Source organism: Lytechinus variegatus, chromosome 11 (assembly GCF_018143015.1).
Source record: "Lytechinus variegatus isolate NC3 chromosome 11, Lvar_3.0, whole genome shotgun sequence".
Classification (NCBI taxonomy): Eukaryota; Metazoa; Echinodermata; class Echinoidea; order Temnopleuroida; family Toxopneustidae; genus Lytechinus; species Lytechinus variegatus.
Window position 1 is genome coordinate 12,516,059 of NC_054750.1, and position 58,342 is coordinate 12,574,400.

At 36.4% G+C, this 58,342-nt stretch overlaps 1 protein-coding gene across 1 annotated transcript; it reads left to right on the top strand.

The window, feature by feature from the left end:
• The first annotated feature begins 25,028 nt into the window (after positions 1 to 25,028).
• On the top strand, positions 25,029 to 39,081 carry LOC121424211 (extracellular tyrosine-protein kinase PKDCC-like). Its single transcript, XM_041619818.1, has 4 exons — positions 25,029 to 25,496; positions 27,104 to 27,238; positions 37,718 to 37,913; positions 38,876 to 39,081. The coding sequence occupies exons 1-4, from the start codon at positions 25,029 to 25,031 to the stop codon at positions 39,079 to 39,081; spliced, it is 1,005 nt and encodes a 334-aa protein (XP_041475752.1).
• The last annotated feature ends 19,261 nt before the right edge of the window (positions 39,082 to 58,342 follow it).

Here is a 58,342-nt window from a genome sequence, read left to right on the forward strand (position 1 = left end):
TGCAGTCAGAATATTTAGAATGCGCCGAGAATGTCCAAGAATGTAGCACGAATTATCAATCTGACTCAATTGCGGTTCATTTTGACTAGTGTAAGATTCACCTGGTCAATTTGAATAAATAAGTTCCTCTCAAAAATGTTTAGATTTTTTGAATATTTGTTTCGTTCCAGTTTCTGCTTCATACCTGCTGATTCCGAATAAGTGTGATGGGGGCTTAAATAAATTACCCAGATTTGTTTATCGAGGCCATGGATGTCAGTCCCCGGTGCAGGGGCGGCAGAACAAAGTTAAAAGTGTGTGTGGGGGGGCACAGGGATAAGAGGCCTGATAAGAGGGCACCATTTCTTTCCAAAAGGGCACTATCTAAAAAATAAAATAAAAAAACAGTGGCATAATGAGCCCAAAAAATGAGGGGGATAGATATTTCGTATCATGTAAATTTATAGGAAGTTGCGAGCAAAGCGTGTGAGCAAAAAAAAATCGAAATTTTCATGACAAAGCTCCAATTTTATGACAGATTTTGCCAATTAATATCATATTTCAACCTTCTCTCTTTCCTTTTCTCCTTTTTTTCTTGGTAGTGAATGATTTGGGGACTGAGGAGGTCAGAGCCACCCAAGCCCCCCTCCCCCATATGTACGACGTCTGCGTATTACCCCACTCACATGACTCATGAAACTTTGATAAGGCACGTAGGATTTTCCTTACAATTTTTTTTTCCTTCACGAGGAAAATAAAAATTAGTCCTGTTTCAAAGGGGCACTTGTTACCACATAAAATGGGTCCTTGTCAGGTAAAAATATGAGAAAGGGCACCCATAGGAAGGCAAAGGGGAACTTGCAAACGGCACAAAACGGGTAAGTAATCTAGAAAATAATAGATTTCAACCTTCTCGCCTAATTCCTTTTCTCTTTTTTTTTCTTGGTCGTGAAAATTATCTATCCCATTCACATGACCCATGAAACTTTAATTGGGCAAGTAAGATTTTCCGTACACTTTCTTCACAAGCGGATTCAGGAGGGGTCAAGTGGCCCGGGCCCCCCTAAAAGGAAAAAAGAAAGTGGAAAGAAGGGAAAAAAGAAAAATAAGGAAAAAGAGAGGAGAGAAAAGGGGAAACATAAGAAGAGGAAGACGAGAGTCTGGAATAAAATAAGATGAGAAAAGATGGGGAAATTTAAAAAAAAAATCGATCGCGCTTCGCGCTCGCATTGCCTCTTAGGTAACTTACATATCTTACTCAATACTGAGCTTAAAATATCAAATTTTGAAGTTGATACATAATACATATCTAATCTCGGAAATCGGACTTTCATTATTTTGTTTGATTTACAACTTGATATTTAAAAAGTGCTCTGTAAAATGTCTGTTTATGGTATAAATATTAACATTTTCTGCTCGCACTGCGCGCTCGTAAAATTTTGATTAATCAGGTACGTATTATTTTCGTGTAATCCATAAAGATTTTAAAATATATCCCTTTTCAGGTCTGATCGTCAAAACGTATCAGCTAGCGCTGCACGCTTGCATTTTGATTGGTGAGTTACGTATATCTCAATATTCACTTTATAAAAAAAACGACTTAAAATCCCCATTTCATGACAGTTTATCAAAAATTTCGGCCAGCAATTTACGCTCGCATTGATTATTGAAAATATAGCTCTTGACCTTTATTCATAATAGCAAAAGTACTTTAAATATCCAGTTTTTAGGTCATAAGATTAACAGATTTTTTGCTCTCATGAGACTTATTAGATTAATAAATAAGATATTAATTTAATAATCGAATTGTCCATTTTTTCAGAATGGAATATCAACAATTTCATCTCGCGCTTAGGAAGAAAAATAGTTATTTCATATGATGGCAAAATGTTCATAGAGTCCATTTCAATGAGAGAGCGAAGCTCGAGCTAAATTTTGTGCACTAAACCTGAAAATTGAACATCAATAATGATAATAACAGACATTTATATAGCGCCATCTATCTAGAGGCGCATTGTTTTGTATTCTATTGTTTGTATTTTTCACTCTTAACAGTTTTTGTAAGCATGAACATGATAGGTATGTAATCGGACAATACTATCGCGAGCGCAAAGCGCGAGCTAAAAATTTGTGATATTCCGACTCAAAACTGGACATTTTAAACACTTTTTGTAATCATGAACAGAATGGGTATGAGGTGAGCGCAAAGCAAGAGCCGAAATCTTTTGATATTTCGACCTAAATTTGTTGATTCTAAGCACTGATTGTAATCATGAACAAGATGCAAATATCTCACCAACCAATTTATTCGATATTGCAAATATAAGGCGGGAGCTGAAAATATTTGATTTACTTGCCTAACTGGGATTTTCCAAGGACTGTTTTGATGGTTTTCACGCTGCATTTCCTTAATCCCATATTATCTTCTTTCGATTCACACTGTCTTTCTTAACCCGATACTAATGATTATTTTGTCTGTGTCAATGGTCATGATGGTCTAGTGTAATGATGGTTCTCTGAGATATGAAATACCAAGCCAGTTCGTAGTTCCTTTCTGCGCATGATCAAAAGATTCTACGCATGATCAGAAGAAGGTCATTTGTACTAAAGTGACATGGTGCTTTAAAATCTAATGAGATAAGCACCAACTTTGATGTCTTGATTATTCAAATATACTTTTGAATTGTCGTTTTCATTTACATCCACAAAAAACAACAATGCTTCCACGAACGACTGGTATTTCACAGTTTGTCAAGTACATTGTGCAACATGCTAAGATATGCATTCAAAGTAAGAATGCAACAAATACCTTCATTAAGTGTTCATTGGTGTACTATTCTAGTCACCTGGTCTATTCAATTTCTTCATCCTGCTATGTAAGGCAAGCTTACGTAATATCTTGCTTTGAAATCTGCCTATCATGATGAAAGAAATGAAAGGTCATTTGACCAAAATTGCCCATGAAGTAACTACGAACTGGTCTATTAATACCCATGCATGTTTGTTTGGTTTGTTTGTTATGTGTTCGCTTGTGCAGAGGTGTGTTTCATTCCATGTTAATGTTGATGTTAAGGTGCATGAAAATAATTAAAAGAAACCGCCAAGAAACTCACTCATCACCACTGAAAAAGAAAAGTGACTTTTAATATTGTGTCATTTTGCAACTTTTGAATTTTGACCTTGCCCCCACATATAAATAAACTACACCTCCATGTGAACCATAATCACATCCTGTAGGGTATCATTTTAAAGAAAATTAAATGATCTATTCATTGATATTAATTAGACATAATATTTACTAAAAGTCGATGAGGAATTGTTGGTCAAAGTCAAAAGAAACCACTGAGAAACTTACTCATCACCACGAAAAAAAGAACAGTGACTTTCAATATTGTGTCATTTTGCAACTTTTGAATTTTGACCTTGCCCCACATTTCAAAGCACTGCACCTCCATGTGAACGATAATCATATAATTTAGGGTATTAAAGAGAATTAACTGTTCTATTCATTGATATTTATTACACATTGATATTTCCTAAAACCGAGGAGGGATTATCGATCAAACTCAGATTTCCAAACTTTTTTTCGAGGACTGTTGGTGGTAAGACCCTTTTCAGATTTTCCTGTTTTGGAGCCGGAGGTTCGCCATTGTCGCCTTGCAGTCATGGTAACGCGTCTTAGATGCGTCTTTTACAGTGCGCTTCCTCCACCTTAAGCGCGTTGATTTCTTTGAAAGGTGAGTTTCACAATCCGTATGCTCATGAACAGACGTGTTTTTCACGACTGTTTCAGAAACGGATTTTGAATTCTCTTTTTTTTGGTCACATAATAGGCACTGACGAAGAGTGTGACTTTACCTTTCATTTTTTTAGAGCTATGCTCTTTTTAAAATCTACTATTTTATTTCTACGGCATTTTCTAAACCATTTGTGATTATTTCATTCCATATGCCGAAACAGACTATTTTTGTTATATATAATATATATATATATATATATATAATTAAAGTGGGAATGTTCTGCTCGGAGTTGGTCCAATGAATAGTTAAAAACAGAAATATATGTTATATATATATATATATATATATATATATATATATATGCACACACACGCACGTATACAAAATCATTGGCGGCGGAACCCAAAGAATTTAAGGGGGGGGGGGTCTACCTGAAAAATTTGGGATGGACACAGGTAAAAATTTGGACAAGCAAAAAAAAAGGTTATCAAGCAAAATTGTAGGGGGGAACCCAAAAGCGTTATTTATGGGGGACGCAGTAAACAAAATTGACAAGCAAAAATAAAAAGAAAGAAATAAAATGATCAACAGGAAATATGTACAATACATACAGGAGGGACAGCCCGGGGGGGGGGGGGCACTTACATTGACGAGTGGATACCATGCGCGACCAAAAAACACGTAAAAAGGATGTCTTTTTCACGATAGGGCACGTTAAGTACGTAACGTGATAAGGGTGTCAAAAACACAAAAATAATGAAAAAAGGGTATCTATTTCGCTAGGAAAATTACGTGTTTAGGGTCGAATTTGCGGGGATGATAAACCAAAATTAAAATGTTTTATAAAGGATTCCCTTTTGCCCCAATACTTCGTGTTTAGAGTCCGATTTGCGCGAGGTGTAGAAGGTGGGGTCGTACTAAACCAAATAAGGTAAAGCCGACGACCGAAGGACCCGTAACAATAAAACATTTCTGTACTTGTTTAGGGGTTCATTTCAGGGATATTTGCCAAGAGTATCGTTTTGTTTCCAATACTTGTTAAGGGTAGGGTTTCACACGCCCATACTTGTTAAGGGGTGCATTTTCAGAATATGGAAAATACGTGTTTAGGGTGCTTTTCGAGACCCCATGGTCGCGCATGGTATCCACTCGTGAATGGAAGTGCCCCCCCCCCCCGAGGGACAGCTTATCATCATAATCCAATGACAAATAAGAAAACTCGCTCAACCGAAGGTCTGTGCTGATTCGTACTTGCCTCCACATAACCACCGGATCATGAAATGCAACCATTACCCCAACCGAGGACTCCACTAACTTCAGTGTTCTGATGAGCTGCCCGTGATCGAGGTGTGAAACCACCCGGGGAGCGTTTCATAAAAGGACTTGTCCAACGTTTTATCCGACATGTACAGTTTTATCCCACAGTTACTATGGTAACAGTGCCTCTCAGCCAATTATTATCAAGGCAAGTTGTCAGACCTGACAACTTGTCGGACGAAAATGGAAAATGTTGATGAAATTCTGATGCTCCAGAAGCCAGAGGTGAGAGGATTTTTTTTATTATTAATGCAACTACTCATAATAATATCACCACTACTACTGCTACTAGGCCCGGTACTACTATAGTAGATAATATCATCAATAAAAATTATTATTTTATCGTTATTATTTTTATTGTTATTATAATTATTATCATTATCAAACATTTGCAAGGGCGACGTCGAGGTTTACAAAACCAGTGGTGAAGCTGGAACGCAATTCTAGTTTCTAACAGTCTAACCAGTCTTTCGTGGGCGTATAATGTACATTTTTTAATACAGCATTATTTTGTTGCACTGTCTGTTTCTCGCAAAGGGTTCACATGTTAACCACCTAAACTCGATAGGGTTTCATACTAATCAAGCTAAAAAATTTTAAGGGAACCCAACAGGAGCGGTTTTAGACTACATGTATTTCATACTTGCCAACACTGATGTATGAAAAAGCGGTATAGACTTGAGCAAGGAGTTAGGCCTACCTGCCTGACTCGATGGAGTGGATCGACAGTCTGGCAAGAAAATGGTAAATGCGGGGCCAGACCGTCCGCCAATATTTTGAGATTTAGACCCAAAACCAGGACATTCTATTCACTTTTTGTAAGCACGATTGTAACCAAAGCTACTTTTATTTTGTTCAAAGTCTCGCCTCAAATTTTATCAAAAAGAGAGAACTTTTTCATATTGTTTGGTTCATATTCAACCCCAAACCTTGCCGTGATTGTATGCGCAAGGATTATCCCAGTTGATGGTTACCATTGGTTACACGGGCCGTTGTCAATTATACTATAGCGTTTCGATATTTTGACGCCGGAGAGAAAAATTGGTAGGCATGGTAGGAGAAAAAAATCGTAAACGAAAAAAAAAATACTTCAGAACTTCATTATTTTGACATTCCATATGTTTTAGTTTCTTACAATAAATTTATTCGCTGACATTCATTCATCATTTTAGAACTGCAATAAACATGTACAGCAACGGTGTTGTTTTATTATATTTTTTTTAGCAGGATGGATGTTTTTCTCGGTATCATGAGCAAAAGCGACGGGGACGGATTCTACAACAGGGAATATCTATTGAAAATGCTCTTCAAATCACAATGAACTGCTGAGAGGTCTTTGTCGAAAATTGGTGAAACGAGGCAGCTGTTCGTCGTCAGATTGTGAGCTGATGGAAAATTGCGAAAATGTCGTTTGTCCAGAGTCCTGAGGAGTGTTTCATCGGCATTTTTGTCCGTTAAATTGTCAGATCTGACAACTTTCCTTGATTTTGATTGGCTTAGAAGCACAGTTCCTATGGTAACTGTCGGATCAAATGGGACTTGGATAAAACGTCCGACAAGTTCCTTCATGAAACGCTCCCAAGGACTGAACTACTATTTTGATTCACCGATTTTCGACGACCTCATCATTAAAGGAAACCAGAACCCAAGGAGAGTATCAATCTTTTTGGAAAGAGTAAAATGAGAGGAACAATTGTAAAAAGTTTCATCAAAATTGGTCATGAAATAAGCAAGTTATGGACGTTTAAAAAATCTTGTTATACTTTCTATGGGGATCCTCAAATTGGCAAACGTGCTTCAAAATTGCTGATTTTGTGGACAACTCCAAATTTGATTTGTACACAAATGTTATGATTTTCCCCTTTATTTTACATATATTATCTCCTGACCTTGACATATTTGGTGTGAATTATATTTTCCCATGACATATGTTGTGCTCAGAAGGAGGCAAGATGCAATTTGAAAGATAATTAGGAAAATCTGAAAATTTGTGTACAAAACAAATGGAAAGTTAAAATCAGTCATTTTGAAGCACGTTTGCCAATTTGAGGATCCCCATGGAAAGTGCAAAAAAGACCTTTTAAACGTTCATAACTTGCTTAATTCATAACCGATTTTGATTTTTTTTTTTATTGTTCCTCTCATTTTACTTTTCCAATAAGATTGCTATACTCTTCTTAAGTTTTGGTTTCCTTTAAGGGATTTTGACAATGGATTTTCTATGTTGTAGAATCCGTCCCGTCGTGACTGCGAAACTCCCTTTTTATCGAGATAGGGCCATAATACTATACCGCCATCCTCGTAATCAATGATTCTTGGGTGGAGCTTTGCTTTGACACCTCACTATAGTGACATCTGTTGTTTATATTACTGCAGTGCTCAAAGAATATCAAACAGTTTAATTGGGCATCTGTTTCAATTTCAGAGGTTGATAATTGAATCAATACATATTGCATTATTCTCGCTTTATAAAACACATGCTTAAAATGCATGTATATGTAATGTAAAAATAAACGGAAATTATCATGATCGCAAAATCTGTGTTGGTGTTTTATATTGTATTTCGTATTTTTCTCTTCCATCTAAGCCGACGCTGAAAGATATATACATATACATGGAGGATATTCTAGAGGGCAGTCATTTAGCCAATATTTTTGATGTCGTTAATTCACATTCATGTTTGTATGTAATACCAAATCATAACTGACGATATTTTGTTATTGTATATTTTCTTCATATTTCTATTGTCAAAATATGTATCTAAATTATTTCTATGTTGACTGTATATAACTATTTTCCAAAAGAAACTTATCAAAATTCACAAGCGCACTACACAGATTCCACTCAGTCAAAATGAAAGAAAAAATTGACACAGGCTAAAGCTTTAATAATCTTCACTAAGCACATATCAATACTTACCATGCTTACGAGATTGATTTAATCACAAAGAGAGTGTAGCCCTTCAAATCAATAACATAAATATAATAACAAAAATAGAATACATTGGGCACGAATATTCCTTTTGTTTCCTTCAAAGAAAATTCCACCTGAAATCCCAATCATGTAAAAGAGCCTAATATGCTCTTTCATTTAATACCAAATTAATCATGGTAGTATTTATATTTCTGAAGATATAGTAAATTTTACGATGTATGGCAAGCAAACAAATTTCGCTGAATTCCATGGGTGTATGTAAACTTTTGGCCTAAACTGAATATCTTTTACATTCTCATTTATTCAAAATCAGTATAAAAGAGCACTGTCGGTTAAATGCCTTACTCACGCGAGCTCACAGGGATCGAACCCCGAACTTTCAACTTTGAGTGAAGAGTGGCCAATGTAGGTAAAAATGACATGTAGTGAATAGCTTTATACTGACCAAGCAGCTTTTCCCCCTCCCCTCTAATAAAAATTATTTCTATTATCATGCGAGTGGGCATGGCGACCTAACGGAAAAAAAATCATATTTTCAAATTGCTTGATATTTTTTTATCCATATTATGCATCAGGGCGTGATGGGTTTTATCGATGTAGATGAAGGCATATGCGGCGGGGGGGGGGCGTGTCCCCCTAAATTTTGTGTGTTGATAACCCTTTTTTATGCTTTTCAAAAAAATTTGGTGGATAACCCTCATTTTTTGCTCGTCAATTTTTTTTTTCTGTGATAACCTTTTTTTTCCCTTATGCTTGCCAAAAGTTTTGGTGGTCCCCCCCCCCCCTCTACAATTTATGGCTCCCGCCGCCAATGGATGGAGGCATTTAACCATATAGGACTGGTTACTAAGAAATGGGTTTGTGCTGTTACTCTCTCCAGGCGTTTTTGTAAAGACTTTGAACATGGCAGGAGATTGGGTTTTATAGTCAATGACACCGCTTAACAATATTAAGAGGGAATGTGGTGAAAAGGAAGAAAATTTAAGTCAAACCTAGTATTTGGAGCACTTTATGAACTTCCAAATAAAATCAATGTACATCTGCAATATCGTTAACTTACTTAATAGGATACGGAACATGATCATTGCCCAGTATAACACCAAAGTCTACACAATATAGTATTCGGAGAATAAAGTCAAATCATTTATACATGTTGCTTCTATCATGAGGAGATCGCCATGAAAATATGGTTGGGGATGCGGCAAACATATCGATTTTACCTGCGCAATAATTTTGACAAAATGAAAAAAAATAATACTCCATTGCAAAAATGTGTTTGAATAAAACATCTGAAAGAGCCATAAACAGATAAAACCATCAACCTTGACATAAAAATAGTATTACATAGGCCTATATAAAATTGAAAATTTATCGGTGTGCTTCACGTGCAAAATCTGCATTATAATTTGGCGCGCGCCGCAATTTTTGGACATTGTCTTTAACCCCCTCTCGCCATTCGAAACATGGATTGGCACTCCTGACTTTATGTTTTAAAAAGTTTAGCCTCAATGAGGAAGTAAATAGCGACAGAGCCATTTCCTTTAAAAAATATCCTAAAGAATGACAAAAACTCGTAGCGCTTTTGACGAAACACGGACAGGTTTAGAGTTAAAACTTCTGTTTTATGGCATTATTCATGGTTGGTGGAGTACAGAGAGGTTAATTTGGGGAAAAAAAGTTGCAAGGTAGTCTACAATATTGCAAGAGATAGAGATCATTGACGTCCTGTACTCGCTATCTGCATTTAGATGATATTTTGCGAGGGAGCGTTTTTGGGGGGTGAGCGATTTTTTGAGGGGCTTCAGCCCCCAAAGCCCCCCCCCCAAAAAAAAAAAAATGTGCCTGGACTGGAACTCAATTTAGATATTCACTGTAGATAAGCTCGTGTAAACTAACAAAATTTCCACATGATTAGATTTTCAATGAGAGACGAAAGCTTCAAGAGCCTAAGACTAATTTTCTTTGCAAGTTTACGATGCGATTATGTTTACATCCTCTCTGCATTCGTAAGTTCAGTTGCACCAGGCCCCTTTGGGATACTTTCTTAGTTATGATGACATTTCAAAAACTTGCCCTTTGATTAAGATTTGATGTTGACGACGGCACCGCCGTCGGAAAAGCGGCGCTTATATAGTCTAGCTCTCCTATGCGTGCGAGACAACAACAAAAATCCTCTGTAAGGTTTTTTCTAGTTCTGCACATTCCATCAAACTATGCTAAAGTCAAAAGGGATCTTTATTAAGGTCATATAAGCACCATGTCCTAAACATGAACTTCACAATCTGATACCCATATTCCAGTCCTTTTTCATTTGACCGCGTGCGTATGATTTCAGTTTAGGTTGGAGATGAATCGTTTTCATTCTATCAATCGATATGATAATGGCGATGATCAGAAAGAGTAATGGCATGTTTTCACATCAATAAAACTAATCATAATCACTCCATGGTTAATTTCCCTTGGGTGATTTAATTCATGGTTCGCACGCTATCTCGGTCTGTTCAACGTGTTTCAAAGTTCGGGTAGTTTTCAATTTTTTTTCTCTCCAAAAGAGTTTTATCACAGTGCATGACTTTAGTACCAGTTTAAGCAAAGATGTAAAGGCCTGGTCACACCGCCCGAGCGTTGTTGGAGCGGTCGTGGAGCGGAGAAAAAAAATCACCGCTCGCTACCGTTCACCATTTTCGATTTCGATTGTTTTTTTTTTCGATGTTTTTCCCAATTTTGTGAGCGAAATTCGACCCTCTCTCCCTACCGCTCCACGACCGCTCCAACAACGCTCGGTTCGGTGTGACCAGGCCTTTAGGAAGAATGGAATCAATGTTTTGTGATTACATGTTCAATGCACGATTTCCTTTGATCGACTCAGGTGCACAAATTATGAGATTGACATTGTGCTAAATCTAAGAATTTTGTTTCACGTCCTTTCACGTTCCATTCGCGAGTTTTATATTTTATATTGCAATCTAGCCAATATTACTTCTCTGTAAGAATACACTCTAAATTACAGGGATTTAAAATAAGTCCAGATGGACTGTAGTTAGGGACCAATCAATTTCTGGATTTAGTTTTAATCCTAAAGACTTATATTTAAATCTCAAATGATTTAAATTTAAATCTTTCGAGATTTAAAAAGGATTAAAAGTCAATCCGGAATTCGCTTGGTCCCGAACTACAGTCCATGTGGACTTATTTTAAATCCCTGTAATTTAGAGTGTACGTTAGCAGAAGAACGGTAAGCAGCAGTGTAAAACCCCATTTTTACGCTTAAAGACATATGGATGGGTTTTGCATAAATTACAAGAATTACAGCTCCTTCCTGATAACTCCCTGGTTCAATCCTATGTGACCTGCCTCCCTAACACCAGTAATAAGTCGCCCAATCTTAATTTTCGGGCTTTCAGTGGTCTTGAAAAAATATTCAGCATCTTTAGCTTTGAAATCATGGAGCTATTACAGTTAATAGCTCTAGTTCAAATTATATATAAATTTGTCAAAAGTGATCAACAGTAGCCTACACTGACAAGTACTTGATAAAATGGAGAAGAAATTCATTAAGAGCTGCAAAATTAAAGAGAAAACATGGTTTGAAGTTTGGGTTCACCCAAGCATAAGATGTGCACACTGCTATCTCAATAAAGCTAAAAAGTAGTCCAGTAAAATATAGTGTTTAAAAAAACTGTTTCTTGTTTGTTATTCAATTCTAATTTTGACTTCAAATTTTGACATTACAGTATGAAAAAAAATTACCATTTACATAAGTTGTTTTTTTTATTCATTTTTTAAAAAACTTTTTGGAGACCGAATGATTACTTTATCTATTACCGAGAAACTTCCCTGGGACTCATTGTTGGTTTTGGGGTGACTAGTCACCTATAATATCTTGGTGCCTGGTTTCAGATGAAGACATGACTATAAAATGCAATTCACGGTTGAAGAATTTGGTTGATTCCATTACTGAGTGGTTTGTTTGTCTGATAATGTTTACATTACAAAACATATTTTTGTTTTTGGCAGGATTGAAATAAGGGAAGAGTGTTTTCATTTTGAATGTTCATGGTGAATGCTCTAAGATCGACATTTATATATATATATATATATATATATATATATATATATATATATATATATATATGTACACACACGCACGTATACAAAATCATTGGCGGCGGAAGCCAAAGAATTTAAGGGGGGGGGGGGTCTACCTGAAATTTTGGGATGGACACAGGTAAAAATTTGGACAAGCAAAAAAAAAGGTTATCAAGCAAAATTGTAGGGGGGAACCAAAAACGTTATTTATGGGGGACGCAGTAAACAAAATTGACAAGCAAAAATAAAAAGAAAGAAAGAAAATGATCAACAGAAAATATGTACAATACATACAAGAGGGACAGCTTATCATCACAATCCAATGACAAATAAGAAAACTCTCTCAACCGAAGGTCTGTGCTGATTCGTACTTGCCTCCACATAGAGAACCACTGGATCATGAAATGCAACCATTACCCCAACCGAGTGCTCCACTAACTTCAGTGTTCTGATGAGCTGCCCGTGATCGAGGCGTGAAACCATTACGGTAGACCCGGCATGCCCGGGGAGCGTTTCAGAAAAGGACTTGTCCGACGTTTTATCCGACATGTACAGTTTTATCCCACAGTTACTATGGTAACAGTGGCTCTCAGCCAATCATTATCAAGGCAAGTTGTCAGACCTGACAACTCACTTGTCGGACGAAAATGGAAAATGTTGATGAAATTAATGCTCCAGAAGTTAGAGGTGAGAGGAATTTTTTTTATTAACGCAACTACTCATAATAATATCACCACTACTACTGCTACTAGGCCTGGTACTACTATAGTAGATAATAACATCAATAAAAAATCATTATTTTATCATTATCATTATTATTTTTATTGTTATTATAATTATTATCATTATCAAACATTTCCAAGGGCGACGTCGAGGTTTACAAAACCAGTGGTGAAGCTAGCTGGAACGCAATTCTAGTTTATAACAGTCTAACCAGTCTTTCGTGGGCGTATAATGTACATTTTTTAAAACAGCATTATTTTTTGCATTGTCTGTTTTCGCAAAGGGTTCACATGTTAAAGTGATTGGTTAACATAGGTTTGACTTTTAAAAAATCTGAGCTAGAAGGTCACACTTGTCACCTGTGTCTGTGATATGTTCCAAAAATGAAGCCCAGAAAAAATTGCGTTCGAAAATGATTTAGTGCTTCAAAAATTGAAATATAAAGTGACCAGAAACACCATCTTAATTTCATCCCATACACTTATGTGTACTATTTAGGTGTCTATAAGACGCCTATTTACAAAATCGGGGTTTGCCTTGTAGTTTTAGCTTTTTATTCTCAATAATGGTTGTTTTCAGGGTTTATCAGTTCTAATACATGCACTTGTACAAATATTTCATCTTGGTTTGAGAATTTTTTAAATCGGCTGCTCACAATGTTAATACCTTTAACCACCTTAACTCGATAGGGTTTCATACTAGTCAAACTAAGATTTTTAAAGGGAACCCAACAGGCGCGGTTCTAGACTATTTCATACTTGCCAAGTATGAAAAAGCGGTGAGACATGAGCAAGGAGTTAGGCCTACCTGCCTGACTCGATGGAGTGGATCGACAGTCTGGCAAGAAAGTGCAGGACCAGGACGTCCGCCAACATTTTGAGATTTAGACCCAAAATCAGGGGACCGTTTCATCAATAATTTTGTCTGACAAGTTGTCAGATCTGACATCTTTCCTTGATTCTGATGGGCTGAGAGTCACTGTTCCTATGGTAACTGTCGGATAAAATGGGACTTGTCGGATAAAACGTCCGACAAGTCCTTTCATGAAACGCTCTCCATGACATTCTATTCACTTATTGTAAGCACGATTGTAACCAAAGCTACTTTTATTTTGTTCAAAGTCTTGCCTCAAATTTTATCAAAAAGAGACTTTTTTCATATTGTTTGGTTCATATTCGAACCCCAAACCTTGCCGTGATTGTATTATCCCAGTTATGATGGTTACCATTGGTTACACGGGCCGTTGTCAATTATGCCATAGCTTTTCGATATTTTGACGCCGGAGAGAAAAATTGGTATAGGGATGGTAGGAGAAAAAAATCGTAAACGGGCGACAAACAAACAAAATACTTCAGAACTTCATTATTTTGACATTCCATAGGTTTTACTTTCTTACAATAAATTTATTCGCTGACATTCATTCATCATTTTAGAACTGCAATAAACATGTACAGCAACTGTGTTGTTTTATTGTATTTTTTTTTAGCAGGATGGATGTTTTTCCTCGGTATCATGAGCACTGGCGTAAATCCCGGGGGAATGGGGGATATATCCCCCCACTTTTCGAGGAGGGGGGGGGGGGTGGCCTGTACAAACATCCCCCACTTTTTACGGAAGAAATGAAAAAAAATCACAAGAGATAATTGTTTTGTTGGTGAAAATTCTTCCTAAAATACCGCTTAACAAATAAAACAATATCATTGGATCATAAAATGCAAATAAAGAGCCAGTTCACCATTTGCAAACGAAATACTTTTGTCCTTATTATAACACTGAAAAGAAACCCCCGTTTCTTCCAATTCATCAATGTTGGGGTTTTGGGGGGAGGGATTAAGATGGAATGTCAAAACATTTTGAATGTAATCTCTAATAAAACCATTAAACCATCATGGGGTAAAAAAGATAACAATATCGGATGGGTATTTGCCATATGGACATACAGTGGCGTAACTACCGGGGGAGGGCATGGTGGGCACATGCCCCCCCCCCCCATCGGCTGACCACCCCCGCCCCCCCCCCAAAAAAAAAAAAACGGGGAAAAGGAGAAATGAGGGAGAAAGGAAGAGAAACGTAATGGGAAAGAAGAAAATATAATTCATTATAATGTTATATTATAATTATTTATGTTACATTACATAAGAAACATTTTTATAATAACTTTATGAAACATAATTTGCCCAGGGCCCACGTCTTCACTGTTCCTGGTGTTCGCATTGTCTGTTTAACAAGATGTATAATCCTGTTGTACTAAAACATTTTGTTTTCAAGTCAATATAAACCAAATGTATTTTCTAGCACTTGAGTTATCATATATTGACATATGCTTCTTTTACATGACTCAAAAAGTGATTGCCCCATGTTAAGGTCTCCGTATATAAACATTTCCTGTCCGTGATTACGTTCGCATTAGTGGACTGGTGAGATATGTCTGCTCTTCGTGAATTCCTAAAATCAGTCCTTAAAATGTCCCTTCTTCTGATCTGAATATGAAAAATTTTCAGCTCGCGCTTCGCGCTCGCATCATTTGGTTAATGAAATACCTATATGGTCCTAGTTAATTCCTACAAAGAAACCTTAGAATGCCCCACTTCAGGTCTGAATTATCTAAATTTTCAGCTCGCGCTCGCAATATTTGATTGGTGAGATGCGTATGATAATCATGATTGCAATGACTACAAAGAGTGTTTCATGTGTTCAGATGTAATTCTAATGAAATCAGCAAGCGCTCGCAATCGATGACTATGGTGAGATATGCATACTCTTAATGGATTCCTAAAATATATTCCTTAAAATCTCGCTGTTTGTGGTCAAAATATACGAAAATTTCAGCTCGCGCTTCGCGCTCGCATTGTTTAGCAAGACAGGTACCTATCATGATTACATAAATTTGATTATAATGTCCTTTTTTAGGTGTGAATATAAAAAAAATCAGCTCGCGCTTCGCGCGCTCACTCAGTGATTCAAAAAATTTGCTGGTGCCCCCACAATGCCGTGACCCACGGAACGCCAGTGTGGACATATCAATGACAATCCCTTGCATATCTAAAAACATGATTGCAAAAAAATGCCAAAATATTTAAGTCATCCCCCCACCCATCAACACTGATTTACGCCAGTGATCATGAGCAAACGCGACGGGGACCGATTCTACAACAGGGAATATCTATTGAAAATGCTCTTCAAATCACAATGAACTGTTGAGAGGTCTTTGTCGAAAATTACTGGTGAAACGGGGCAGCTGATCGTCGTCAGATTGTGAGCTGATGGAAAATTGCGAATATGTCGTTTGTCCAGAGTCCTGAGGAGTGTTTAATCGGCATTTTTGTCCGTTAAATTGTCAGATCTGACAACTTTCCTCGATTTTGATTGGCTTAGAAGCACATTTCCTATGGTAACTGTCGGATCAAATGGGACTTGGATAAAACGTCCGAAAAGTCCCTTCATGTAACGCTCCCAAGGACTGAACTGCTATTTTGATTCACCGATTTTCGACGAACTGATCATTAAAGGAAACCAGAACCCAAGAAGAGTAACAATCTTTTTGGAAAGAGTAAAATGAGAGGAACAATCTAAAAAAGTTTCATCAAAATTGGTTATGAAATAAGCAAGTTATGGACGTTTAAAAAATCTTGTTATACTTTCTATGGGGATCCTCAAATTGGCAAACGTGCTTCAAAATTGCTGATTTTGTGGACAACTCCAAATTTGATTTGTACACAAATGTTATGATTTTCCCCTTTATTTTACATATATTATATTATCTCCTGACCTGGACATATTTGGTGTGAATTATATTTTCCCATGACATATGTTGTGCTCAGAAGGAGGCAAGATGCAATTCGAAAGATAATTAGGAAAATCTGAAAAATTGTGTACAAAACGAATGGTAAGTTGTCCACAAAATCAGTCATTTTGAAGCACGTTTGCCAATTTGAGGATCCCCATGGAAAGTGCAAAAAAGACCTTTTAAACGTTCATAACTTGCTTAATTCATAACCGATTTTGATTTTTTTTTCATTGTTCCTCTCATTTTACTCTCTCCAATAAGATTGCTATACTCTTCTTAAGTTTTGGTTTCCTTTAAGGGATTTTGACAATGGATTTTCTATGTTGTAGAATCCGTCCCGTCGTGACTGCGAAACTGCGAAAGATGTCCGTCTTCTGAAGTCGGACAGTCAACCTGTCCGAAACGTCGAGTCTCTCTACTACTCATCATCTCTACTCGCCGACTCAAGCCAGCATCTCCTCATCAGCTCTACTACTCAAGCTGTTCTCGCTCAACATTCCTTCTGGTTTACAGTCCTTTTCAGGACTATTTTCAAGAAAGAATACTCTATTCTCAAATCTCCACTTTCTCGCCTTTCCACTTCTTCTCTTCTTCTATCCACTGTTTCTATAACACTCCACATGGTGTACCGTAAACCACATCAGCAATTGTACATGCCACCATGCAAACCTTCAAACAAAATATAGTATTCGGAGAATAAAGTCAAATCATTTATACATGTTGCTTCTATCATGAGGAGATCGCCATGAAAATATACATGGTTGGGGATGCGGCAAACATATCGATTTTACCTGCGCAATAATTTTGACAAAATGAAAAAATTAATACTCCATTGCAAAAATGTGTTTGAATAAAACATCTGAAAGAGCCATAAACAGATAAAACCATCAACCTTGACATAAAAATATTATTACATAGGCCTATATAAAATTGAAAATGTGTTGGTGTGCTTCTGCATTATAATTTGGCGCGCGCCGCAATTTTTGGACATTGTCTTTAACCCCTCTCGCCATTCGAAACATGGATTGGCACTCCTGACTTCATGTTTTAAAAAGTTTAGCCTCAATCAGGAAGTAAATAGCGACAGAGCCATTTCCTTTAAAAAATATCCTAAAGAATGACAAAAACTTTGACGAAACACGGACAGGTTTAGAGTTAAAACTTCTGTTTTATGGCATTATTCGTGGTTGGTGGAGTACAGAGAGGTTAATTTGGGGAAAAAAGTTGCAAGGTAGTCTACAATATTGCAAGAGATAGAGATCATTGACGTCCTGTACGCGCTATCTGCATTTAGAATATATTTTGCGAGGGAGCGTTTTTGGGGGTTGAGCGATTTTTTGAGGGGCTTCAGTCTCCAAAGCCCCCCCCCCCAAAAAAAAAAACGTGCCTGGACTGGAACTCAATTTAGATATTCACTGTAGATAAGCTCGTGTAAACTAACAAAATTGCCACATGATTAGATTTTCAATGAGAGACGAAAGCGTCAAGAGCTTAAGACTAATTTTCTTTGCAAGTTTACGATGCGATTATGTTTCATAATTATTTTGAAGGACAATGACTTTCTTTGATTTTCGACAACCTGAAAGACTATTTTTCGCGATAGTAGTCATGGGTTGTGTTTAATCAAGTGTGTAATAATGACTTTTCTATCAAGAGTACATGAGAGATGTCATTGCACTTATTTCTTAGTGATGATTTACACATCGTATTGGTTTCAATCACACATACAGCGATATGAGGCACTTTATAATCACCATTTGCCTATATAGGCATTTCATCATCATTTCTTCATCGGCCTAGCAATGCTATTTACGAAATCGGTGGAGGTGTACCGGAGGGTAATGAATATCAAAGAAATCAAAGGGCAAGTATTCTTTTTTATTCATCAGGAAAAAAATTAAACTGCACCGATCTCATTCATCTTTTGGCTGGCTCTTTTGATTCAAAGCTCTGCCACGTTTACCAATTAAAATAGTCGAGTCGGAAATTGGGGTTCCCGTGCACCATCATAATATACTTTTAACCCAACTATTTTGTATTGCCTGAAAGGTCTATTTAATGAATCCTGATGTTCCATTTGCCAAATCGTGTTCCATGGGGTTCAAAATGGGCAATTATTGTGGCCATCTGCTGAAAATCAAATATTACCAATTTACCATAATGATATTTTCCACAGACAATGGGAAATTCCTAAATGAATACACTTTTCACTATGCCAGTACTAATCGATTGCAATCGTTTTCTGCACAGTTCGATTACAAGCCAAAATTTTGCATGTGCATTTTATCTTTCTGTTTTGTAACAAACATCAATAACCTATGCAAAATATCAGCATCCGATACGAAAGAGGGTATATTAACAAGAATATTGATATGCTTCATGACAGTGACAAGGACCTCCGTGTCCTAGTCCCACTAAATATCGACTACAATGCGATCGCTGGCATTCCTTTCAAGAGAGTACAATAGACTAGATCGGTCTGGCACGCCTTTGTTGGTGTGACTAACACGCAGAAATGCATGTAATGTGCGTGGCGATGGAAAGGTACAGTTTATATTACTTAGCTGGGTATGAGGGCAAAATGCGTTGTTACATGTTTAAGCAACTGCTATGTTAATGAAGCCTGTTGGAAAAGTAAGAGGAGGCATTGCTCTGCATATTGCATGCAATTTCGTTCGGGCACCTTAAAGCATAGTCCCGCAATAGCCCGTCGAAGGTACCCCACCATTTTCCGTAGCTTGACTATCAAAATATCGTGCTTCTTGGAGCCCCTAACATGGCAAAATGGTGTTATGGCTTTGTAAAAACACCACTTTGATTTTCTTGAAATCACTTGGAGACGAAAGAATAGACTTGTCTTTATCAGCTACATAAAATGCATAATAAGTATCGGCAAAGTAAAGCCAACCCCTCAGGGGACTACCGAAGTAACACCACCCTTTTTCGCATTTTGCCCATTCAGTTCTTGGAAAAATCGCCATTTTGGAGCCCCATGAAGGCAAAAGGCGTTTCTGTTTAGCAGTAAACACTCTTTTATTCTTTTGAAACCACTTGGAGACGAAAAAGTAGGTCTTACTCTATCAGCCAAACATAAATAAGTGCTGGTACAGCGAAGCCTACCCCCTCAAGGGGCTGCCGAAGTCACCCACCCCTTTTCCGTATTTTACCTATTTATGGGAAAATATGCCATTTTGGAGACCTCACTGAGGGGCAAAAAAAATATTAGGTTTTGGACCATGTAATATCTTATCCTTGTTGGTGAATAGTGAAATTCACTATGAGAAGCAAAAAGAGAGGCCGCAATTAAGCTCGATTGCAACTCTATTCTAAATATAAGTTTTGCATAATCTGGGTGAGTAAATTCATAAAACCTTTTTCCTTTATCTGTCATGGTGTCGATTGGCAATGACCATAATCAATCTTCCAGACCATAGAGAAGTAAGAAAAAAATGGCTGAATAGCTTATCGAGAAGGAGATACATCCAAGATGATACATGAGTTCTTTTGATAATTTCGCTTTGAATATGACCGCAATTACATGCCCCGTTACATTTACCTCATTAGTTTGTTTCGATCATTGCGACGTGTATTAAAGATAAATCACTGTACAAGTAATAAGGGTTCAATGGGGCAAACAAAATAACATTAATTCTGTTTTTGCAATCATTGCTATTTATTCTACCGACCAAACAAAGTATAGACTTCATACAGCATTTGATTTGTGAGTTTCTGGTCATATGACCAATGTCAAAGGTCATTTAGGGTCAATGAATTCAGATTTTGTTGGGGGTATTTGTTGCATTGCCATCATAACTTTGAAAGTTTATAGATCTAATTACTTGGGTATAAGAGCAAACAAGTATCACCAAACATCCTGTTCAAGTTTCAGGTCACACGACCAAGGTCAAAGGTCATTTAAGGTCAACAAACTGGCAATGCATATTGGAGGTATTTGCTGAATTGCCATTACATGTAACTTTGAAAGTTTACAGATCTAGGTCATGAAACTTAGATATTAGAGTAATCTAGTATCATTGAACATCCTGCTCGAGATTCAGGTCACATGACCAATTTCAAAGGTCATCTTGGGTCAATAAATCAGCGTTGTAGTCAAGGCCGAATCCCTCAAGGCCAAGGCCAAGGCATTTCAATTTTACGGCATACAAAATAGGGAATTTAACCAACAAAAGTAAGGCACGTACAAAATATGGATAAAAGATGAACGATTAAATGAATCTAGAGTGGTACTCATTTGGAATGCACCGAAATTTAATTTCACAAAGCTGCTAGTGAAACTTGACCTTTTGAATAAAAGAATCAAATTTTGTCAATAGATTAAAAAAAAATCGATGGCCATGCCTATATCACTACCATTATCATGATGACATGTTCTACCGTAGACTATTGGTGGGATGATAATACACCCCCCCCAAAAAAAAAAAATGGAATATATTCCCCAAGGATCAACACCTATGGTTATATGCATTTGATCAGGAAATTACAAGGAAAAATGTTTGAAAGCATACAGCGTTAAGTCTCAGCTTTTTCAGATGATCTTCCATTGTTCTTCATTGGAACCATAGTAAAATAAAGTTCACTGTCAAACCATATTCACAAAAACAAGTAAATATTGTCTTGTCAATCTAAGACTCTAAACTCCTTTTTTAAATACAAAATTCGAAGAGATGTATTGTGGGTCAACCTATTCATTGTAAATTGATTTTACATAGTATATATTCTGCCCACGCAAGTCCAACCAGCCAACTCAGACACCTCATCCTCTTTCTCTTCTCTCGTTCTCTCTTTTTTTTCCTCACCTTTCAATATGTAAACAAGGAAGCTCTGGGACCATGCCCACCCCCTAAAGTTCAAGCACCAAGACAAAATTGAGAAAAAGAAAGAAAGGGAAGGAAGAGGAATAAATTATCATTTTCTAAATATATTTGTCTCAATCTATCCCAAAATAAGCTAAGAGTGTCATTTTTTGTACGCTCTCTTTAGTCCCTTAAATGACCTTTTTATATCCTTTTTTTTGTCAATACATTATGTTTGGCCCCCTATTTTTCGGAGGGGTGGGTTCATCACGGCATTGGCAAAAGATTTAAAACTTTGACAAAATTTAGCACAACTGTGATCAAGTTTACCATTTTTCCAGCATAAAACTGGAGTAAAAATATTCTTGCTGGGTAAAAAAAGAAGGAAAAATTAAACTAACCTACATTTGTAATCATTATCTACCGCATTATCCGTACAAACTAATTGAATGATATTGCATTGTTCTGAATGGAATATCAGAAATATTCCGAGCGTTTTGTATATTAGCCTATAGGGTATACGAGAATATCAGTTCTTTGATCAATATGCTCTCATACACTCTAAAAAAAATATTGGGTAAAAGTGCTTCATGGGGGTAATTATGTGTCCAACCAACACTGAGAATTTCTGTGAGGCATTATCATTTATCCAGTGTGATGAAAATTTTACCCATAAGTAATTACTGCTTATTTTCTAAAATATGCTTCCCGCATTGGTAAAATACTGACCCAAATTGGTTAGATACATAACCCAACCCTCGTGGTGGTGAATCTTTTTCCCCATTGTTTTTTGCAGTGTATTTAACAGGCAGCTGATGCAGACAAAAAATACACATTAAAAATGCATCGCTAAAACACTTACGGTGACTTTGATTTTTCATAATCATAATAAAAATTATTATCAATTATAATTATGATAATAATAATAAATTAGGTGGCACTATTAGTACTAGTCTGTATTCATTTATTTATTAATTCATCTTTCAACAGGATAAAACATTAATCAGCTCGCAGGCTGTTTCACGTAATGGTCCTGCATAGGGAGAGAAATACACATATTAAAAGGAAAGATTACAAATATTTAGGAATACATGTAATTATATACAGCAAAACTTAAAAACAAATAATGCTAAAAGTGAAACATCAGAAAGAAAAAAGAACAAAGAGCAAGATTTATCTCATAGTAAGATAAAGGAGTGAAGGAAAAAGAAAGAGGTTTTATACATCGAATTTCAAGTTAAAACAGGAATAGGCCTCAATTTAAAGAATTATATCAGTGTTGATACTAATAGGAAATCATAATAATCGACAATAATTAGATGTATGATTCTTGGGTAATCATGCTAATAATAACAATACTATAAGTTTAATACAGAAAAGACTATAAACAAGTACAAAGAAAGCCTTGAAAATGCCTTGACATTTCAAGGCTCAAAATCCTCAAGGCCAAGGCTTTGAAAGAGTAGGCCTCAAGGCCAAGCCCGAGCACCAAGGCACTCCAACACTGCATTGAACGTAGTATTTAATTATCATAATTATGAATTGTGTTTTTTTAATAACTAATAGTTGTTTGGCTAACAAGTAGTGCCGTTATCAAATTCTATTTAAAATATGGGGCCTATTCAGCTTTGCGTTCACATTTCTCCTCAGAATATTGTGTGTGTGGGGGGGGGGGGGCGAGGGCAACATATTCACAGAAAGTTGTGTTGGATGCAGTAAAAAAAAACATTTTGACGATTTGTAAGAATGGAAATGTCCTAGCCATGCCTCAATAACCAGACTGATTGATGACCTTGTGAAATACAGATTGTTTATTCAATATGATCATGATGATGACGGGTAAATGTTATTCCTCGCCAAATTGTAATCTCTTGTGAAACGAATTTCAAAGAATCGACAAATAAATTTCGAAAATAATTTTCACAGTCGATTTCTCTTGTACGAGGCTTCGACCTTTCCGGGCAACTTAATTATATAGGTTTCTTTTCTACATCGATTTAAAATTAAATTCAATTCAAATAAAAAATTATTTTCTTCCATTTCACAAATTTGTACATTTTTGTAAACATAAATTCATACAAAAATAACTTTGTCATTTACAATAGTTATTCATGTACGTTTAAGAATGAGTTGTGTGTGTATTGTTATTCATGTGTTATTGCAAGATGATTAGTCTACCGTGACTGTCTGTTAACAGTTTATGGGTGGATGTGGGATGGGGTTTATTAAAGCGATGTTCCAGGCTGGAAATATCTATATCTCAATGAATAGAGTAAAATTCACAAAGCAAAAGGCTAAAAATTTCATCAAAATCGGATGACAAATAACGAAGTTATTGAATTAAAAAAAAAATGCATTATTCCGGTGAAACAGTTGTAGGCATGTCTTTATGAATATTCATTAGGTGGGCCGATGATGTCATATCCCCCACTTGTTCTTTTGTATTTTATTATATGAAATTAGGTTTATTCAAATTTTCTCTACCAAGAACTAAAACAATTGGATTGACAACTGATTGAGTGCATTAGTTATTTATTGCCGCAACATATTTCATGATAATCGAGACACACATTTACACATGTATGAAAAAATGAAACAATTTATGAATTAATGTAATAACATACGAAAAAGGAAAGTGGGGATGTGACATCATCAGCCCACCTAATGAATATTCATAAAGACATGTCTACAACTGTTTCACCAGAATAATGCAAATCTTTAAAATTTAATAACTTTGTTATTTGTTATCTGATTTTGATCAAATTTTCAGCATGTTGTTCTGTGAATTTTACTCTCTTTATTAAGATATCAATATTTTCAACCCGGACCACCCTTTTACGCGTTGATTGATTTTGGTTGAACGTGTGTTGGCTGGATTGGTGGATTGATGGATGCGTAGTGTTGCTTCTCTAATGGGTCACCACGCTTGCAAGTGGTTTCAGGTTCCTCATTTCGCTTTTTTTTTAACTTGTAAATAACAATAATAAACCGCGTAAATACGAATCGCCAATGTCATTTTTTTAGCTTATTATATGCAATTTACTGGTCGTATTTTTTTTTATCAGTATTGATTTTTTTTTCATGTAAGCTCTTAACCTTTCCGGAATATAGAAGAAGGCGTAAAACCTAGACTGCTTGAAGAAAATGCCTGTGTATACGCCTATAATGCAATACAGCAAATTGCATATGCACGAAAAAAATCGCAGTCAACGATTTCAGAAAGGAATTTATTTTTCTAAACTAAAGAATAGTTTCAAATATGAATGATGAATTCAAAGGAGGGTGGCAAATACTGGCCTTTTAATTTTATGGTCAATTTTAATAACGTCAATTTTTAATTTTATGGTATCGTTCATCTTGTTCAAAATTTCCAAGTGGCACATTATGGAACCTAGTTTCGCGGTACTTAATTTGCAAAATTGTAAATTGCCCCACTCCTCCCTATAATGTTGTATATTCAAACATTAATAGTTTTCTTTACAAGAAAAATCAGTGTGATCCTTTTTGTTTACACAGGACATTGTGCAAATTTTCGGTGAGAAAAAATAGGACAGTGGTGGATGAGGTTGAACAGATCAATCTTATAAGACGGGGCCATCTGCAGGTGAAATTTGTCGTATATTAGAGGCACTTCTAATACAAGGGATGGCAGTAAACTTCAAGGGCATCTCGATTAAGTTGCGTACCAGCCCCCGATGCCAGTGGCTGATTGCTCTCTGCACCATTGTCCACATCCTTTATTTCAAACACTGCAGCGCCCTCACAGGTGATCTTCAAGACCTTCTTGAGAAGCATAACTCCACAGGCGTCAACCCTAACACGCGTAATCTAACACAGGCCAACGTCAACTATAAGCTTCTTACTTGTGATGACATCTCAAATATGTCACAAGGGCGGTCCCTTGGGTATGGCTTTACGAAAGAGGTGTTTGAGGGAACTTACAAGGGTAGGAAGGTGGCAATTAAGATGGTTACACCCAAAGTTGTAGATATTACGGCATGTTTCGAGAGAAAGGCTTATCGGAACAAATCGGAGTGCTACGAGTATGCAAACTTTAAGGTGATGAAGGAAATAACATTAAGTTTGGAGATCAACAGTGAACGATTACTTCAGGTATTTACTCAACTATATCCCTGGCTTCTCTTACCAAACTTACTAGGGGGGTTTCCTTCGTCCTAATTGGCGGATAATTTTTGCACGAAGTGGAATGATGATGGAGCGAGGATAAACAAAATCTCAACAAATTGATTGGGGTGGGCTTGAAAATATCCCTCTTCTTGAAAAACAGTGTAATGAATTACATCAACGTTCAATAAAAACTTATTTTGCTCTATTCTAATTCGAATATGTTCAACACTGAAAATGTCAAAAATTGCTTTTCGGGATATTTCATTAATAAAAAATCAGGAAGGTTTATAAAATTCCCTCTTTGTGGATAAATCGTGAGACGATTAATTAATTTCCCCAACTTGATATCACCTGATGTAAAATGATTGACTCTTGTATAATAGTGGTTAATGTCACGGCCATGAGAAGCAGGGTGCTGAGGGTCTTCAAACAACCCCAAGATTCTTGGGGTTGTTGTGTGTGTTATTCCCCACAGACGGTCCCGGGTAAAAATGGCAGAGGTAAAAATGGCAGAGGTAATAATGGCAAAGGTAATAATGGCAGAGGTAAAAATGGCAGAGGTTATAATGGCAAAGGCAATAATTTCAGAGGTAAAGATCATGACATGCTATCAGCAAGGAAAAAATAGAGCCTTTCCAGTTAATATCAGTCATAGTTATTAACCTTGAATGGACTCCTATCGACACAATAAGTATTATGAACGAATTAGGTCTATACTTTATCGTTGATATGGTTAAACTCAAACATTTTCATGCCAAAATGATTTCAAATATAGTGAGTGATGAAAGGATTTATCCTGGTCAGTTCGTATAGTAGAACAGCACTTCATCACATATATACCAAACGAATTGTAATGTAAACACCAATGTGCGCTACCATTAGCACACTGAAATAGACGAGTTCGCGATTTATTTGAACCACTTGCATAACAGAAAAATAACAAAACGTTCTGTAATAAAAGTAGTTTTTCACCTTTCAACATCATAATGGATATGAATAGATATTGATATGATACAGTTTAATTATATTTTTACCTTTGCCATTTTTACCTCTGCCACTTTTACCTCTGCCATTTTTACCTCTGCCACTTTTACCTCTGCCATTTTTACCTCTGCCATTTTTACCTCTGCCACTTTTACCTTTGCCATTTTTACCTCTGCCACTTTTACCTCTGCCATTTTTACCTCTGCCATTTTTACCTTTGCCCTTTTTACCTCTGCCATTTTTACACCGAGCTCCACACACAGACAGCACCCTGTGGAATTCTGGTAGGTGTGGCAAAATGAATAACCAAATTACCTACATTTTTAGAAGAACCTTTTTTTTTCAATTTTGTCCAAATTTTCCCGTAACCAAAAGACATCAATTTCTTAGTGAAACCCTTTATTTTCATTTCTTCACTCGTCAAATTTTTCGTTAAAAAGACCTACTTTTTTGAACGCCCCCTTTCCCCCCTTTCTTTTCTTTTTTGATTGTCAAATTTGCATCAGTATCCCTGTAAAAAATCGTTCCCAGGGACCTGGTAAAAGCCATGCTTTGTATACTTGCAAAATTCGTATTTAAGTTGCACAATAATTAACTTTTGTTTTCAGGTACTTGGGTTCTGCGTGCGAGGAGATGCTATAACAGGATCTGTAATTGATCACGGAGTCATAGAAATCGTGGAATTTGGAAGGAAACTCGAAAAGAGTATGCTCATAAATTCTACCTGGTCGGAAAAATTACAGGTAATCCCGAACAGAAATTATTTATTCCGGATCTGATAATTTGTCAAATGCATGAACCAAAATGTTTATAAATTCCCCTTCCAAAATTGTCATGGAATTCTAAAATAATCATTTTTTTTAAATGCAGTATTAACGTAGATTCTTTGAAGTTGTTACATTTCGCAGGAGGAGAGGGGGAGTCATGTTGTAAAATATACCATTGCAAATGTGTACTTTAGTACTAGCTGGCGTTCTTTTGCGGTACTCCTGCACCAAAGTAGACCTCAGTCATGTTCAGTGATTCTAGTATTACGTGCTGTAGTCATGGTAGTGACTTGACATACCCGGTCCTTGGTCGTAAGGCTTCGTCGTGCCTACTTTTTCTTTGCCTAATTGGCCTTCATTGCCTAATTTGCCTTCTTTTTTCCTTTTTTGCTTTGACTGTGGCATTGAGTATTTGAAGCTATGAAAACCCAAAACAATTTCAAGGCATTTGTTCGTTTTATTTAGTAGCTATAGTCTAGGATAGGCCCCATAGAAACTTGACCAAACCTTTTTTTTTTTTATATATACAATATTTTTTGATGGTTTCTTGTCAATTCGAGGGTGCTGATTACGAATCTGGATGATGCCACTCGTGTAACCTTGAGCATTTTCCGCAAATTGGCAAAATCCAATATTGCCGCCAAAATATGCAAACTACCCATGAAAATCCTAAAATTGTCCGCACATTGGCTATGGAATGCATGAAAGCGTGTGGCAGGAGTAAAATACACTCTGAAAAAAATAATTGTTGACAAAATATTTATTTTCCTGATATTCAAAATGGCCGCCATAGTCCATTGTATACTCTATTATGTAAAATATATATAAATAGGGAAAACCAATTTTCACAAAAATGAGCACTAAACCGCTAAAAAATTGCGATATATGAACGAAGTAATATATGCAAATCATCATTACTAACGAGATATATCATTTATTATGTCATAAATGGGAACATTTCTGTATTTTGATATCTAAAATGGCAGCCACTGGCCCAAACAGTATTGCGTACAATGACAATGGGGGCCGAAAAAAATTTACAAGAGTTATCACAGAAATGCATATTATTAAGATTAAACGAGTGGAATATTGACTAAAAACATAATGGTTAACGAAATATATTATCAATATGTTATGTATGTGATGAATGTTGTATTTTGATATTCAAAATGGCTGCCAAAGGCCCTAAAAGTATTATCCTCAATGAAAAAGTGGGGCAAAGAAATCACAAGAGTAATCACTAAAATGCATATATATGTGATAAATTAATGAGATACTGTTTAAAAACATATTTTCTAACGAAATATATCATTCAGGTTTAAAGTGTGTGTTAAATACTGTATTTTTACTTTCAAAATGGCCACCAGAGACATTAACAGTATTATGCACAATGCAAAGTGGAAAACCAATATTCACAGGAGTGAGCACCATAAATGCAGGTATTAGTGATCTATGAGTAAAACATTGTCTGAAAGCATTATTTCTATTAAGCAGTTAAGAGATATAATTTATTCTGCCAGTTAGGTTATAAATACTGTTATTGGAAAGTCAAAATGGCCGCTACAGGCCCTTACGATATTATGCACAATGTGAATGGGAACAAATTATTTCAGCACAATTTGGCTTTGCTTGGCCAGATGGTGCCAGTTAAAAATGGCAGAGGTAATAATGGCAGAGGTAAAAATGGCAGAGGTAATAATGGCAGAGGTAAAAATGGCAGAGGTAAAAATGGCAGAGGTAAAAATGGCAGAGGTAAGAACAGCAGATATAAAACTAGAACTGCAATCGTTTCAGAACGATGTGCATGCATTGACGCCTCTGATTTAATAGAGGGCAAGAAACAAAAAGAGATAGAAAGAAAACTGTAGATGATATACATTCTCAAAATATTAGAGGGCGCTATTTCTTAGAGGAATGGTCACTGATGCGTAAAACACAGTTAGATTATGTGAAATGATACAATTGGCAAACCCTGAAAATATGAGACAAAAATAAATTCAAAGGAAGTTACGGCAATTCAACTATTTTAAGACTTTGCAATAGAGGGCGCTATTTCTAAAGTTATGGTCACTAATTATGGATAACATGTCTACCAAATTAGAATGAATTTTGATGAGGAACGGTGGCAGGGGAGGACTAACAAATATTACATGTTAATCAAATTGGATATTAGCACATTTTGCTGTCCATAGGAAGTTACATTCTCGAGTAAAATTTTTTAGACCATATTGGCGGCCCATACGTGGTTGTTGAAAATGTGTGCATTGTGAGCAGTATACCATGTGTTCAGATTGACTTATCTTGAAATTTTCTGTTGTAACCTATGTCGTATTTGGTATCACTGGAAAGAGTATTCCAATGCGGGGACATTGATACCACTTTTATTTGTGTGGAAGCAATAGACCGGAAGTAAATGCCATATAAAGAAAGACATTAAAAATGAAGGTTTTGCACAATAATTTTAAGCTACCGTCAGCAATTTGTTAGTTTCTGTTACAAAACATTAACGAACTGTTTAAGTATATATCAATACTCATATCTGCCAAGTTAAAAAGAATAAGCTTCAATAATAAGGAAATAAGAGCAAGTTGAAGTTGTGCTGGCAGTAAAGTGCATTTTTGGGTATTTTGCTGATTTTCGGGAGCATTTTTGAGATATTTCGTCAGTTGTAAGGTATATATTTTTTTAAATGGCATGAAAGGGCATATCTTAAAGACCCTAAATCCAAGAAAGGGTACGGGTTTGGCCATGCATGACGCAATGAGGGGCATTCAAAGGTAAGCGTTTTTGAAACTTTAGAGGGCGCTATTTCAATGACGGAAGATCAATGATGCGTGAAAACTTAGTAGCATGTATGTTATGATACCGTGATCAATTTCTAAAAGAATGAGCGCAAAATGAATAAAAACAGAAAAGTTACGGCCATTTTACGACTTTTAGACATTACATTTCAATAAATATGAAGTTTTTGAAGGAAGGCTATTTCGGATTTGAATTTAAGGCATGAAGATGGCATTTTGAAGGTCAAGTTATACGTCGCAGATGATGGAGCAACTCTTGGACTATCTATAGCAATTTGTTAGAAGTCTGTAGCATGCAGGATAACTGAGATATGAAAGAATGAAGAATGGTATGCAAATGGACTTGAAATTGACAAAATGGCGCCTGGATGGTCATGCATGAGTGATTTTGGAAAATGGAAGACGAGAGGCACAACTAGGGATGCTGGACAACATGTCTACCAAATTTGGATGAATTTGGATGAGGGACGGAGTCAGGGTAGAGCTAACAAAACCATGTGTTAAACAAATGGGATTTTGGTGGAAGAAGAAGAAGAAGAAGAAGAAGAAGAAGAAGATTACGGAATAGGAATATGGAACAAGAACAATGCATTGTCGCCATTGGGCGTCAATGCAAAGAGCAGAGGCATAAATGACAAGAGGTAAAAATGGAAGACGTGACAATAGCAGAGGTAAAAGTTGCCGAGGTACACTATTAGAAAAAACAGTAGATTTTACAGAAGAAAAATTAAAAAAACAGGTTTTACAGAAAAAAAAAATAATTTTGATGATTATAATAACAGGATGGTTTTCAACAATTTTTCTTCAATTTTACAGAACAGATATGTTTTAAAAAAAGGGGAAAACAGTTTTATTACAATAAATTTGTAAGGGTACATGCACGAAATATCAATTTTCTGTAAGTTTATACAAATGCATGCATGTAGGATTACACAGTGAAGTAAGATTACAGGTGTTCTCCAGACTCTGTCGCAGGATTTTTTTTTATTTTTAAGTATAGAATTTCTAACAGTGTAAAAAATGGCGGAGTTGAAAATTGCAAAGATAAAGTTGGCATAAGCAAAAATGAAAGAGATATGGGGTGCTGGTTTGTTAAAAAGCCGAGAAGAAAAAAGTTTTCACTCTAAAATCAAAGGGGATTTGGTTAAGGGGGAAAATGACTTTAAAAATTATTTCAACTAAGTGAAGTTCTTTTGACTCAGAAAAAGAATTACAACAAAAATAATAACAATCAGATAATAAACAAAGCCTTTTTAGCATACCAAGCTAATTATCAAGAGGGTGCTGCTTATGGTGTACAAAATACCCAACAGCACTTCCGCTTCCATGGGTTATGACCATCAAGCCGTCTTTATCATATTGGATGCAATGGTAAAGAAGGTTCAGGGTCTTCTTTTATGCAAAGAATCTGAACCAAACGGTCCCCCTCGATCGACCCCAAATTGGTTTACCAGTCAAGATTATTATTATTAATAGTGCAGTTTCATTTTGCTCCTGATGAATTGAATGAAAAAATATTTGTCGTTTGATTTCTTTTTAAAAAGCCTTCACGGTACACCTCCAACGAATTCGTAAATAGCATTGTTATGCCGATAAAACATAATGATATGATGAAATGCCTAACCGTGACATGCACTTCTAATTTAATCTATGTACATGCGGGGGCTTTTTGACAATTCATTGCATCAGGGTTTGAGGCTGGCCATATTTTACCTAGAGCTGTCATTTTTACCTCTCCCATTATGACCTCTACCATTTTACCTCTGCCATTTTTACCTCTGCCATTTTTACCTCTGCCATTTTTACCTCTGCCATTTTTACCTCTGCCATTTTTACCTCTGCCATTATTACCTCTGCCATTTTTACACCGAGCCGGCCAGACGGTGATGTATGAGTAAATATCGTCTGGAAACATGATTTATAACAAAATATATCATATCTTATGTAATTTAGGTGATAAATACTGTATTTCAACATTCAAAATGGCGACCAGTGGCATAAAGAGCTGTCATTATTACCTCTGCCAGTTTGACCTCTGCCACTTTTACCTCTGCCATTTTTACCTCTGCCATTATTACCTCTGCCAATTTTACCTCTGCCATTATTACCTTTGCCATTTTTATCTCTGCCATTTTTACCTCTGCCATTTTTACCTCTGCCATTATTACCTCTGCCATTTTTACACCGAGCCGGCCAGACGGTGATGTATGAGTAAATATCGTCTGGAAACATGATATATTATATAAATAGTGTACAATCTATTGTACAATATACCGGATTATATGTACGACAAATATAAAATTATCCCAAGTGCAGGTTTATTTCACCGAGGCCGAAGGCCGAGGTGAAATAGGCTTGCACGAGGGATAATTTTATATTTGGAGTTCATATAGTCCAGTAATATTGTATGATAGAACGTTCACTATTTATTATAGTAAATAGATCCCTCAATCTAAGCCCCCCATCATGGATTTTGCCATCCAAAAATCGAAAGTTATATTGTACATATGTACAATATAACTTTTTGAAGGGAGGTCACGTGGTACAAATCCAGCCAATCACAGCTCGTATTTTACTTCCACTATTTAATATAACAAAATATATCATATCTTATGTAATTTAGGTGATAAATACTGTATTTCAACATTCAAAATGGCGACCAGTGGCATAAAGAGTATTATGTACAAGGGCAATAGCCGGGGGAAAAAGTGACAAGAGTGAGCACTAAAATGCATATAATTAAAATAAACTAGTGGAACACTGACTAAAAACATCATTGTTAATATGCAATTTATGTGATAAATGCTGTATTTTTACATTCAAAATGGCCGCCATAATCCCTACATTTATTATGTACAATGCGAATGGAGAAACTAATTTTCACAAGAGTGAGAATCATAAAATGCATATGACTGTGATATACGAGTAGAAATATTGTCTTAAACATGATTTCTAACTAAACACATCACATATTGTTTGTGGAGGTAATAAATGCTGTACTTTGAAATCCAAAATGGCTGCCATAGGTCCTAAAAGTATTATGTACATTGAAACATTGGACATATAATTTTGACATAATTTGGCTTTGTTTGACTCTAAATATTGCCTATAATTGTGAATTCTGATGCAAGGGTGAAATGTTGTCTAAAACCATGGTTTATAACAAGATATATCATAATGTCGTGTATTTAAGGTGATAAACACTGCTTTTTTAAATTGAAAATAGCCACCATAGGCCCTTATCGTATAATATACAATTTGAGTGTAGACAAATAATGTTAACAAAAAGGGCATATGTCAGCCATTTTGAATGTTGAAATACAGTATTTATCACCTAAATTACATATAATATGATATATTTTGTTATAAATCGTGTTTTCAGACGATATTTCACTCATACATCACCATTTGGCCAAGCAAAGCCAAATTCTGTTGAAATAATTTGTGCCCATTCACATTGTGCATAATATCATAAGGGCCTGTATCGGCCATTTTGACTTTCCAATAACAGTATTCATCACCTAACTGGCAGAATAAAAGATATCTCTTGATATAAATTATGCTTTCGGACAATATTCTACTCATAGATCACTAATACTTGCATTCATGGTGCTCATATTGGTTTCCCACTTTGCATTGTGCATAATATTGTTAATGTCTATGGAGGCCATTTTCAAAGTAAAACTACAGTATTTAACACAAACTTTAAACCTGAATGATGTATTTCGTTAGAAAATATGTTTTTAAACAGTATCCCATTAATTTATCACATATCTATATGCATTTTAGTGATCACTCTTGTGATTTCTTTGCCACTCTTTCTCATTGTGTGCATAGTACTTTTAGGGCCTTTGGCAGCCATTTTGAAAACCAAAATACAACATTCATCACAATACATGGCATATTAATGATATATTTCGTTAACAGTTATGTTTTTAGTCAGTATTCCACTCGTGTAATCTTAATAATATGCATTTTAGTCATCACTCTTGTGAATTTTTTGGCCCCCATTGCCATTGTACGCAATACTGTTTGGGCCAGTGGCGGCCATTTTAGATATCAAAATACAGAAATCTTCCCATTTATGATATAATGAATGATATATCTCGTTAGTAATAATGATTTGCATATATCACTTCGTTCATACATCGCGATTTTTTGCAGTTTAGTGCTCACTTTTGCGAAAGCTAGTTTTCCCTCTTTATATTGTACATAATAGAGTATACAATGGATTTTAGGCGGCCATTTTGAATATGAAAAAAATAAATATTTTGTCAAAAATTAATTTTTCAGAGTATCTCACTCCTGCCACACAATTTCTTGCATTTCGTAGCAAATGTGCGGACAATTTTAGGATTTTTATGGGTTATTTGCATATTTTGGCGGCCATATTGGATTTTGCCAATTTGCGGAAAATGCTCAAGGTTACAGGAGTGGCATCATTCAGATTCGTAATCAGCACCCTCGAATTGACAAGAAACCATTAAAAAATATTATATACATAATAAAACAAGGTTACGCCTCTTTTATCCTGGACTACTAAGAATGTGGATGGAATGTGATAATTGTCATCATGATACTGCTACGATAGCAAGTCTGTTGCATTTACAAGTTGCTATACATCACTGTAAAAAAAACAAAGTGCTCATTTAGCACTTAATTACAGTACAGTCATTATACAAGCACTGTAAGTGCTAAATTAGCACTTCATTTTTTTTTTACAGTGCATGATTAACAGCAATAGGTACTAACCATCTGTTAGTATGGTGTTAACAGTAAAGTAGAAGTCGGCCCAGAATTGTCAAGCGTTGTCAGATCACCGCGGTCTTTGCAACTTCCTCTACAATTACTTAAACCACTCCAGCGACCCTTCCTTTTTAACGAATAATGACAACGAATGTTGTTTGCCATTATTAGTAAAGAAACCATAATTCCTATTATCCCTATCGGTTAAGTATTGTGAAATTATTTTCACCAAGGTTTCAATTTTCAGTTTCCATTACCATGATTACGTTCGATACTGCGCTCACATCCAAATAGCTATATCGCTCAGATGATAAACCGATAATAATTACATGCAATCAAATCGCATGATATTGGGCACTCGGGAAATTACCTTCCACAATGTTTCCATTTTCAGTTTCCATTATAATAATTTATTTGACATCCCAACCTGCTTTCATACTCAGATGATAATTTAAACAAAATTAATCGAAAGATACTGAGCTCTTGAGAATTATATGCTTAAGGAAAAGGAAATATATTTATTCATTGCGAAATTATTCTGCATGGATGTAAAAGTGAAACCCATCGGTTTGTATTAATATCCCTGTTTGTACCAGTTGTGCCACGCATGAGCAAATTAAGTGATGTTGAAGACAACAGGTGCAGATACCACTTTTTCAAAGTTTTCGAAAACTTGATGAAAGGGCAGATGACGATGTGAATTCTTTCATTGAAATGCCAGAGCTGGCAAAAAATCTTGATTGGAATTTATTCTAAAGGAGTGTATATGGTATCAAATTAATCGATTCGATGTTTACGCCACGCATGGCATCAAATTAGGGGATTTTCCCTGTTCCCGTCATTTGGGGTGGCTTTCTTCATGGGTTACGCCATTAAGGGTTGCAAATTTATAATTAGTTAATGCTGTTAGGCCATTTAGCGTGCTTTTCTGAGGTTGTTGGACACTGGTGGGTAGCAGTCCATGTGGAGAGTGACCCTGCCGGGGCCCCACAGGCGTAGCTAAAGTCATTGTGCGTCGATGAGTGAAAACTCGCTTAAACGAAAGTCCATTTCTTTGTATAGGCCCATTTGTTTTAACAAGAGGACACCCAGTTACCAATAATGCATATATAGCATTTCCATCTATTTGAAAGAAGAATAAAAGAGCATTGTATATTGAATTTCTTGCTCACGGGAATATGTGCTGCGGCCGGGGATCGAACCCTGGACTTTCCATGTGTAGCCAGGCGCCTTAGACCACTCGGCCACGGTACCTCGGCCCATGGTATTCCATCTGCTGCGCAGCGCCCCCGTTCTTGCGTTGTTTTGTTCATGACCTATATAGCCTTGGCTTAGGGTGTATTATTCTTGGGTGTTGATGACTTTGACTGGGCCTTGGTATCGAGGGTTGATGCCTTCATTGCCCTGAATTTATGGAGGAGCTGCACGTCTGCGACGTCATAAAATAACAAGTGGAATGCCTCTGACCGTCTCACCTGCATCACGCGATTCAATATGAGCAGCAGTGCTGACTTTGAAAACTACTATAACTCGCACAAGATGTTGGTAATTCAACAAAAATGTTGGTAATTCAACAAAAAATCAACAAAAAACCCGACATGGCCAAAGTTCATTGACCTTACATGACCTTTGACCTTCATCATGTGACCTGAAACTCGCACAGGATGTTCAGTGATACTTGATTACTCTTATGTCCAAGTTTCATGAATCAGATCCATAAACTTTCAAAGTTATAATGGTAATTCAACAGAAATCCCCCAATTCGGCCAAAGTTAATTGACCTTTGACCTTGTTCATGTGACCTGAAATGCGCACATGATGTTCATACTTGATTACTCTTAAGTCCAAGTTTAATGAACTAGACCAATATACTTTCAAAGTTAGGATGGTAATTCAACAAATACCCCCAATTTGGCCAAAGTTCATTGACCCTAATTGACCTTTGACCTTGATCATGTGACCTGAAACTTGTACAGGATGTTCAGTGATACTTAATTACTATTTTGTCCAAGTTTCATGAATCAGATCCAAAAACTGTCAAAGTTATGGTAATTCAACAGATACCCCCAATTCGGCCAAAGTTCATTGACCCGAAATGACTTTTGATTTTGGTCATGTGACGTGAACTCATGCAGGATGTTCAGTGATACTTGATTAACCTTATGTCCAAGTCTCATAAACTAGGTCCATATATTTTCTAAGTTATGATGACATTTCAAAAACTTAACCTTAGGTTAAGATTTTGATGTTGATTCCCCCAACATGGTCTAAGTTCATTGACCCTAAATGACTTTTGACCTTGGTCATGTGACGTGAAACTCATGAAGGATGTTCAGTGATACTTGATTAACCTTATGTCTAAGTCTCATGAACTAGGTCCATATACTTTCTAAGTCATGCTGTCATTTCAAAAACTTAACCTTCGTTCAGATTTGGTGTTGACGCCGCCGCCACCGTCGGAAAAGCGGCGCCTATAGTCTCACACTGCTATGCAGGTGAGACAAAAACTTTAACTCCGGATTTTTATTACTCCTTAACCAATATTTTTTTCTGTTAACGGTTTTTTCAAAACCAACTTATGATCAGGGCAAAATTCTACGTCAAGGTACTACAAGAACTGGAAACTGCTCTTGCTACAGCAATACTGAAATAGAACTAATACTGTCAAAGAGAATGCTGACTTTAACACGAGGACAAACTATTAATCTTTTACAATTTCATGACTGTCCTCGAAGAAATAACAACTTTGTATATGATTTTCTCCGATTCACTGATATGCATTGTCGAATAGGAAGGGGAAAGGGGGGGGGGTCCCTCGGGATAATCTCCATCTTGCAAGTTTATTTTGTGCAGAAAAGGTCAGATTATTGCGCATGGTTACAATTTATTGTGTATTCTCTTTTCAAAGATTGCCAAGGATCTGGCTGATTTACTCGTTGTATTAGAGTATTCTCCAATTGGTTCGGTCTCCATTGCCGACTTCAAATTGGATCAATTCATGCTCATCGATGGAAGGTTAAAGGTCGGTGACCTCGACGATATGTCAACTCAGGAGAGACCGTGTCTAAGTTCACGTGACTGCAATATACGTGGCCAAACTTTGGGTAAGGACCAGGGGCGGGCTACATTATTTTTCTGACATTTTTTTTCGCGGCATACGGTTAGTCGGTTAGTGTTTATTCCGACAAAGACTATACACGTTATTAACGGAATTTATATTCAAATACAAATTGTAAATACATGATTTCATGTCTTTTGCTTGCACATCAATTCCAAAGAATGCTCAAACTTAGTGCCCCAACACACAGCAAAATAAATAGTGGAAACAAATATAAAATCATAAATGGATCACAATCGAAATTTTATTCATAGGGAAAGGGAGTTAACAATTTTTTTCTTCAAATTTCTCTTTCTGGTTTATCAACATTGACTTTATGAAAAGAAATACAAATGTGTAAAGTTCTTCTCTCATACATGTACTGTATCGAAACAATAGCTTTGATCCAGCTGAGGCATGGCGGCTTGTCATTGTTCTAAACCCACCTTCACCTGACAAAGGAAATTATAATTCGTATAGTGTCGAAAATCTGTCTATCTGACGGTCAATCGGATTGGGTTCGCCCTAGCCATTAACCCGTATCTGAGGTCTAGTGGTTAAGGCACCGGCGTTTAAAGCTTGTGGCCCGGGTTTGATTCCCGGCAGAGACATTTTTTCGGCATCACCAATTTTTCCAAAGGGAGATAGCTCTGGGGAACCTTGATTTAAGCTACGCCTACCATTGTTCTCTTCATCCATTTCTTTACATTATTTAAATAAAAAAGAGTTGCCAAACGCTGTTGTACATGTATAAATTTACACACATATATATATATATATGTTTATTTATATATTTGGGGGGAGAGGATTAAAAAGGGCACTTCAATTGCTATTATGGAATTAACGTATATTTTTATTCTTTCCCAAAGATAATATTCAATTGAAATAATCCTTCACAATTACCATACATTTTGGCTTCTTGTAATTTCCACCATTAATTTCTTTATTTCAATTTATCCCATTTTTTAGGCATTGAGTGCGTCAATTCGACATGCAGCGGTATCAACCCCAAAGCAAACCTTCGTTTAGCTACGGATGTGATTCTGCAAACCCTATTCAAAAATCCGCCTGAACATTTTAAACAACGAATTGGTTTGCTTCTTGAAAAATTAAAGCGCTATCAAATAAATGCTTCTGAGCTTCACAAGTTCTTAATTGATATAACAGAGGAATAAACATTGCCTGTTAAATATGGGTGTTGATCCCCCCCCATTTTAATAAAATTTTAAATGTGGCAATTTCTTACGGAAACTGTTAGAGACAGGTGAACGGGGAGAAGCAAAAAATCCAGGATAAATAGGATAAAATATTAATGTTTCTGTTTTTTGCTATTTTTTTCTACCCCTTCCCGCGATCAAGCGCATGGGGAGTGCCCCCTTTTTTTACCACCCTTTTGAATAACAGTTTATTTTACTTTGTATTCTGTTCTTGTTTATGATGTAAAATAAGAGGCGAGATGCAAAATAAATGAAGATTGAATTTTGAAGGGTATAAAAGGGAAAGATACAAGGAAAACCGTAACATGGTCAATCACAACGTAACAATAATACAAAGCTGTATACGATGAAAGTAAGCCCTTCCTCGCTTCCATGGTTATGTAGCTTCCTGGGCGAGAGAACACAAGAAGTAGGATACAAAGAACAACACTTACCTGCTCAGCCGGGGTTCCTCAGGGATACGACTTGAACCTCTAGTTTTTCTTGCCAACGACGCTTCCCTGTCATCTGCATGCTCTCAGTATGTAGATGACCCAACTCTTGCAGAGACTTCACCAAGTTCTATAAATTCTACTTTGTCTTCTCTTGAGGAATGGTGTGGAATAAAAAAAACAATGAATATCCACTCATGAGGGTATCTTAAGAGTTCCAACCAGCTGGTGTTAGGATCGGAAATATCGGACATGACTTTTTTTAATTGCTTGGTGTCGTTCTGAGCAGTGATCTTGAATGGATAGAGCATGTCAACAGCATGACAACAAATGCAGCCAATGAACTCTATCTGCTACACCGTTAGAAAATTTATCCTTAAAATAAAAGAAGTTCCTGCAACAGAGTCTCGAGAACACCTGTAATCTTACCAGATTGCGTAATCTTACATTATATCATGTAATATTACAGGAAATTGGTATTTGGTGAATGGAACCTTTCAAATTGCTATAAATAAGACACCCTTTTCCCCTTTTTAAACAGACCTGTTCTGTTAAATTGTAGAAAAATTACTGTTTATGAATTTATAGAATGATTCTGTTATTGGTTTCTGCAAAATCTTTCTCTGTAAAATCAGGGGTTTTTTTTACAGTGTACGCTCAAACGTTTCTCCATGTCATTTATTCATTTGATAGTGTACATTTCATACAAAAGACCGGTTATAGAGTACTGTTATGTAGCCAGGCATTCTTCCCTAACCAGGTGACGGTTTGCCCCAAAGCCAGCGTTCCCTAAGAAAATTGAGACACACTAGCAAGGAGGCTACGTGAAATCAGATATAGAACATAATGAAAACGCTACAAAGAGCTTTGCCCGATCTGGTCAAGACTTTTGAACCAACAATAAGCAAACATAATTTCAATGAAACAGTTGTTGCAACACATCAACCGTTCCTGAGTACATCATATATATTTTCCTCTGGCTTTGTGTTTAACATAATTATCCATCTGCACTTCTTGCTTGACTTTAATTTAATTTTTGTTACTACTTTGCCAAACCATATACGTTTTAATGTTTTGCTTATCATCATACCAATACTCGGCATTTTAGTGCGATATCACACTGTAAAAACTGTGGTGTTAAAACTTACACCGATTGGTGTTAATAGAGGACGTCACCCTGAGGTGTTAAAATTACACACTAAAGATTGAACATAACACCAAAGAGTGTAAATGTAACAACCAAAGGTGTTGTAATAACACCTATAGGTGTAAAACTAACACCACCAATTTAACACCGGAATAAAATAACTGGTGTGGTCCTCTATGTACACCAGTTAACACCACAGTTTTTGCTGTGCATGTGCTGCTTTGACTTTTTTTTCTGTAAAACGCAACACGAATTCAAGTGCAGGATTTATTAAATCACTTCCTGGTACTTTCTTTACCCAATATTTGATGAGATTTCTAAACAACCATGATCCCTTTAATAAATAAATATTTGTGTAACACCAGATTTGATTGATCACGAAGGTGTCTTGCCAGTTGTATTCATCCTCATGTTATTATAACTCTAAATCTTACCTCGATTCATATTCAACATGTTAAATTGTATTTTTTTTTTCATTTCTCCTTAATTTGCCAATCCATATTTATTATTCAAGATCATACTTTTTTCCAGATTATATCAGTACTCTGCATACTCATATTGTCAATATTGTATCGTTTTTGTTTTACCTCCAGTTGACATTCTTCTAATTTGAAATTTTACAGAATTCATTTTCTCTGTTATCTTTCTTCGTACAATTTGTTGTCTCATACTTCCATTTCCCTGACCTCTCTTTTACTCCCCCTCTACTTTCTATCTTTCTCTTCCTTTCCTCCCTCTTTTCCTTTATCTTCTTCTCTTCTTCTAATAATCATTTTCTACATCCTCTTCCTCCTTTTCTTCTTCTTGACCATGTATTATCTTTCTCTCGCCCCTTTCTATCTACTATCTTTCTCTTCTCTTCTTCTTCTTAATCCTTTTTTCTTCATCATTCTCTTTCTCATCCTTGTTGCCCTTGTACTTTTTCTCCTCCTGGTCTTGAATCTTGTATTCCTGAATATGTATTACTAGTAAATGTTTTCGAAATTATTGTATATTAGTAATATACATAAGTACAGTAATTTATTTATGTCATAAATGTACTTTTTAATTGTGGAAATATTTCTGTAAGAATGTCAAACTGTACACTTCTTGATATTATATTGTGTATCCATGAGCAATTCAGTACTTGTGGCTGTGATACATTCCTAATAAATACCTCATTTATGGGGTAGCACGGGCAGAGTACCCTGATCAAATGTTGATGACCATTTTTTTTCCTTGTCAGAAAATTGTTTCTGGGAATGGCAGTGACCGTTGACCGACCATTTTCCCATTTCTTTTTCATTTGTCATAATTTTTTTCCATGTATGCAAGGAAATTAAAGATTTAATCTAAGAAATGCATGTAATCGGGTTTGATAATACATAGTTCTTGATTATTTTTGTTTTTAATGAGACGAAGAGATTGATTTCCAAGAAATCACTGTTCACTCTAGAATTTTCATAGATTATGTCCCGTTTTCATGAGCAATAGTTATTTTATGCACTCATTCATTCATCCTTCCTTTCATACACTTCTTTGTATTACCCGTTATTGAAAATCAAATCATTAATCCATTCCCTTATCCATCCGACACCCATTCATTCATTAATTCAATCATTTATCCAACATTCAATCCATCCATTCAATCATTTTTCAATTTATTCCTTCCTTTATCAACAAGCTCATTGTTAGTAATTAATCCATCCGGTCATTTTTTCATTCATTCGTTCATTTATTCATCCATTCGTTCATTCATTCATATAATTAAATTACTCTCTACTCTGAAAAGTATGTAAAGATTTCCTTTTTTCTCTTGAAAGTGGATGTTGCAGGATTGAGTCATGCTTTTCTTCACGTTCAATACTTGAACATGCTCATGTTTATTTGGGCTTGGTATAAGTTTTAATGTATGTAATTCTCATAATACTAGCACTAGGACTTCTTCAGTACAAATTTCTTTATGAAAGTGAGGTAGGTAAAGTGCAAAGTAAAGTGGCAGCTTTTGATCAGTATTTCCCAAGCCTGGTCCAGCTAAGGACCATTGACAATATTACAAATCAAAACTAAAATGCTACAAAAAAAGCACCCTACAATTTAACACATATTCATTATGAATGCAAGTATCTTAATTCATTTCTATAATGACAACACAACAAAGGGAATAGAATGCAATGTATTCATTTATCTATATTTATTAATATTCTTATTAGTAGGGTGGCTCCACCAACAACTGATAAAGTAATATCCTTAGAGGTCTCACAATACAATATGAAAATAAATAAACAGTTGACAAGAAAACATATTACGAAAAAAGAGGCTAGCTCATCTGAGGCAAGTCTACACAAACAAAAACTTGATTTGATGTAAAATAAGAAAAATTAAGCATAAAAATGAAAATTTCACCAAAATATTTTAAAAGAAGTTATGTTTGAATATTTTGCCTTTTTCACAAAGAAGTTGTATGAAAACAAAGTAATATGCGAAAGAGAAACAAGTCATCCCTATGACTGCATTAAAAACTAACTTAGAAGGTAGTATGTGAGAATAATATCATGAAAGGCACCACTGGATGGCAAAGTTACCATGTTAGATACTTTTAGGTGACAGGGGCCAGTACCTGTGGATATTCCATTAAAATAGTCGGCACTGACTAATTTGTAAGCTTTGACAGTTACCATCAGAGACCAGTTTTTCTCACCAAACAAAACTAGAGAATTTCCCCTGAATTTTTTTTTTAGCCAGTATGAATAACTTCCATATATGTCCTGAATACTTGGTCCCTCTCTTCATTTCTCTTTCATTGAGACAGTCACCTTTCTTTTTCATTTAACATGCTTGTCACTTTCTGCATACTCTACGTCATTCCATTTAGTCAAGTATATATTCAGCTTTCTTATGTAATGTAAATTATGTGTTAAATCTTACTATATGTATTGTACCTTATGAATTGTACCTGTTCAATCAATATTGTGTATTATCACCCTGCCTATTGCCAGTGAAGGGGAGTTTGTCCCATAATCACTGGCAGAGGACCTGGATTTATTGTAACTTCTCTATTTGACTATGAAATAAAGATGATTTATATATATGTTTAATAAACCTCTGCAATACATTCCATTTGGAAATGAATATCAGAACTTATATCAAACAAAATGAACTTGAAAGGAAATCTTTTGAAAGTCCACTATCTATTAGATTATTTGAAGAGGTGCCCGATTACTAGGTGGAATCACTAGGTTTAATAAACTTCTGCGTAAAACAGATAAATTTCACTTTGAAATAAATATCAAAACAGTTTTTAACAAACATGAGATCAAAAACTTTGATCAGTCAATCCACCACGAGGATAAAGTGTACTTTGTGATTTGGAGGCAACTGCCAAAGAAGGATGTCGAGTGCGACAGCTCACAAAAATCATCCACAAAGAAATTGAGGATGACGCTACAGCTAGTACAAGAACAAAGATGAGGTTGAGTACATGGATGTGGACATTTATATGTATTGCAATGGGGGGGGGGGGGTACAAGAGCAATACTTGCTATGTTTAATAAACCTCTGCAATACATTCATTCGGAAATGAATATCAGAACTTATATCAAACAAAATGAACTTGAAAGAAAGGAAATCTTTGAAAAGTCCCCTATCTTTAAGATTAATTGAAGAGGAAAGCGTTTACTAGGAGGAATCACTATGTTGAATACACTCCTACAAGACATATAAAATTTCACTTTGAAATAAATATTAACAGTCTAAAGCAAACATGAGATCAAAAACTGAACAGACAATCCACCAAGAGGATAAAGTGTACTTTCTTTGTGATTTGGAGGCAACTGCAAAAGAAGGTTGTCAAGCGCGACAGCTCACAAAAATCATCCACAAAGAAAATGAGGAGGACGCTACATGCAGGAACTAGTAAGAACAAAGATGAGGTCGGGTACATGGATGAGGACGAGGAGGCCAACGACAAAGAAATAGATTACTACAGAGCCCAGATTCAACTACTGGAAGGTAGGCAAAAAAATTTATAACACTGACTTGAATCTTAAAAAACAAAAAAAAATCGCATTTCAGCAATCAATTCTGGCTGGATAAAAAATGCCAAATGATTACTTCTACTACTAGATCTAGACTCGATCTAGACATAATGTTTCTTGATAAAGATATGCTAGGGCAAAAAAATTGAAAAAAAAAATGAAATGAGACAGTAATTTTGGCCCTGAAAAATGACTGATATGGCCAATTTTGATGAGTTTATGTGTATTTCAATAAAAGAAAGTTCTCTTGCATTTGGCAGGTTGCTCTAATTAACATCAACAGCTTGCCATTGTAACTATTTGAGATTACTGTACAGTACATAGTATAGACCTCTTTTTTCCTTTTTTTATGATGCACAGAAGTCAATTTTTAAAAGTGTACCCCGAATAAAACAACTCCGAATGTCACTGACCATGGCATGACCTCATCGTCAGAAAATGTAGATCTGGATCAGACTGAAAACTTATATTCCAAAAAAACTTTTTGTAAAGGTGATACATCAAAAATTATCACAAAAAGATTCTAGGGGGAAGTGTAAAAATACGAAGGGGAAATGAAATAACAGTGCACTACATGTCCCAGGTGAGGAAAATTCCTAATCGTGTGAATGTAAATAATGAAGTCGAGGGCGATCTCAAAGATGACCGCATTATCCATAGAGGAAGCTCCATGCCCTCTTTGCAGATCTAACAGACAAACAAGACCACCAGATAGGCTAACATATTACCTATCTGGCATCATAATGTAAATACATTGAAATGATTCGATAATTTAACCGACAGAACATTCGCATCGGAGAGAACTCAAGTTTCTATTGACCATTCACTTACTTAATATTCTGTACAAATAGGGGAAGTATCCTTGATTCAAACAACCCTAGTCTCTATAACAGTAGAAGTAGTAAAATAAGAGAGACACTTGAACAGTCTCAGGTTTTCAGCCGCTTCTCAACTTACGACTCAAGTTCTTGCCTGCCTCCGCACAATAGGAGTATAGATCATTGAAGATTCTAGATTCTTGATCTGGAGGCCTACATGTATATTCTATAACTATGGTGTCGAGCAGCAAAATCTCACAAAAGTTTTGCACGCTCCAAAATCAATGCAGCATCGATCGCAAAAATAGCTGTTTCCACTTTTCAGCTTGAGAGACATGATAGAGAGTGCGCACTGGTCACAAATCACAACTTTTCCAATTGTTCTCGCTAAAACAAAACAAAACAATATCGGCCAAAATATTGTGGTGTCTTGGAAAAGAAACATTCTTATGGTTGTAGTTCCACTGGAAAAATGGCTCATTCGAATGCACCATATCACAATTATTTTTTTCATCCCACAGCTCATGTTGAATGCGTTTTGTAAGGAAACATCGAAAGTAGCCATGGGTAAGAAATTCAGACTACAGAATATCATTGCAGATATGTTGACGAAGAACATTTGTCATGCAAGACAACTTGAATTCTAATAGTGTGAATTCACACTATCACCCAACTCAATTTAAAAAAAAAAAATCAACTTACAATTCTCAATTAAATGCAAGCTTGGGAGAAATTTAAATGTCAAGTTCACCCCAGAAAATAGTTCATACTTCGAATCAACAGAGAAAAATCAAATAAAAATCAGGAGTAAAAATAAGAAATTCATGACATTTTAAAGTTTCGCTTGTTTCTCTGTGGTATATGCAAATGAGAGTCAATGATGCCCTTCACTCATTATTTCTTTTGATTTTTATTGGTCGTATTACATGTATACAATAATTTCAAATTTTACAGATTTGAAATAAAGACCCTCTCGAATGAACCACAAATTTTTCAAACAATGGTAATATCACATTTTCAGGGAGGAATAAAGCTTTGTTTCATATGACAATGACAAGAAAATTAAGATATTTGGTATTTCATATAATGAAATGCAAAGGATATAGTGAGTGGGTGATGTCATCAGTCCCCTCATTTGCATACCGACCAAGATGTAAATATTATAACTGCTTTGTGAATTTAAGCAAAACTTTTAATTGTCATAACTTTCTTATTTTATATCCAATCTTTATGAAGTTCCATGCCTCCAAAAAAGGCTAACTCCAATTTGCAAATGTCATTTCACAAATGTTTCTGGTTATACAGTGTATGTGATGTCATATAGAGTGGCTGAAAGTTTTAATGCTTGATTTGGAGTTGTTCAATAATTTTTTTTTTATTCATGTACATGTAGAAAACCACCAATGCCCACATTTCAGCAGCAAAAAGAAAAAAAAACAACAGCCCTGGACAGTATCTTACAAGAAAAGATTGTGAAGTGCAAGGCATTTTTCCCTAGTGCAGAAGCAACCTCCAAAGCCTGTCAAACTGCATCTCATCGCAAAATGAATATACTTTCTTCCTTTATAAATCTATCCTCAGAGACAAAGGAAAAGCTTGAGGACCGAATTAAGAATGAGCCAAGAATAAGGGTCAGAAAGCTTGTGGAGTCAAGAGTGGAGGCAAGCGATGATGAAGATAGCCAGGAGACTGTGCCACTATCCCTGAAACAAAAGTTTGCCGAAGAGAAAGTAGCTATGGGTAAGAAATTCAGACAACAGAATATAATTGCAGATATGTTGACGAAGAACATTTGTCATGCAAGACAACTTGAATTCTAATAGTGTGAATTCACACTATCACCCAACTCAATTTAAAAAAAAAAAATCAACTTACAATTCTCAATTAAATGCAAGCTTGGGAGAAATTTAAATGTCAAGTTCACCCCAGAAAATAGTTCATACTTCGAATCAACAGAGAAAAATCAAATAACAAGTGGAATGCCTCTGGCCGTCTCACCTGCATCACGCGGTTCAATATAGCAGCAGTGCTGACTTTGCATACTACTCTAACTCGCACAAGATGTTCAGTGATACATGGTTACTCTTATGTCCTCTTTTTATGAACTAGACCAATAAACTTACAGAGATATGATGGTTATTCAACAAAAAACCCCAACATGGCCAAAGTTCATTGACTTTACATGACCTTTGACCTTGATCATGTGACCTGAAACTGGAACAGGATGTTCAGTGATACTTGATTACTCTTATGTACAAGTTTCATGAATCAGATCCATAAACTTTCAAAGTTATGATGGTAATTCAACAGATACACCCAATTCGGCTAAAGTTCATTGACCTTTGACCTTGGACATGTGACCTGAAACACGCACAGGATGTTCAGTGATACTTGGTTACTCTAATGTCCAAGTTTAACGAACTAGACCAATAAACTTTCAAAGTTATGATGGTAATTCAACAGATACCCCCGATTCGGCCAAAGTTCATTGACCCTAAATGACCTTTGACCTTAATCATGAGACCTGAAACTTGCACAAAATGTTCAGTGATGCTTGATTACTATTATGTCCAAGTTTCATGAATCAGATCCATAAACTTTCAAAGTTATGATGGGAATTCAACAGATATCCCCAATTCGGCCAAAGTTCATTGACCCTAAATGACCTTTGACCTTGATCATGTGACCTGAAACTTGCACAAAATGTTCAGTGATGCTTGATTACTATTATGTCCAAGTTTCATGAATCAGATCCATAAACTTTCAAAGTTATGATGGGAATTCAACAGATATCCCCAATTCGTCCAAAGTTCATTGACCCTAAATGACCTTTGTCATGTGACGTGAAACTCATGCAGGATGTTCATTGATACTTGATTAACCTTATGTCCAAGTTTCATGAACTAGGTCCATATATTTTCTAAGTTATGATGACATTTCAAAAACTTAACCTCAGGTTAAGATTTCGATGTTGATTCCTCCAACATGGTCTAAGTTCATTGACCCTAAATGACCTTTGACCTTGGTCATGTGACATGAAACTCTAATAGGATGTTCAGTAATACTTGATTAACCTTATGGCCAAGTTTTATTAACTAGGTCCATATACTTTCTAAGTTATGATGTCATTTCAAAAACTTAACCTCAGGTTAAGATTTGATGTTGACGCCGACGCCGCCGCCGTCGGAAAAGCGGCGCCTATAGTCTCACTTTGCTTCGCAGGTGAGACAAAAATCAGGAGTAAAAAATTAAGAAATTCATGACATTTTAAAGTTTCGCTTGTTTCTCTGTGGTATATGCAAATGAGAGTCAATGATGCCCTTCACTCATTATTTCTTTTGATTTTTATTGGTCGTATTACATGTATACAATAATTTCAAATTTTACAGATTTGAAATAAAGACCCTCTCGAATGAACCACAAATTTTTCAAACAATGGTAATATCACATTTTCAGGGAGGAATAAAGCTTTGTTTCATATGACAATGACAAGAAAATTAAGATATTTGGTATTTCATATAATGAAATGCAAAGGATATAGTGAGTGGGTGATGTCATCAGTCCCCTCATTTGCATACCGACCAAGTTGTACATATTATTACTGCTTTGTGAATTCAAGTGAAACTTTGAAATGTCATAACTTTCTTATTTTTCATCCAATCTTCATGAAGTTCCATGCCTCCAAAAAAGGCTGACTCCAATTTGCAAATTGTCATTTCACAAATATTTCTGGTTATACAGTGTATGTGATGTCATATAGAGTGGCTGAAAGTTTTAATGCTTGATTTGGAGTTGTTCAATAATTTTTTTTATTCATGTACATGTAGAAAACCACCAATGCCCACATTTCAGCAGCAAAAAAAAAAAAAAAAAACAGCCCTGGACAGTATCTTACAAGAAAAGATTGTCAAGCGCAAGGCATTTTTCCCTAGTACAGAAACAACCTCCAAAGAAGCAACCTTCAACACTGGCATGTCTGCCAGTGCTTCCAAAGTTCATGTAGATGGTAAGTACATCTCGTTGAAAAAAAAATTGCCTTCTTAGAGAAAGAGAAGAGAACCATCGGCACAGGAACTGGAAGAGCTGAGGACTCTGAACCAGAGGCTTCAGGAAGAATATCTGAATGAAGGTATTAAGGTCAAGTAAGTTTTCATGTACGCTGTAGTAGTGAGCAACTTAACGTCTTGGTGAAATGTGGCATTTACCTAGGTTGGCATCAACATCATATTGTGTATAGTATAACACACAAACTTTTATGACACAAGTTAAAATGTCTTTGATCATAATAATCATGGTCAAACTACACAAGGCATACTCAGATAAGAGGGTTGGAACAATCTTTCATATGAAAATTAATCAAAACTGGAATAGGATTAAAGAATTTAGAATCAAGTGATTATGATAGGTATTAAATTTCTTCTTCGCTGGCAATCAAGGTAACTCCTGCTGTATGTTCAATCTCATTTCAAAGTGTCCTTAGGAGTAGGAATAATCCTACCTGCAGACAAAATGGAAGCTATCACTGGACAGGTTAAGAATAGCCTCATGGTGAAAAACCTCGCAGTAGCAGTATTTGGAACGGCCCTTCTAAGAGAAAGTTCGGTGACTGGATAAACATGCAATAGATACAATGATCATGCAGTACGGACTGCACTTGACAAAGCAAAGCTGTAAGCAGTTAAAAAGGTGACAAAATTTAGATTTCCTCTTTCCTTGTGCTTAATTTTTTAGATGAGCTTATTCCGTGGCGTCCAACGTTTGTCCACAATTTTCAAAATGCTTCATCAAGAGTTGATGGACATTGTATGTGGTGGTGGAACATGACAAGGATGCGCAAGACAAGGGAGAACCATGAAGACAACAGGGTGATAGTGAGGAAGATGAGGTAACAGGAAAACCAAAGAAGAAGAAAAATGGGTTTGATGCCACCACAGAACAAAAGCTCATGGATTTTTTCAGTGGCAATGATTGTTTTTACAATAAAGGGAATGAGAGATATACCAACATTGGGTACAAAAAACATCTAATGGAAACCTTGGCCAAAGACTTCAATACCTCTCTAGTGAGTAATCATTTCTATCATTCTTACATATACGGTAAAACAAAACTCCTCATAATTATTAGCAATTATGACCATTATACTCAACAAAGTTAAGCCCCTTCCACAATTGGTGGTGTGACTGACAACCGGTGCGGTCATGTGCAACATATATTGTGACCAAATGATAGCAAAAGATTGCAAGTGCGATTGTGAAAGATCTTCACTTGAATGGCATGATGAACTCACACTAAGTTATACTCTTGTAAGTTAAGAAATTTACCAGCTTTGAAAATCCATTTACAACAGAATAAATCAAATGACGAAAAAATTAATGCAAGCAAATTTCACTCTTTGGCTGAGTGCAGTAAAATCTTAAAGGGATAATGATTGTCATATTCTCTACAACCATCATTTTCTTTACACATAGCCACAGAATAATTTTTTTTATTAATTTCAGCCTTGAAGATAAGCAAGTGGTTTGTTTATACTTGTGTTTTTGTTCATGTTTTCCAGTTTTTTAATTTTAATTATGACTTGTGTTATCTATTTCATTATATTAATTTTCTGTTATTTATTCATTTACTATTATATGTATGTGTTCTGCTTTTGATTTATCATGTTTGTTTCTTTTTATTTGTGGAGGGCTCCGCTGTAAAACAGTTTTTTCACTGAACATGACTACATGTAATTTCATTACTAATGGTGAAATTTAAACATGAGTCGAGGCAGATTTCATTCTTTTTTTTCGGGGGGGGGGGGGGGGTGGGGAGAGGAGAAATGACAAATTTAGAAATTGGAAAAAAAAACACTACAGAAAATGTACCACATACGTGTAAGTAGAAATGAAGCTACCCAAATCTGTTTCATTTTCCCCCATTCTTTCTAGGGCGATGCAACTGGAATCGAGGAAAAGGAATCCAGACAGGGAGGTGTCAAAACTCATGGGTATTACATTTCACCGACAGCGAGGTTTACTCAGGACTGGGCTTGGAATTCCAGATTTTCTTGAACAGTATCCATGTCTTTTGTGGAAAATGAGGTACCTGTACATGTTGCGGTATTGGAACGGCTCTTCTAAGAGAAAGTTCGGTGACTGGACAAACATGCAATAGATACAAAACCATCATTTTCTTTACACATAGCCACTGAATAACCTTTTTTATTGATTAATTTCAGCCTTGAAGATAAGCAAGTGGTTTGTTAATATTTGTGTTTTTGTTCATGTTTTCAATTTTTGTTATTTTAATTATGATTTGTGTTATGTTATGAGAGTTGAACAATCTTTCATATGAAAATTAATCAAAACTGGGATAGGCTTAAAGAATTTAGAATCAAGTGATTATGATAGGTATTAAGTTTCTTCTTTGCTGGCAATCAAGGTAACTCCTGCTGTATGTTCATTCTCATTTCAAAATGTCCTTAGGAGTAGGAATAATCCTACCTGCAGACAAAATGGAAGCTATCACTGGGCAGGTGAAGAATAGCCTCATGGTAAAAAACCTTGCAGTGGCAGTATTTGGAGTGGCCCTTCTAAGAAAAAGTTCGGTGACTGGATAAACATGCAATAGATACAAAGATCATGCAGTACGGCCTGCACTTGACTCAGCAAAGCTGCAAGCAGTTAAAAAGGTGACAAAATTTAGATTTCCTCTTTCCTTGTGTATAATTTTTTTAGATGAGCTTATGCCGTGGCTTCCAACGTTTGTCCACAATTTTCAAAATGCTTCATCAAGAGTTGATGGACATTGTATGTGGTGGTGGAACATGACAAGGATGCGCAAGACAAGGGAGAACCATCAAGACAACAGGGTGATTGTGAGGAAGATGAGGTAACGGGGAAAAACCAAAGGAGAAATATGACTTTGATGCCACCAAAGAATAAAAGCTCATTGATTTTTTTCAGTGGCAATGATTGTTTTACAATAAAGGGAATGAGAGATACACCAAGTACAAAAAAACATCTAATGGAAACCTTGGCCAAAGACTTCAATACCTCATCATTCTTACATATACGGTAAAACAAAACAAATCAAAGAATAAATCAAATGACGAAAAATTAATGCAAGCAGATTTCACTCTTTGGCTGCGTGCAGTAAAACCTTAAAGCGATAATGATTGTCATTTTCTCTACAACCATCTTTTTCTTTACACATAGCCCTCGAATAACCTTTTTTATTGATTAATTTCAGCCTTGAAGATAAGCAAGTGATTTGTGTTTTTGTTCATGTTTTCATTTTTAAAATTTTAATTATGATTTGTGTTATGTTATCTCTTTCATTGCATTCATTTTCTATTATTTATTCATTTACTATTATATGTATGTATTCTGCTTTTGATTTATCATGTTTATGTTTCTTTTTATTTGTGGAGGGCTCCACTGTAAAACAGTTTTTTAACTGAACCGGACTGCCCTCCACTATTCATTTTATCGATTTTGTTAAATAAAACACAAATATATAAATAAATAATAGATAGCGGACAACTGTGAGCACGCTGCTTCACAAGCCTAAGTCAGGCTACAAGGCCATACATCTGACAGCACGGGAGAAGTGCGAGTGTTAAAGGGATTTATAGAAAAGAGGATATGTTTATATTTAGATAGGAGTGAAAATAAAGTGAAAAGAATGAGATAAGAGAGAGAGAAGAAATCAAAGGCGAAATAAGAGTTTCTTTACCAAGGAGTGCCAACTGGATGAATGAGACAGCTTGGTTTAATTGCCAAGCTTTTACAGTCATTTCTGGCTAGATGAAATAGCTCCTTCTAATGTTCCTGATTGATGAGAGCCTTTCAGATACTGGAGGTAGCCAAGCATTGTGAGGCAAATTGGATTCTCTTATACCGATTCTCTCTCAATGCTAGGCACATCCTGCAGCCGTGTGATGTGTCGGTTTTTCAATCTATGAAGGCATCGTGGAATAGAGCAGAGGAGTTGTTCCATCCCCAGAACATTCCACAGGTGTTTGCCAATGTCTGTAGGGACACTGGATTGTATCAAAATAAGAGCTTGTGTGTTGCTGTATGCACATAATTTTGTATAGGAATTAGTGGAAGATTACCAAATTCTGGTAGCCTGAAAAAAGCATAGAGGGGTCCTGAGAATTTCATCAGAGTTGAACTTGCTTCAGACTTTAAGTCAAAAGAAAGAGAAAGAGGAATTTCTTAGACTTGTCTGGAACTTGATTTCAACTTAAACATTGTGAATTGATAATTTTTTTTTACAGATCTATTTCATTCCATTCTACCATTTTCAGATTACAGAAAGTGGAAAAAGATCAGAAATGAAGACCACAACAAGAGCTTGAAAGAGGAAATTAGATTGAGATATGAATGATAAAGGGTAGAAGGAATGTGAGGAGTAATGGAAGTGAAAGACTTTATAGGTTTCAATGTCACCTTTCTGGTCGAGATGAAAGAGTTACTTCTTGTGCTCCGAATTGTTGATGGCATTCACACATCAAACCCTGGATGTGGCAAAGCATTGCGAAGCGAACTGGATTCTCACCTATTCCCTCTCAATGCCACACACATCTTCTAGCCGTGTGAGGAGTCGGTTTTTCGATCTCTAAAGGCATTGTGGAACAGAACAGAGGAGTTGTTCTGGCATGAGAACGATGTTCCCAAGGGTGTTTGCTAACACTTGGTAGGACCTTGTATGTAAGCAAATCATTGCTGTTTAAGGCTTTGGAGCTGTAGGCACAGTTCCCTTCACAAGAACCTTCAATGAGGGCTTACTTTGCAAAGCGGAGCTTACCATTTTGTAGACGGCCTTTTCAAGGAGACACCCCATCATGTTGGAATGAAGCACTCATTCCCGAGGATGACGACGAATGGTCATCAACCAGATGAGCCTTGTCAGCTCAAGAGCATGGAGATATTAATACCACATATCACACAAGGATCCATTGTGTGGCTCCTGTCAACGAGACACTCATCTCGCTATTAGTGAAGGATGCCCTCTTCACCAGAACCTTTATATCAATCTTTAATCAGAAAAGAAAATGCCAGTTGCCCCTGGGGAGGAATTCATACGATTCAAAAAGGAGGGGGGTGATTAGAGCAGAAGACGAGAGGAAAGCAAATAGAAGAAAAAGCAGGAAGAGCATAAAAATAATATGGAAAAAAGAAAAACAAAAGGAATGAGAAAAGGACCAGTCAAAAAGACAAGAGCTAGGAAAGAGAAAATTGGATAAGGAAATGAGAGTTCAGCAGTTATAATAAATATAAGTGAGAAAATAAAAGAGAGAGAGATAGACTACAGAAGATGTCAGAGATTGAGAGAAAGAAGAGCAATAGGGGTGGTAAGAGGAGTGAGAAGAGTGTGAGAATAGAGGATGAGGATTTGTATGTATGTCTAGAATGTATGTTGATTAATGATGATGAGTGGGTTGAGTGTGATTATCATATGGCGAGGGTAAATCACAAGTGTTCTGCTCCTTCAGATGATCCAATTGATGTCAATAAGTGTACGTTTAAGAGCAATTTTTGTTGAATTTTCTGATGTTACTATCCGACGAAGCAACCGTTGCTGCAATGAGATTCCAGAGGTTCTATGGGGACAGCAATTGTCTGTATGGGGTGTTTAAGGTTTACCTGTAGCCGTTTTCGCATCGAAGCAAGCTTTATTTTGGAGGGCTATATCTGTTATTCTGAAATAACAGAAGTGAACTAAGAGGTGTAGTATCATCGGCAGAAAGAAAGTGATTGCCAACCATGAGGTGTTGTGTCATTAGCAGAGGTCAAAGGATTGCCAACAAAGTGGTGTAGTGGCCAATGGCAGAGGCAAGAGAATGGCCAACAATCAGGTGTAGTGTAATTGGCAGAGAGCAAAAGATTGCCAACTATGAGGTGTAGTGTCATTGGCAGAGAGCAAAAGATTGCCGACTATGAGGTGTAGTGTCATTGACAAGGAGCAAAAGATTGCCAACTATGAGGTGTAGCGTCATTGACAGCGGCCAAATGATTACCAAATATAAGGTGTAGAGTCATTGGCAGACGCAAAAGGATTGCCAATTATGAGGTGTAATGGTCATTGGGAGAGGCCAAAGGATTGCCAACTATAAGATGTAGTATCATTGGTAGAAGAAAAAGGATTGCAAATTGAGGTGTAATGTCATTGACGGAAGCAAAAGGATTGCCAAATAAGGTGTAGTTTCATTGGCAGAGGCAAATGGATTGTCAACTATGAGATGTAGTGTCATTGGCAGAGGCAGAGGCAAAAGAATTGCCAACTAGAATGTGTAGTTTCATTGGCATAGGGATAAAGATTGCCATATAAGAGGTGTAGTGTCATTGGCAGAGGCAGAGGCAAAAGAATTGCCAACTAGAATGTGTAGTTTCATTGGCATAGGGATAAAGATTGCCATATAAGAGGTGTAGTGTCATTGGCAAAGAGAAAAAATATTGCCAACTAAGAAGTGTAGTGTAATTGGCAGAGGGAAAATTACTGCTACTACCTATGTGGCATAGAGGTGTAGTGTCATTAACAAGAAGAAAGGGATTGCCAACTATGAGGTGTAGTGTCATTGGTGGGGTCAAAGGATTGCCAACTATGAGGTGTAGTGTCATTGGTGGGGTCAAAGGATTGCCAACTTTGAAGTGTAGTGTCATTGGCAGAGGCAAAAGGATAGCAAACAATGAGGTGAAGTGTCAATGGAAGAGGCCAAATGACTGCCAACTATGAGATGCTGTGTCATTGGTAGAGGCAAAAGGATTGCCCACTATGAGGTTTAGTGTTGTAGTGACTTGACTATATCTTTATATACTATTTTTATTCACGTTTCAGCATATAATATTATAGGCCTATATTCTCTGTCTTATTTCCATGTATATTTCTCTTCTACATTCTATCCTGTGTCATATGCAGTGCTTGCCTAAATCTTCTTGGCGAATACATTCTTTATTACATAAGGGATTTAGTGAAAAAGCCTTTCATGTTCATGGTCAATGAACTTGCTCCCGTCTGCAGTTATACATCATCACTACACAGACACTTGCTTGTTTGTTTTTCTCACCTTCTCTCTCTTTCTCTCGTTTATTTTCTAATGTGTTTTAGCCTTCCTTTTTGGCACTCATTTTCTTTGTCTGATTCTATTTTTCTGATGCTGGTCAAAAAACAATTTATTTTCTCTGCCACATCATAACTCTCCTCACTGCCTTCGCTGTGGACACCTCAATTCATCAGCAGCTTTGTTACTTTTGTGGAGCACATGCCCTACAGAGAACTCCAATTTACTATTACTCATCTATTTTCCCAATCTACTCATCACATCTCTTTAAGTTTTATCCTCTACATCTTTTGAGTTCACTATTTTGCGAGATATATACATGTACTTCACCCATTCCACCTTTCTGGGCAAATGATTCAGAAATTTGGTTTGTCCAGGTGGAGGCCCAATTCCATACTAATGGAATAAGCGCAGAGATCACAAAATTCAATTACGTGGTTGCCTCATTACAACAGGAGGTAGCTATGGAGGTGAGGGATATTATTACTGCTATCCCGAACGATAACCCCTATCAAAAATTGAAAGCTGCGCCGGTCAAGCGAACGACCGTCTCCAAGACGCACCTCACTCGGCTGCTGTCAGGAGAGGAGCTCGGAGACAAATAGCCATCGCAACTTCTTAGGCGAATGTAGCAATTGATGGGGACGAGTACGATGGAGGATTCAATTTTTCAACAATTATTTTTGCCAAGCTTGCCCACCAACGCGTAGGTCATCTTAGCCGCATGAAGCGATGGGGTGAGTTTGGTGGACTTAGCGGCGCTAGCAGACAAAATTGTTGAAGCTGCCAGCCCAAATAGCATATCCAATATTCAATCCAAGTTGGCACCATCACAGCTTCCTCCACTTCCAGTGCAAGAAGCTGATAAATTTGACCAACACTCCGCGTAGGTTGACAAGCTCACTGTGCAGGTTCAAGCTTTAACCTGCTCCATGCTGGACAACCGGAAATGTCGCAGTCGGCGGCTCAATTCAAAGGACTCAAGCAAGCGCCAATCTGTTTCGCGCAGCTCACATCGCAGTGAGCAGCATGCAGGTGCAATCAGGGTACTAATGGATAATTCGTTTTTCATACCCATTCAGCGTACAGCGAAAACGGAAAATCAGTACGTGGTTCGGTCTTTGAAAACCAAAAATGAAATCACAGCGTGAAAAACCGTGCTGTGATTTCGTTTTTGTTGATCTAAAACAGAATAATGAAATCAGAAACGTTTTGGGCTCTCTCTGATTTCTCAATTTATATTTGTGTTTTTATGTATCGAAAACAAAATCAGAACACGCTTTCTGCTCTGTGATTCCGTTTGGAAAAACAAAAACAGCGAAGACGAGATCAGAGACTCATTTTTCCACTTCCTGCACCGTGATTTCGTCTTTTGTACAACCTACGAGCTACAGGCATATTAAAGAGTGCCCTCTACGATAATTATACACGTGAACGCAGGCTAGCGCCAGGCATTTTTTGATACGACGACCACGTGCGAAGAAGTTGACGAGAAGTTAGTACAAGATGGCCCTGTCAAGTGTTTTCTTTACGGACAATTACAGATTTAGTGTCCAACACCAGAACGCGAACTGCTGCAATCTTGGCAAATTATTTAAGGTCAGTGTTGGCGTATTTCAATAAAACATGAAGTGAACTGACGTCTAGAAACTCGTTATTTAATGAAAGTTGAAAGTAGTATGACGTTGCGTAAAAAGTTGCACATTCATTAGACTCCGAACCAACCTGCGGTCTCTGTCGAGCGCGGAGCCGCCGGTCAC

What these genes read in the sequence shown, in the direction of transcription:
- LOC121424211 (XM_041619818.1), top strand. Translation starts at nt 25,029, where the DNA reads ATGGCAGTAAACTTCAAGGGCATCTCGATTAAGTTGCGTACCAGCCCC. An exon ending in ACAGTGAACGATTACTTCAG is followed by an intron (nt 25,497 to 27,103) that starts GTATTTACTCAA and finishes TTTTGTTTTCAG; the next exon opens with GTACTTGGGTTCTGCGTGCG. An exon ending in CCTGGTCGGAAAAATTACAG is followed by an intron (nt 27,239 to 37,717) that starts GTAATCCCGAAC and finishes CTCTTTTCAAAG; the next exon opens with ATTGCCAAGGATCTGGCTGA.